Below are 52,907 nucleotides of genomic sequence, written 5' to 3'. Positions count from 1 at the left end.
GTCCGTGGCCCCTCCGGCCAGAGATCGTTAGGCCGTTCCGGGTTTGTGACGTAGCATTTGATGTTGTTGGGATGGTCACTGTTTCGAAACATCATAATGATGTCTTGGACGGTGCAAGGAACATGATAACTAATAACTAATATCCTCCTGCCTTGATTGCGCAACCAGGCAACCAGCGAGTTTGAACAACAACAACAACAAGGCCATAATAATCATCATCAAGGTCCCGGAAACGTGGATGTGCAGCTGCAACTCAGGAAGGCCCGCCAGCCTCGACGCCTCAAGGATCCGTGAACCGCCCTCTCGGGAGCCGCAGACATGCCTGCAGTTCGGGTGCTGCTCACAGACCCCCCCTCCCATGTTCGTATGGGGCACCGATGAGGTAGTGATGCGAGGTATTATCAAGGTAGAGCGGGAAATGCACATCACCGACCTGCTGGGGCGGTCACAGGCACGCCGTGATGGATCTCCAAAACAACGAAGCCCACAATATTCTGCCTAAATACGTTTTCCGCCCACCCCCCCGAAAAAGGATCGCAAGCGTTGATCGAAGAGAGCATGTGCTTCTTCTTTTCCCTGAAAGAGCTTTGCCCTGGATAATTATCCACCAATGAAGTTCCGTCGACATGGACGGACGGATGTGTGGACGTACAAGGCGAGAAAACCGATAATTACAAGAGAGGGATCAGGACACAAAGCCAGAGATTCCGATTCGCATTCAGGGGCTAATAATTAATACATGATCAACTTGGCCATGCCGCTTCATCAGGAAATCGACAGTCCGAATTCTTCAACGTAGAAAAGACCAGACCTTCCCGTACCGCCCATCCCAATGGGTAGACATCCCGTCCATCTCGTACCCGTTCTAAAAACAAAACACCATGCCACGCCGAAAAGACAAGAGGAGAAAAAAAGAACAAGAAAAAAAATCCCTGGGGACGGTGCTTGGGGGCGACGCGCAGCCTTCCTGTCTCCTCAGTAAGCAACCCCCGAGGTGCTCCTGCCGACGGTCTTGTACCTGTAGCTCATCCACCCACCGTCGGCGCCCATGGTGTCGAAGCGGCTCATGCCTTTTTCGGGGTTCTCGAGGGCGGTGCCGAAGCTGCTAAAGTAAAAGCCGACGACGACGACGAGGTAGCTGAGCAGCAGGATGCTGCCCTTGAAGTAGTTGCTCTTGCCCTCGCCGTACATGTAGCTCAGGAGGAAGACGCACAGGATAACCGTCACCATGTCCCACTGCGGGAAGAGCAGGGTGAAGGCGTAGCGGGTCACGTCCTCGGCGGGAACGCCGAGCGGGTCCAGGGCCGAGAAGAGCACCAGGGCGGGGATCTGCAGGAGGCAGACCTGCAGCGCGTAGGCGGAGCCGATCTCCATCGAAAGGGCGATGTTGCCGTTCATGGCGAACGAGATGGCGTTGAGGAATTCGGTCGTGTTGGGCACCAGGGCGAACAGCGTGATGCCGAGGAACTTTTCGTCAATGTCGATGCTCTCGAGCACCACGTCCACCGTGTCGACCAGGATCTCGGCGATGACGGCGTAAAGCACGGTGGCGCCCATGAGGATGATGGAGCTCTTGAGACGGCTCCAGTTCGGGGCGTCGTGGCCGCCGTGGGCCCCCGAGGCCGGCTCCGCCGGGCCGGGCCGGGCGCCGGGGACGGGTGTGGGATGCGTGGTTCCCGAGCCCGAACCGCGAGGCCCCCGCTTGAGGGAGCCCTGCGCATCCTTGGCGGCCACGGCGGCGGCGGTCGCGGCGATCTCGGCGACCTGGTGGACGAGGTTGCTGTCTTCGGTCTCGGTGAAGCCGGGGATGTGGATGGCATGGCCCGAGGTCTCGGTGGCGCCGTAGTTCGAAGGCTTGGGCGGGACGAGGTGGGGGGTTCCCTGTCGCTTGGGGCCGAGCAAGGGCGTGCTCTGCCGCGTCTCGTCTTCCGGCCGCGGGTGCTCGCCGACGTGGCGGAGAGACTGGCCGAGGATCCGCTTGTACAGGTGCGAATGGCGAAGATCGACGGCGCTGGTGTCGCCCGAAGACGTGGCGGTGGCGGTGGCGGCGGCGGCGGCGGCGGCGGCGACGCCCAGGGGACGCGGCGCGGCGTACGACGCGACGGGGTCCTCGTGCTTCTTTTCCTCCACCTCGGTGTTCCAGATGACGGCGGCGTGCGTGCGGAGCGTGAACCAGAGGCCGATGATGTACGACATGAAGAGCATGGTGGCGGCCAGGTAGCAGTACGGGCGCACCGCCTCGAGATAGAAGCGGTCGTTGACGGCGGGCGTCTGCGAGAAGTAGCAGCGCCGGCAGTCCCGGAGGGTGCCGCCGCCGCCGCCGCCGCCGCCGCCGCCGCCGTCGCCGGGCCGATCGTAGTTGATGCAGTCCTGGCAGGTCAGCTCGTGGGTGCCGTAGATCTGGTAGAAGAGGGTCGGGCTGAAGGCGCCGATGACGGCGAAGAGGAGCATGGTGGACGTGACGCCGGCCGACTTGGCGTTGAAGCGCTGCGTCTTGCGCTTGATGGCGCCGAAGCACATGGACAGGCCCGGGAGGAAGAGAACGCCGGCGAAGATGCTGCCGATGATGCTGCCTTCGACGAGCTGGGCCTTGCCCTCGCGCAGCGCGATGCAGTAGAGAAAGACCTCGACGATGGTGGAGAAGAAGGCGTTGACGGCGGCGCCGAGGCCCATGGACGACTGGGCCGAGATGGAGGCGACGGCCTGGCCGATGAAGTAGGCCAGGGGGATGATGGAAAAGAGGCCGCCGACGAAGAGGAAGGCGGGGGAGGTCAGGAGGTTGTCGACGTGCAGCAGGCCGTCGAGGACGATCCAGTCGACAATGATGAAGAAGACGATGGCCATGAGGTTGATGAAGAAGATGTTGGTGCCGTCGACGGTGTACTTCCAGTACATGAGGCCGACAGCCCGATAGGTGCAGACCAGGATGGAAGAATGGGGCGCGGCGGGGGCGCGGGCCGAGGCGATGCCCGACTCGAACGAGAGGGCCAGGGGGTGGCGCCGGAGGTGGTGGAAGAGGAGCATGGTGACCTTGCCCATGGGGATGGAGAAGACGAGCAGCCAGCAGATGCCCGACACGAGGAACAGGGACGGGGTGATGAGGAAGTAGAAGAAGGCGAAGAAGACGACGCGGCCGACGTTCCACTCGCCGCGGCCGAAGAGGCGCCGCTTCGAGCGCGGCACGGGTCCGGGATGGACGTCGAGGGCCTCCCGGCGGGCCCGGCCGAGAAGGCTCTCGGTCTCGTCGTCGGCGTCCGAGTCGATGCTCCTCCGGGAGCGGCCGATGATGGAGCGGTTCCGGTCGGGCCCGAAGAAGAGGCGGCCGTACTCGAGGTCGCCGCTCTGCCACTGCTCGTACTCGCTGATGCTCCGGCCCTCGCCCTGGTCCTCGTCCAGGTAGGGCTCCTGCTGCTCCAGGCGGACGAACTTGCCAAAGGGATAGAAGAGATAGCCGGCCAGGCCCCACAGCACGCGGCCGTAGGCGAGGCCGCCGGGGGCCGCCGAGAAGAGGAAGCAGACGACCGCTCCCGCGGCGGCGATGAGGGCCATCCACCAGCCAAAGACGAGGGTCCAGAGGAGGTTGAAGAAGAGCAGCCAGTTGCTAACGTGGCCGCCCGGGGTCGAGTGGATGTCGCCCTCGGCCGTCTTCTGGACCGAGCGGCTCTTCTTGTACAGCGCGGGCTTCCAAAGCCGGATGCCGAAGGGGTGGGTCTGGTTGATGGCCTGCTGGCGGTCCTTGAGGGTGAAGCTCTCGGCGTCGCTGACGTCGCCGCCGTCGTCGTTGTCGTCGTCGGCGGCGGCGGGAAGCCCGCCGTCACGCTGGGCATCGCCCGCGCCGTCCACGCCGGGCTCGGCGGCCAGGCCGACGTCGCCCTGCGGCATGGCGCCCGCCAGGGCGTCGGGGATCTCGCCCGAGTCGTCGTCGTCGTCATCGTCGTCGACGCCATCATGCTCGGGATGCGAGCGTATCCTCGCCAGGACGGGGGCCACGGCCGACCGCTTCCGTAGCGTCGCGCTCTGGGCAAGCTGGCGCTCGGCGGCGTCGGCCTCGACCTCTGCGATGCCGTCTTCGGTGGAAAACACGCTGCGGCGGTGAGGGATCTGGGCGGTGGCGGATACGCGGCGCGTCATGGCGGGTTTTCGCGGGCGCGTCCGGCTGCGGTCGGATGCCGGCACGGGCGAGCGGGCTGGTCCGGGACCCGCTCGCGGGAGGTTCAGGAGGTCGGGGGCCGGCGACGGGCCGCCCTCTGGGTAGAATGGGGTGCTTGGGAGAGAGGTGTGCCCGGAACCTATGGCGTAAAAATGGACGTTAGCAGGGTTGGTGGTGTCCTCGACGCGACGCAACGGAGAGGCGGCCCAGGCAACGATCGGCACCTTCTTACCCTCGGGGCGCCTCCAAGCGGCCTCTGACCACTGGGGGTCAACAGCGCGCTCATCCGCCTGCTGCCGAGGAGCAACGGCGGCAGCGCTCGAAGGCAAAGCGGAGGATGGTTGCGCAGCGGCTTGCGCAGCGGCTTGCGCGTCGGCGGCCGCTGGTGCGGCGGGGCCGGCGGCCGGATCGGGGGGATGCGCCGGAGGCACGTCCATGACGATGGAAGGATGAGGCGGAATCAATCACAAACAACCAACACCGTAGACGGTTGGCGTGTGCCTGGCCCTTATCTGGACCGTCAGCAGGCGAGATGGAGCCGATCAAGCGTCGAGGCGGGCGGAGGACGACGCGTCTACGCTGGCATGGCCGTCGAAAGAGGGAGGGAGGGGGAAGGGAGGACGGTATATCACGGGGGGGGGGGGGGGCAGTCCAGAGCCCCGCGTCTTGGATGGTGCTCAGGTGGACGGATGTGTTATCTCTTGGTGGAGGAGAATCGGATCAGGATCGAGGAGGATGCAGGCTCCACCAAGTAACCAACTGACTTAGTCGTCCGATTTGGGACAATTAAGAGCTGAGCTTACACTGGGCGTGTAGACATTCATCACCGAGGAAATAAACAAACAAAACAAAAAAAAAAAAAAAAAAAGAGAGAGAGAGTTCCCAGCTGGGCCAGAAAAAAAAGGCAGAGGACGGATACGACACCGAGAAGCAGGATGGACGGTGAAAAGATATGTCATTTTTCTTATCATATCTTTTTTGATTTGCTGGGTGCCGGTGCCTTTGTTTCGTTTTGGGAAACCTGGGAAGAAGAAGCATGCGCCGCTGTGAGACGCAGCCTAGAACCTGAGGTGAGTTGAACCAGGGCACCTCACCTCGAGGCGACGGACGTGGGAAGAAGCTGGAATGTAACCACCTCAGATAACCAATCTTTGCACCAACCCCAGCACGACATGGATCCCCCTCCCTGGGGGCTCGGGGCTGGGGATTCGACCCATCTCCACTGTGCCATGCCCCAGGATTTCTCCACCGCCGTCACGGTCGGCAGCCAATGCAACGGCGAACCCAATCGCTTGCGCCTGATCGAGTCGAGGTTGCATGCAGCGCCGCGCCGCTCCAGGAAGAAACGCGCCTGCAGAGGGGGAGAGGGCCCCCAGAGCAAACAGGCACATGAAACTCGACTCCATCCATCCATTCCCCATCCGCTCGACTGCTCGACGCCTCAGGCCCAGCACCGTTACCTTGGGTAACTATCGTACCAACAACACCGTCCCTTTTTTTATTTTCTTTTCATCGGTAACTAACTCGTTACTCCCAACCCATGGAAGTCATTGGAAATTGCAAAAGGTCCCGGTAGCAGACAGAGAAGCAGCAGCCTTTTCCGTGGAAAAGCTCGTTCGGTTTAATTACTTCTTCTTCAGCGTACCAACCTTGCCATCAACTACCTAGGTGAGGCGGTTCCCATCCATGGACATGCGCTGCCGGTTAGGTACGTCGAAATGCGGGCGTGCCAACGCAACCCTGGCCCCCCACGTTTCTCTCAGGCCCTCCCACCTCAGGCGTTGGAACATTCAACTCCCCCAGACTGTGGCGTCCTCGCACCATCGCAGGGAGCGAGACAGCTCCGGGCCGGCTGTGTCAGGTCCAGTGTCTGGCGGCGGTGGTTGGTTCTCTGATGAGCACCTGTTGTTGGTGGCTGGATGCATCTCCTAACAAGGGTCATCCGAGAGGCGTCATACGCCGACTGTGGATGAAATGTTGCCATTTCTTCTCGCCGCCTGCAGTCCCGTCTCGTGGGTTGTTGGCCAGAGGCGCTTGGTATGTGGCAGGGTAGGGAATCAAAAAGGCCTTTCCAGTTGCCAAAGTGTAGCATCCGGGCAGTTTAGTGGTCGAGACTCAAGAGAATCTGTCCCATGGTTCGGTCGCCAGCTGTGTTGGGGTGCTGTTGATTGGCGGACAACCTAGTGACCTGCTGGATCACATCAACATCCTACCATGGTAAGTACCTTAGCTTACTGCGTACGCAGTAGGTCCTCAGGTCCGTCCAAGTCACGTCTCCACTTGGTGACATCACCTCAAGCTGGGGGTTCCCTCGTGTGGGCCTGGCTTTCCACCGGGTTCTCTGCTTACCTAAGTCCACCCGCTTCGTTGCTTATCGCAGCCCGCCTGAACGCCTTCGATACAATGAATGTCCAGTGCCGGATCACGTGACCACGCCGCTCTGGCTTGGCAGCGCAGCGTCTGGTTGGTGGATGGGCCCGCCGGCACAGTATGGGGACCCGATGGATGGACGCCAGGCCAGGCCCTGGGCTGGGCGTGCGTGTGCTCGGGCTGCCTGTTGACTGACATACAGTGCATGGCCATCTTGAACCTCACACCTGCCAGCACTTTTGGCATTCAACCTCGACACACATCCCACCATTGACCAACCCGCAGAACCCGGAACCACCACAACCGATCCCGGGGTCATTCCTCTTCAGTCGACCCAACCACCGACGTCAACTCCCTCCCATCGTTTCTCGTCTCCGCCCACGCTCCCACCAACCAGCTTTGCTGCCGCCGACGCCGCCGCCGCCCACCCCTCGCCCTGCCTCGTCCCCTCGACGCCGCAACCATGGCGCTCGACAGCTACTACCACAACAAGATCGAGGCGATGCAACTCGAGATCCTGAAGGGCCAGGCCGTCCTTCGGCGTCTCGAGGCGCAGCGCAACGACTACAACTCGCGCGTTCGTCTCCTCCGGGAAGAGCTGGGCCTGCTGCAGCAGCCCGGCTCCTACGTGGGTGAGGTGGTCAAGGTCATGAGCACCAAGAAGGTCCTGGTCAAGGTACATCCCGAAGGGAAATACGGTACGTCACGTCTTCCTTTGCGGCGCCTCTCCGTGCCGAGGGGGTGGAAAGCAGCGCCCGGCTTGGGAACCCCTCTTGTGCTGACGCCCCCGGGCCGCCTACGCAGTCGTCGATGTCGCCGATTCCGTCGACGTAACCAAGCTCACAGTCGGCAAGCGCGTCACCCTCCTATCAGACTCGTACAAGCTCGAAAAGATCCTCCCCTCGTCCGTCGACCCGCTCGTGTCCCTCATGATGGTGGAGAAGGTGCCGGACAGCACCTACGACATGATCGGCGGCCTGGACCAGCAGATCAAGGAGATCAAGGAGGTGATCGAGCTCGGCCTCAAGCACCCCGAGCTCTTCGAGTCCCTCGGCATCGCCCAGCCCAAGGGCGTGCTGCTGTACGGCCCTCCCGGCACCGGCAAGACGCTGCTGGCCCGCGCCGTCGCCCACCACACCGACTGCAAGTTCATCCGCGTGTCGGGCTCGGAGCTGGTGCAAAAGTACATTGGCGAGGGCAGCCGCATGGTGCGCGAGCTGTTCGTCATGGCCCGCGAGCACGCGCCCAGCATCATCTTCATGGACGAGATCGACTCGATCGGCTCGTCGCGCGTCGAGGGCTCCTCGGGCGGCGACTCCGAGGTCCAGCGCACCATGCTCGAGCTCCTCAACCAGCTCGACGGCTTCGAGCCGACAAAGAACATCAAGGTCATCATGGCCACCAACCGCCTCGACATCCTCGACCCCGCCCTCCTGCGGCCCGGCCGCATCGACCGCAAGATCGAGTTCCCGCCGCCGAGCGTCGAGGCCCGCGCCGACATCCTCCGCATCCACAGCCGCAAGATGAACCTGACGCGCGGCATCGACCTCAAAAAGATCGCCGAGAAGATGCACGGCTGCTCCGGCGCCGAGCTCAAGGGCGTGTGCACCGAGGCCGGCATGTACGCCCTGCGCGAGAGGCGCGTCCACGTCACCCAGGAGGACTTTGAGCTCGCCACCGCAAAGATCCTGAACAAGCACGACGACAAGGAGGTGTCGCTGGCCAAGCTCTGGCGCTAAACGGAAGAGAGAGGGGAAGAGGGGGGGGGGGGGGGGGGACCTTGAACCAAGGCTGGGTGCTGGGCGTAGGACGTGTCGTGTGCTGCCCGGGCGAGTCCTGCCGTGTGCTGTGTAGAATACCAAAAGAGAAAAACATAATCCACCCCGCCCTCATGCGCAAAGCCGAGCGCCGGCTTGCCAACATTTTCCGTTTGTTTGCGAACCAGCCTTGGTCGCGGTCATGAGGAGCTAGGAAATCCGGTGGGAGCCATGACCCATCATGACATTGCATTGACCTGTTACCACACCGACTCCCGTCTCTCCCATCTCGCCCGTCTCTCCTCCTCCTCCTCCCAGGCCCCTAAACCACCCCTGGGCGCCTCCCCTACCTACTCTAGATTTCACCTCAACACGAGGGCTCTCTTGCTCTGGGCCTTTCTTTTTTTCTTTTTCTTTTTCTTTTTCTTTTTTTGTTTTTCATGGGTCCCAGAGGGTAGGTTGATTCCGATTCCATACACAGTAATACATTTTGAGAGCCCCATGGGCGACCCAAACAGGGTGTGCGTGGCCCGAGCATCTCTCGTCTCATAAACCACAAGCCAACCGGGCAGCCATGCAAAGTTCGATACATTACGCAAGCGAATGTCAAACTGCCATCTATCGTCGTCTTGTCTACAGCTGCCGTGACTCTACATGATCTCTGGTCTCGTCAGAACAGAAAAAAAAAAAAAAAAACCTCTAGGATTCTGCGAAAGCATAACGCGAAACTCGGAGCCCCGTAGGAAACACGTCCAACTTGCCCTGCCTGGCCCATGCGTGCTGACCAACCGCAAAAGCCTCTCTGCTCTCCTCCCGTGACACATGCAAAGACGACAAGGAAAGTAGCCATGTCCCGTCGAACCGGCGATGCGACATACCGGCCCCTTGCGCTCAAAACCTCACGCTCCCGCTCCTCGCCCGTCCGTTGGCCTCGTGCTCCCCGCCCCCCAAGTCTTGTTGGAGCCGCCGCATCCACTCGAGGATCGTCTCGTAGCAGAGCACAAACTGCCGCAGGCTCTGCACCATGCTCAGCCTCTGGCCGCGAAAGTCTTCGACCGTCTGCGCGATGAGGTCGATCGAGTCGTCCTCCAGCCAGCTCGTATCGATGGAGAAATCGCCCTCGGTACCCGGCCGAGAGCCCGATCCCCGCTCGCCGCCTTCTTCTCCAGCCTTGTCCTCCCCCTCCTCCTCGTCCGCCATGAAGACATCACCTTCCGCATCGGGGCGGGGCGGCTGAGCGTCGTCCTGGGCCTGGGTTCTCCCGCCCCTGAATCTCTGGCGATGCATGTGCTGCCGCTGCCTCTTGAGCATGTCGATGACGCTGTCCACGGTGCAGAACGCCCCCGTCCGGCCGCACCCGGCGGAGCAGTGCACCAGCATCGGCCTGTCATGCTCCGGGGTGACGGGCTCCTGCCAGCTCAGTAGCGGCACACCGACACCATCGTCCCGGGGTCGCGCGCCGGCAGCGCCGTTTCGACCGCCGGCCGCGTGGCAAGAGAGCGGATGGGCCGCGGCGTCGTGGCTGCCGGCCCGCGAGGAGGCCGCCGACGACGAGGCGGCAGCGCGCCCGGTCGCGTCGACGGGGCGGGCGGTGCGCTGCATGACGTTGGCCAGCTCGACGAGCGCGAGGAGGTGGCTAGGCTGCGCGGGGGTGCCGAAGTCGGGCCAAGACTGGTAGTGAAGCTGCGTCACCTCGCGCATGGGCAGGAAAGGATACGCCACGTGGCTCACGGCGAACTTGCGGACCACGACAAACGACGTCTCGGCGGACGCGGCCGCTGCCTGCGAGCCGGCCTGGAGCTGGCGCGCCGGAGGCCCCGAGGGTTCGGGGGTTGCCATGGTGTTGGCGCGTCGCCGGCCCACGTCGGCCGCCGGCGCGTCGTGGGAGGTCGAGGCTTGGCGTGCCGGTCGCCTCTTGTCGGTGGCATCCAGCAGGACCTTCTTTTCGGAAACGAGGCGAAGCCGGATGGGGCCGAAATCGCTGCCTTCCCAGTACGCATGGCATTTCGTCTGCCCGCCCTCGCACTCGGCCGTCAGCATGACAATGACGCGCACGTCGTTGTCCCAAACCATGGTCCAGAAATCCTGCAGGTCGGGTCAGCACGGCCCTGGGAGAGAGGGGGGAGGCATGGCATTGGCGAGAGAAGCACGAGCTTGGTGGTGGTGGTGGTGGTGGGGGGGGGGGGGGGGGGTCACCAAGACTGCCCGTTTGCTTACCTCGAACGTGGTAGGGAGAGGTCCCTGGCTGGCGATGTAGCGCTTGTGGGTGCGCTTGGCTCGGAGATGGCTGGCATTCACGTAGTCGCAGGCGCCTTCCGGACGCCCAAGAAGCTTCACGCGTGCGTGTTCAAACGGCAGGATGTCCTTGTACCTATTCTTGGCCCCCATTTCCAGGCCTGACAGCTGCACCCTCGGGGTGGCCCCGTCGACGCCGGACCTGCTGCGGTCGTGGTCCGACCCGGTCAGCGAATAGGCGTCGCGCATGCGCGACTGCTCGGCGCGCTCGATGTGGAGGAACTTGTCCGAGACGCGTTTGCCGTGGTCCCCGGCGTCGGCGGCCTCCTGGAGCCACCGCGGCAAGCTGCTCGGGGAGAGCCCCGCGGGCATTCCGACGTCCATCTGGCCGACGCCGTCGATGAGGTCTTGGTTCTGCCGAATGTTGGCGAAGAAGGGGGCGGGGCCGACGCCGGCGTTGGGCAGCACGACGCCGCCGATGACAGGGGGCAAGTTCACCCGAGGACCGCCGGACGCGGCGCCGGAGCAGAGCGACAGGCCCGGGCCCGGGGCGTTGCCGGAGCGGTCGATCAGGTTCGGGTGCGCCAAGGCGAACGAGTTGAAGCCGCCGCGCAAAATGCAAGCGGAGCCCGTGTATCCCTCGCTGGTAAACTTTTTGATCATGTTCATGGCCGAGACGGCGTCGCGCCTCTCGGACGACGAGGAATCGTAGACGACCAGGTGGCTCGCGTCGCGCCAGTTGGAGAAGCGCTGCTCATCCTCGTCCCGCTGGAACGTCTGCTGCAGCTTCTGCAGGTTGAAGGTGGCTCGCTTCAGCAAGGTCGTGGGGATGCACAGGTTCAGCGCGCCCCGCACCCTCGCCTGCGCAAACTGGGGGGATATCCTGAGGTCCAGCAGAAGGATGTTGCCTGCCTGATCACCCTCCAGAAGATCCCGGAGCTCGTCGGGCATGATCATGGCCGGGACGTCGCTCCCTCCTGGGGGCCGGAGCTGGGGCTGGGGTTGGGGCTGGGGCCCTGCCGAAGGCCCGGCGCGGCTCGGCGGGGCGCCGACCATCGTTGGCGACGACGGCCGGGCATCGGCCGCCGCCGGGAGAGAGCCCGCGCCGTCCGAGGACGGGAGCTTGGGCGGCGGAGGAGGGACGGGGAGGCTCAGCGAGAGGGTCGAGACGGCCTTGCCTCCGGCAGACACGGAGACGGGGCCTTGAGCGTTTTCAACCACGGCGTCTGCCGGCAGCCTGTCGGCGCCGTCCCTTCCGAGGCCCAGGGGCCCTGGGACGGGACGCATGGGCCGGGCCTTGGGCGTCTCCCCCGGGCCGCGGCATGCAGGTGGTGGTGGCGGCGGCGGCGGCGGCTGCGAGGGGAGCGCGGACGGCGTCGAGGCGCCCGGCGTGCCTCGGGGGCTTCCCAAGGCGAGGGTGGCAGACGAGAGGGAAAGGTTGAACCCCTTCCTCCCTCGGCTGGCGTCGATGTGCCTTCGGAACGCCTCGAACTCCGGGTTGGCATCGAGCGACACCTGGGGCGGGATCACGGCGGCGAAGGGCTGGATGATGGCCGAAGACGATTGCGAGCTCCAGTTGTCTCGCGGCACCAAGCACGAGTCCCGGGCTTCCAGGGCCGGGTCGACGGTCAGGCCGAAGTAGTTGGGGCTGGCGGGCCGGGGGCTCGGCGCGCGGCCGCGAGGACCGCGCGTAGAGGGCTTGGGCGGACGAGGTTGGCCGAGTGAGGGCGACGACCGCGGCGACGGGACGGGCGAGGTTCGTTGCTTGACGCTAAAGTAGCACGGAGGGCTGGCGCCGGAGTGGGCGAGACCCTGGGGGCTTGGGGCTGCGACCAGCGCAGGGGTTTTCATGGTGTAATACGACGGCCGATCAATCGCCCGCGGCTCTGGCGACATGGTGGGCGGCTGTCCAAGGTGCGAGGGAAAAACAATGTGGTGGCGAGGCGTCCGTACACGGCCCGGTTCGACTTGCGCTTGAGGGTGTCAAGGGCGACGGGAAAGTCGATGCGTGTGCAGCCTCCTCGGACATCAGGAATCCGCCATGTTTGCCGTGCTGCCTAGGTGGTTGGAAAGACGTATCTGTGCGGGTTGGGGTGAGGGGATCTATTTACACTGCAGCCTGGTTGCGCAGCGGCCAAGCGCCGGGGGTAATTTTTTTTTTTTTTTTTTTTTTTTGACGAGGATGAGTCGTTGTCGTTATTGTTGTTTTCGTCGTTGTCGTCGTCAGCGCCGTTGGAAACGGAGTCTCTTTGGCGGCTGCGGAGTCGTCGCCGGCGGTCGTCAAGGGTGTGCGTGCGAACCGGTTTGTCTTTGGTGGACAAGAGCGAGCGAGTCTTTTTGGTTTCAGGCGATCCGGCCTTGAGCTTGACGCGTCACAAGGATGAGGTGTATCTCACTTAGAGACATGAATGGCATACGAAGAACCCCTTGCAGATGATGAGAAGGAGGAGGAGGAGGAGGAGGATGATGATGATATAATGATGATGATGATGATGGAGGTTGAGGAACGGGCCTCAAAAGCACTGTACCCTCGAAACAGCCGGGCTCTTTCTCGGTAGTGGGGCTGATGCGTTTGACCCTCACAAGAAGCCTCCGAAACCGTGGTGGCTAAGGACGGGGAATCCAAAAAATGACGTCGGTCGGGTGCTCCAGGCTACCTACCTTAGGTCAGGTTGTTTCCCGGGAGGGGGTCCGCGTCTGCCTGTTCTTCAGCGCACTCTCCCGAAAGTTCCAGGTTCCAGCCCGACTGGGATGTTGGCTTTTCGATCCAGAACGCTCGACGGTGGCAATGATGAGATGCTCATGGAAGGGAAGATCATGTGATGAACGGACTACCTTGTGGTGCACGGCGGAGTCCACGGGTACCATCTGGGCCCCAACTGGCCACAAAAATGTTCCAAGTCGTGTTGTTGTTTGGTGTTGGGCGGACCCAAGAACCTGAATGGAAGTTTGAAATGGTGGTTGGGGGCGGGGGGGGGGGGGGGGGGAAGGAACGGGAAGGGAAAGGACAGGATTCCATAACAAGGTAGGTACAGGTAAGGTCGGTCGGTAGGTACGGAGCACAGTGTATAATAGTACATGCAAACATACAGCACGCGCGCGTGCTGCATGCGAGGCGGACGGGCGGGTGGGTAAGTGGTAAGGTAGGTCAGGGCCGGCGCCGGTCAGGGGGGGGGGGGGGGGGGCTGGTCGCCTTCCCGTCAGGTCGTTTGCTGTCTCGCTGGGACGGGAAACAGGTGAGTGAGGCTTGACAAACACGGTCCAGGCTCGACGATTCGACCCATGTACCCCACAATGACCTCACCACCTGCAGGCGCCGGTCACGGGTCTCGGGGCAGGCAACCGAGACTTCCGAGTATCTCCCTACTGCGTATAGGCACGCTGTAGTATAGTACACAGTACATACACTCGTTACACAGTAGAAGTCCGCCCAAGGAGCCAGCGAATCGCCATGTTTCATCATGATGGGTCGCTTGCAATGTTCATTCTGCCATCTACGGAGTAGTCTGCTAACTTTTGGATGATGATGGGACATGGATGAACATGGCCAGGTGTCCTGCCGAACGATTTGACGCCTGAGGGACGGACCCGCACGCTGTTCAGGCTCTACGCAGTATAGTAGTAGGAAGTGTAGTGTACTAGTGTAATAGTGAATCAGGAAAGGCGCTCTTCCCGTTCCGATGAGAATGCCCATGACGCTTTTTCTATGGCTGCAACCTGGTAGTGAAAAAAAAGAAAAACAAAAACACCCAAAAGGCCCTTCTTCCGCCCCTCCCCCCCTCCCCCACCCCCAACTCCGTTTCGCCCTAGTATTACGCAGTACGCAAAGAGAACCTAAGAGGATCGAACTCGGACCCGACACCTCCCCCCTCAGGATCCAGAATCAGAGCCGGATGTTGACATCCAAGCAGTCGATACGCCACTCTCTCCGCCCCAAAAGGCTCCGAAGCCACTCCAGCCCCAGCCCTGTCCACTCGCTGGTTGTTTGTGCGAGATGGCGCTTGGCCGCCGTCGCCAGGGCCCCGGCCGTCGTGTTCAGCATCTCGATGGCCACAGCCGAAGCCGTGGCGTTGAGATTATTCTCCGTGGCTCCCGGGGCATCGTTGTGACCGCCCTGCTTGCCCGCCGGGTGCGACGGGCTCGACTCGAACCAGGGGCCGCTGAGGTCGAGGAAGCAACGGTCGGACCAGTTGCACGACGTCAGGAAGAGGATGAGGAGGAGGAACGAGCAGTAGAAGCACGGCCGGTTGAGGAAGTAGGTGCAGAGGAAGAAGAGGAGGATGAAGCTCGGCGACGCGTTGGTCGGGATGAAGAGCAGCGGAAGCCAGCTGGGTTGGGAGGCGGGGGGGTCGGATTAGCGTCTGCCGCGCCCGCCGTCGTGGAGCTCCGAAAAGGGCGGAAGCCTAGAACTCACCTGCGAAGGCAGAACATGGCTGCGGTGTTGTTGGTGCCTTGGGCGTCTTGGGGAGAGCGCGCGCGCGCTGGTTGCGCCCAAACGACTACCGTCGGGTCGACGTCGGCAGGTCCCCAGTCGGCGGTGCAGCGCCAGGTCCGAGGTGGGATCTAGGTTGGTAGGTTGGATCGGCAGACCGCGCACCGTATCGTGACCGCTTAGCGCCTGCAGCAAGATCGATAGCAGGCGGTTCCCATTTGCTGTTTCGATTGACAGGTCCAGGAATAGAAGCTTTGCGCGGGTTCGCGGTCGACGGATCGAAAGCCCGCTGGAAGCTGAACCGAACCGTGGGTGGTGGGATCCAAGCGGAAAGAATGCTGTCGGGCCGTTCTATGCGGTGTGCATGCGGTGTGCATACGGTGTCTATGTACCTACTTACGTAAGCAAGGTAGGAATAGAGTTCTTTGTCGTCTCGTCGTCTCGTCGTCGTCGTCGTCGTCGTCGTCGTTGTTGTTGTTGCTGTTGTTGTCGTCTACCACCGTCCATGCCACGGCCGGGCTGTGCAGTCATGCAGAAGCGTCACCGCAGTTCGGTTTCCGGCTGCCGTCGGGAGACGGGATGGAGCCCTGAGCGGGCCCTGGGCCAAAGCGCTGCCCGGTTGCGGTCCAGTGCCGATAACGCTTATCTCCCGGCCTTGGAGGTTTGGTGGGTCCGATCCTCCCAGTCACCACTTCACCCCGGGCCATTCCAGGGCCCCAGTTGGGCCTCGTGGAGCTCATGCACAGGCCTCGGGGTTGGGCTCCAATTTGACACATTGGACCTAGGTCCGCGAGCGGTACGTACAAGTATTCCTACGTACTCTGAAGTGACCTTTACGGTGCATATAGGTGGTGTTGAGGGGCTGGCGATGGATTTCCAGGTTGCAGGTGGTTGAGGTGGGTGTTTGAGTCTTTCACCCGCCCGGCACGCCAGGGGTTTACGGTCTGCATCCATCATCCGCCCGTCGGTATCTCGCGCGCCACCTACCTAGTTACCTATCCTTCCTGGAGATGGAGGTACAGAATTCCATCCCGGGGTTTCTACGTTTGGTCTCCCATGAGGTACCTAGGTACTAGTGGAGGTATCGGGTCCTGCAGGGCTTGGTGTTAGGGGACCTAATGGACTTTAATCCACACGTCGATGCTCATGGCTCCGGGCTCCGGGCTCCGGGCTCAGGGCTGCCAAAACACTGGAATTGGCAGGTTCCTGGGGAACCTGGAAGGAACCTGGAAGCGACGGGGGCCATCTTCAACAACACGAGACCTGGCCGGAGTCTCGACGGGGACCACACCCACCCCCGCGGCACCCCACCTCACGGCACCGTGGCATGGATACCAAGGTCCATAGAAGCAAAAAGGCTGAAGAACCCCAGAGCTGTACGACGTATGGATTCGGTACATCATGTCCCTGGCGGCGAGATGTCATCACCTCGCCTCTCGCCTCCCCTCCCCCGGCTCCTGCTGCAACAGCGTCAGGAGGGCGAGGTGCAGCATCAGACGCAGCATCAGGCTGTTTCCAGCTCTTCTCATTGGGCAAGCACTTGAATGCTCGACCCAACATTCCGCCAGCGCGCCACAGCGAGCGACACGTGTTGCACGCTAAGCCTGGGACGCACGGACCATGCGACGCTTTCCATTCCAGTCGCCAGCCGCCTTCCCGTCTCGCGGTTGCCAGCCCTCGTTTTTTTTTGTCCCTTGCAAGGGTTTCCCTCAGAAGGAACGTTTCAGGCAGCCGTCAAGTTCAAGCAAACGCAATTTTTTTTTTTTTTGCGATTGCTTCTTTTGATCCCAACACGGTGAAGCTCCCGTTCCATATCCATCTTCGCCGCTGTTGTGGTTGTTGTTGTCGTTGTCGTTGTTGTTGTGGTTGCTGTTGTTGTTGTCGTTGCCGGTGTTGCTCCATCTGCTTGCTCCAGCTGCGGTTGGCAACTTGGCTTGCCCCATCACATCATCGTCCCCAGTTCCACCTTCAGGTCGGTGTGGGGTCCCTTGGAAACCGACTCTGGACCCATCTCCGAACGCCGGGTCGGGTTCGACAGCTTCTGCCATTCATTTTTCTGAACCGGACCAACCTGAACCCCATCAACGGCATCGCCGGTCTGTGGTGACAAGAGAGCCCAGCCGCTGCGAGCTGCAGCGCAATAACCCTCCCTCCCTCCCCACCTCTCCTGAGCACGACCGCCAGAAGCTCGTGACTGGGCTGAAGCCCACACAAATTCTGCCGCGAAGCTGCGATTGCGACCCGAACAGCGCGTTTCTCCCAGGCTGCCATGTCCGGCTACAACTTGCCTGGCGGCGGCGGCGGCGGCGGCGGTCCAGGCGACGCCGAGAGGAACCCCAAGTTCGAGTCCCTGCTCGCCCAGCTCCGCCTCCAGTCGTCGCCGAGCCCCGGGTCCGGCTCGGGCGCCGGTGCCGGCCAGGACTACCACGGCCAGTACAACGCCTATAACCCCCCCTTCTACGGCGGCCACCACCACGCCTCGGCCGACTCTCCCGGCCTCCCCGGCCACGCCCCGCATGCTGCAGACTCGCCCGCCTTCTTGCCCGAGGCGCCCACGCCCCCCGTGGCCTTTTCCCACTCGCAGTACCCCCCTGGCCTGATGAGCCAGATGACGGCGGCCCGCGCCGGCGGCGCCGCCCAGGCCGACGACCGGACCGCCCACCTGCTCAACCTCCTCAAGTTCAGCGGCCAGAGCGGCCCCGCCAACGCCCCGCATCGGTCGTCGGCCGGCGAGCCGCCCGTGCCCTACGCCCCGGCCCCGATCGCCCCGCCCATCATCCACGCCCCCGCTCCCGCCGCCGCCGACCCGACCGGCCTGCTCGCTGCCCTTATGAAGGGCAACCTGCCGGCCGACCCTGTCAAGCCCGAGCCTTCGCCCGAGCCCGAGCGCGAGCCCGAGCCCGTCCAGACGACGTGGAACCAGGCGTCGTCGCCGCCCACCGGCACCCAGCAGTACCTCCTCAACCTCCTGAACCGCCCCAAACCCAGCCAGAACGACGCCTCCGGGCCGGACGAGCCAGCCCTGGTCACCGCCCTCCCCGCGGGTGACGATGCCAAGGACACCGAGAGCTCCCACGGCGGCCGCTCCGCCGAGCCCACCCTCGTCGGCACCCTCGCGTCGCGCTCCGAGTTTGACTTTGAGCCCAAGAACATCGAGTCCCCGCCTCCCAAGTTCGACTCGACGCCTCACTCGCAGCACTCGCAGCAATCGAGCTCCCGGCCCGGCGTTCTCGGCTACCCGGACCACTTTGACAGCTTCTCGGCCTCGTCCCCGATCCACCGCACCCCGAAATCCTCCACCACCCCGGGGGCTTCGGGCTCCATCACCAGCGCCGTCCAGCAGCCACCCGTCCCCACCCAGATCCTCAAGAAGTCGTCGGACCACGTCCAACCCGGCTTCGACCCGGCCTTCGCGCCCCGGGACCACGGCCCCATCGGCTCTCCCGACCCCCGCCGCCACGGCTCCCACGTCGCCTCCCCGCTTTCCTCCTCGGCGGCGCCCGCGCCCGCGCCCGCACCCCCGCGGCCGATGCGTCCCCGATCGCGCCCGACGCTGGCGTTGCCAACGCGTCCTTCGACGCCGCTGCCGCCGCCGCCGAGCAGAGCAAGGAGAGCGTCTCGGAGGCCGTCAGCGGCCTTGCCGAGCAGGCGGACCGGGAGGCCACCGAGGCGCTGGCCCGCGCCGAGCAGGAGCAGCTGGGCTCGGCCGCCGACGCCGCCCTCGACCGCGAGTACGAGACCTACGCCGGCAACCAGAGCTTTGGCCCGCCGCCGGGCGAGGCGACCGCTGGGTTGCCCTCCAAGAAGGAGCAGCCGCCCGAGGACGAGGGTAGGGCCCTCCTCGAGCCCGCTTTCCCGGGAGAGTACGCCTTGGGCGCCAGGGACAGCGGAGACGACGCCGCCGGGCAGGCCATCCAAGGGGCCGTGGCGGAGAGCTGGGAAAGCGCCGAGGCCGAGGAGGTCGCCGCGGCCGAGGAGGCAGCGGCGCCCGTCAAGGTCTACAACTTCCCCATGAAGCCGTGGATCAGCATCAGCCTGCAGGAGATCGACGAGGCGCGGCCCGTCTTCCGCGAGGAGGCCATCCTCGACATCGCCCGCCTCAAGAAGGACTTTGACCAGATCGACCGCAACCTGGTCTCGGCCTCGGAAACCTACATGGCCTACGGCATGTCCAAGGCGGGCGGGTTCCGCGTGATCCGGCAGGACGACGGCAAGGACGCCAAGCTCTTCACCGACACCAAGGACCGCATCTTCAACGTGGCCATCTCGGCCTCGCCGGCCCACGCCCACCCCAAGGAGGCCATCATCGGCACCGGCGTCAGCGGCACCGTGTACTGGGTCCAGCTCAAGAACGGCGACCGCGACCACCTCGAGGACGCCCACCCCGAGCAGTACGGGTTCGCCCTGCCCCCCATCTCGGCCCAGGAAGGCGGCGACGCGCCCGGCGGCGTGCTCAAGACGCGCGCCCGCCCGTCGGCCATGCACCCCGAGTTCTTTGCCGTCGGCCGCGGCAAGTCGATCAACATCATCTGGCCCTCCTTCATCTTCGAGCACCAGCTGTTCAAGAACGGCCACGACCGCGTCGTCGACACGGACCGGCTGCTCAAGCAGTGCTCCCTCAAGATCAACACGGGCAAGGCCGGCAAGGACTTCACCTTCAGCCAGGACGACACCCTCGTCGTCTCCCTCGACAAGTCGGGCCGCGTCAAGTTCTGGGACGTCCGCGAGCTGACGGCGGCCCGCGACGGCTCCGACCCCCTGCAGCCCCTGCCGGCGCGCACGTCGCTCGAGATCAAGGAGCCGCTCATGACCCTGACCACCACCCCGGAGGGCGAGAAGGCGTGGCCCACGTCAGTGCTGCTGCTTGATAAGTTCCGGCCGTACCAGAAGCGGACCGCCCTCCGCTACATGATCGTGGGCATGAAGCAGAACCACACCCTCCAGCTCTGGGACCTGGCCCTGGGCAAGCCCGTCCAGGAGTTCAACTTCCCCCACAACAAGGAGTCGGACGCCGTGTGCAGCGTCATGTACCACGCGCCCTCGAGCATGATCGTCGTGGGCCACCCGACGCGCAACTCGATCTACTTCCTGCACCTCTCGGCCCCCAAGTACATGCTCAAGAACCTGTCGCAGGTCGAGTACATCCAGCGCCTCGTCGCCCAGGACCCCTCCATCCCGCAGCCCGAGTCGACGGCCGTCATCAGCGGCATCCGCGAGTACTCGTTTGCCAACAAGGGCGTGCTGCGCAGCCTCAACCTCCTCGAGAACCCCCAGGCCTCGGGCGACAGCGACGAGCCCACCCTCTTTGAGCTCTACGCCATGCACTCCAAGGGCGTCACGTGCCTGTGCATCAAGCAGCCCGAGCTCGGCTGGAACAAGGACAACAAGGTGATGAACCCGGCCGACGCCGTCGAGGCCGGCCTTGCCAAGATCTCCAAGCTGATCGCCCCGCCTCCGCCCCCGCCCGCCGAGCCGCAGCACCCCGCGCCGGCCGGCGACGCCGCCCCCGCCGCCCCGCAAATCCGCATCGCGACGCGCGGCAGCAAGGACGCCGCCGTGCTCAAGGGCGCGTCCCCGCAGGGCGACGACAAAAAGGGCGCCGAGCCGTCGGCCCCGTCCAAGTTTGAGCGCAAAGACGAGACGGAAGCCCCCGCGCCCGCGCCCGAAAAGAACGAAAAGAAAGGCCGCAAGAAGAAGGGCGCCGCCGCAGCCGCCGCGGCCGCCGCGGCGGCAGCCGGCGACCAGGCGCCCTCCAATGGCGGGTTTTCGTCGCAGGGCAAGGCCAACAATAACAGCAACAATCGCCTTTCTCGCAACGCCGACAATTCCACCGACGCCGCGCAAAACAACAACAACAACAAGGCTTCCGCCACCGCCGACTTTTCTGCCGTCGCATCCAGCTCCATCTCGCAAGAACAGCTCGACGCCGTGGTGGCAAAGATGGAGTCGCGCATCGTCAGCAATCTGCAGGACCGCTTCGACGCCGTCTTCCACGAGATGCTGAAGCAGATGCAAACCTTCCAGGACAACCGCGACTCGGCCTTCTCCAACAACCAGTCGCGCCTTTTGCAGATGGTCGCCGACGTGCTCAACAGCAACACCGAGGCCGTGCTCAAGAACCTCGTCATCTCACAGATCAGCGACAACGTCATCCCCTCGATCCGCAGCGCCATCGACCGGACGGTGGCCGACCAGATGAGCGCCAAGTCGAGCGCTCAGGTGGGCGCCCTTCAGAAGGAGATCCAGCGCCTGCTGCCCGGCGCCGTCGGCCAGGCCCTGCAGAAGCCCGACTTTACCAAGCCCGTGTCGGACAAGCTCGCGCAGGCCGTCGCCGGCCTGGTCGAGGCGCAGATCGCAAAGACGCTCAACGCCCTCGCCCCGGTCATCGCCAACACGACGGCCAAGACGGTGCATCAGCGCATTGTCGACGACGTCAACGGCCGCATCGGCGCCGCCTTTGACCAGCTCGAGGAGCGCCGCCGCGAGGAGGATGCCAAGCTCGACCGCCTCATCGCCCAGACGCGCGACCTGTCCAACGCCATCTCGTCGCTGGCGGCGTCGCAGACCCAGATGCTGCAAGAGATCGCCGCCCTCCGGCAGCAGATGCACTCGCAGGACCGCGACCGGGCTTCCATCCCCGAGGATCACCCGCGCGGCCACGGCCACTCGCACAGCGCCGCCGGCTCGCACGGCCTGCCCGGCGGCGGCGGCGGCAGCAGCAGCGGCTCCCGCGACCTGGTCGCCTACCCTGTCCAGCAGCACGCCTCGCACCAGCCGCACCAGCACCACCAGTCCCCGGCGACCGTTTCGCTACCTCACTCGGTGCAGCCTCCGTACGCCGTCCACCAAGGCCCCTACGCCAGCCAGGCCGAACACCAGGTGTACGCGCCCATGGGCCGCGACGACCGCCAGAAGATGGAGCTCGACGGCCTTATCGAGACGATCGACGGGCTCATGCGCTCGGCCAAGTACGACGAGGCCATGCTGCGCTGGCTGCAGTCGGGCGATCACGCCGAGGAGATTTTCCAGCAGGTGCTCTCCAAGTACAACCCCATCTTCGTCCAGGAGCTGCAGCCGCTCTTGCTGCTGTCGGTCGGCGCCACCGTCTCGGTCGACCTGAGCCGCACCTCGCCCAAGATCATGAACAAGGTCGACTTGCTCGAGGTGGTCATCTACGCCTTTAACCAGAACCTTCAGTCCTTGGTACGTGGTTATTTTTTGTCCTCCCCCCCCCCCCCCCCCCTCCTCCTCCTCTCCCAGGACGCAACACGCCCGCCGCCGCCGTTCCTGTTGGCTAACGTCTCGCTGCAGGATGACCAAGTTCGCGAGGTTACCCCCAAGATCATGAACCTGTTGAAGACGCGCATCGAGCAGCTCTTGATCGACATCAGCCGCATCGCGCCGCACGACGGTGCCATCAAGAAGCTCTCGAGCATGAGCCAGGTGGCGACCCGCATCGCCGAGAGCGTGCAGATGCGCCACGGCGCCGTGCACGGCCTGGGCCACATCGGCGCTCCTTACTAGGCTTCGACAAGGTCAAGAACGCGCTAGGGTGGCATGTTGTGTGTGTGCGTGAGGGAGACAGAGTGTGTGTGTGTACATGACTGGGAAATGGTGGGCGGGACGGCTCCGGCGGCTCATGGGAAAGCCTGCATGATGGCGAATGACGCTACGAATGAGATACCCCGGGTGAGGGAGGCGACTCTTTGGGAGGCAGACTGAGCACAATCGGCGGGTGTGTTTCGTTGGGTTTGCTTGCCGTCCTTACCGCGGCTCATCGTGCCATGGCTTGGACGGATGTTATCTTTTCTTTCCTTGTTCTTTTTTTCTTACCGAGGCGGGGCGGAATGTCGTTGGGTTGGGTCACGCACGCCGGTGCGACTTGGGGGAGACGTGGCGCGCTGCGTCGAGGCTTTGTCTCTTCCATGTCTCTTGAATGGCAGCCGGTGGCTGGCCAAGGGTGGCTTGTTCATTGGGTTTTTGCATGGCAAGAATGCCTTGTAGGGAGTTTTCCTCCATCAACGGAATCACGGTGTGTATCTTTCGCATGGGCCAGTCAATGACGAGTGGGTTGGGGTTTGACGTGTCGTCGCTCTTTGGCCTGCTTCGCCGCCGTGTGACTCGACGCTCTCGAGGCTGTTTCCACCCGTCCTCATCGCACGAGAGAGGCAGCCGGTCTGCGCCCTTGTTTGGGTTCCAGATTGCAGGAGCCTCATGTCGCCTCAAGATGCGAAAGCCAGACGGGAGTTACCGGGCCTTGCAGGGGATTCCCCCGGATTCCGACAGGGGCTTTAAATTGGCTGCGCACAGGGCGAGCTCCAGGGTCCCAGCCGCACATTGATGTCCTGCAGGGCTTCAGCATTCCCTGAAGGGCATGGGCCTGCCAATCAACCACTGCCACAAGACCGTTGATGTCCGTTCTGCCTGTTGACCGTAATTGTTTGTAATTTCCTTGGGCAGGCTGGACGCAGACAGTCGCTGCAACCGCAGCTTGGAGCTGGGAATCCAACAGAAGACCAATCCTTTTTACAATCGCTTCTCGTCTTTCCCTACTGGTTGAAACCCCCCGAATGACACACGAAGAACCTGTCCATGCCTGGTCTTGGGATGGCGTTTGTTGGCGGTCCAGGCGTCCTGTCCATGCCTGCAGAGTCCTGGGAAGTACTGCGTACTATACATACATGCACTTATAGTACATAGCAGTGCCCCCCCCCCCCCTTGGTCCTGAGCTCCGAACCCCTGAACCCGACGACGCCACCAAGGCACACCACCTGAACCTGACGCACATCCAGCGACCATGCCCTCGCAGGCTGCCTTGCGCAGCGAGCCGCTTGATGATGTATCATAGTATTTATTGATCATGTTCAACATGTCCCCCCCGTCTTCTTCTGTTGCCGACGGCTCCTTGGCCGTCTCTCGTCCGTGGTCATTCTTTCGTCACCCCAACCAACAACACAACACCTTGCTCTCCCTTGAACGCTCGGGTGGCCAAGCGTTGCGAATAAAAAAAAAAAGAAAACAGAAATAGACCACCTGGGACGCCAGACACGTCTCCCAGTTGATTCGCCATTGCCCTCCTCAGGCGCTTCATGAACCGCCGAGTCTCGTCTTGGAAACAACAACATGCCCGTGGATGCCGCCGAGACGCTGTGGAGATGGTGGTATAAGGTGCGCCATCTCCGGGACAACGGAGAAAAGACGCTGTCCGACTTCTCGTCGACCGATTCCAAGAAGGACAGGAAGACGGGCACCAAGATTTCCTCGAAGCCCCTGGCGCCGGGCGTCAGCAGCAAGAATGTCGAGCTCGGCGGCAGCGTGTCGGTCAAGGAGCTGTACGAAGGGCCTCACAGCCGCCCGGGGAACTATCTGTGGGTCGACTACCCGCCGCGCCAGATGAGCAAGAGCGTGGCCAAGGCCCAGGACCGCGTTGCCATCAAGGTGTTCAAGATCAAGGACCGTGAGAAGCCCGTCATCTCGGGCCGCTACTCGCTCTGCTACCACCAGGTCGAGATCCAGAACCCCCAGCTCGTCGCGGCCGTGGCCGAGATCCTGAAGAAGCAAGACGTCCACATCGACGTGCGTGAGAACGCCGTTTTCCAGCACCCTTTCCAGGACCTCTACTTTGGCTACGATGACATGGCGGCCAAGCATCAAGACCTCCTCGACAAGGACCCCAGCAACCCCTTGCGGCCCTTCTTGCTGCTCTTCCTCAGGCTCCTGGACGACATATTTGCCGAGACGCGCATCAAGTCGAGCGCGCTTCGCGCCGAGAAGCTCATCAGCTACAATCTGCTCTGGACCCTGTTTCCCCGCGACACCACCGTCGTCTCGTGGGGCGACAATTGCGAGCTGCTGTTCAAGGTCACCGAAACGCTCTACGTCGAGCAGCCGCCGAGGGCCTTCCTAATCAAGGGCAAGGTGCTCCGCTTCGACGGCAGGGCGTTCCTGTGGGAGGACTACACGGTCAACATCAGGCCCTTTGCCGGCAACCGGCCCATCGCTGAGATGACCGCGTACCCCCTCGCGTTCCACGAATCCCCCGACGACGTCCGCGCCAGGCTGACAGCCCGCGGGAGGAAGGTGCTCGACTACCAGGGCCTGACGTACGTCAACTACAACGGCGTCGCCCTCCACATAACCGGCCAGGGCCACGAGAGGCACAACGTCGAGGGGCGCGTCCTCCTCGACGTCATCGGCTACAACAAGCACCACCTGGCCCAGGGGTCTCGCGGGGGCGCCGATCCGCAGGCCAAGAAGAAGCAGCTGGTGGTGGCGGACGAGGACGAGGAGGACGAGGAGAACCTCGCCGACTCGAGCTCCGTGTCGGGCAGCACCTACGAGTGTTCCAAGCCCCCAGCGCAGACGGCGACGACGACCACAACGACGACCACGGCCAGGGTGGTGAAGCGGCTCGCCCCGGCCGCCCAGGAGCGCAACAAGCACGCCATGCTCGCCCTCGAGGCCGAGGCCCCGCACCTCATGTATCTGCTCCCGACGATCGAGGGCTACGCCTTGAAGAACAAGCTGTGGGTGGTGTTTTACGTCGAGGACATCAGCCCGATGAGCTGGAACGACGAGGCCTACGACCACCTCGTCTACAACGAGCAGCAGAAGGACCTGGTCCTGTCGTTCGTCGAGAGCCACTGCAGCACGAGGAAGAAGCGGCCCCAGGTCGTCGAGGATGTCATCGCCGGAAAAGGTATTTTGGTCCCGTTCGGTTTGCCCATGGCACTCGCTGACTCTCTCTTTTCTAACGCAGGCGAGGGGCTGGTCATCTTGCTGAGCGGCCCGCCGGGGACAGGCAAGACGCTGATGGCCGAGGCCGTGGCCGACCGCACGCGGCGCCCGCTCTTTTACCTGCACGCCGAGGACCTGGGCATCAACGCGGCCGTTCTGGGCGCCAACATCAAAAAGATCTTTGAGATGGCCACCGACTGGGACGCCGTGATCCTGCTCGACGAGGCCGACGTGTTCATGGCCGAACGCCACCCCCAGGACATTGCGCGCAACGAGCTCGTGTCCATCTTTTTGCGCGAGCTCGAGTACTTCCGCGGCACCATCTTCCTGACCACCAACCTGTTCAGCACCATCGACTCGGCCTTCCGGAGCCGCGTGAGCTTGCATCTCCTCTTCAGCGCCCTGACCGACGAGGCGAGGAAGCTCATCTGGCGCAAGTTCCTGGACCGCCTGCCGGCGTCTCCCTCGGCGGCGGCGGCGCAAACGCAGCAAGGCCGCCCCGCGCTGCCCGAGGAGGCTCCGCTGGAAGAAGCCGCCGCTGCCGAGGGGGGCGCCCGAGACGCAGCGGCTGCCGGGACGGACGACGGCGGCGACGGGGCCCTCACCGAAGAGGACATCGGGGAGCTTGCCGCGTGGCAGCTGAACGGACGCGAGATCAAGACGGCGGTCAAGATGGCGCGCATCTGGTGCGACCACAAGCGGTATGCGCTGACGCTCTCGAGGCTCGAGAACGCCATCCGGGTCACGAGCCCCCACGCCAGCAAGAGCACGGCGCAGCAAGACATGTCGCTGTACGACGAGTAGGGTCGCGGCGGGACGGCGGGCTGGGAGCGATTTTGTTTGGTTCAGACATTTTTTTTTTCTTTTCTGCTGGAGACCGGCGGAGCAGCGCGGAACGGCGACCACGGCACTCCCGGATAACTACGTGGAGCCCAGGCGCATTGCGCTGGCGTGCCGCAATGGGCGTGCGGGCCCCTCCATGCTTGAATAATGGGCACACCCCAACCTCCCTTTGCACCACCACCTCAGCCAACGTTCAGTGATCCAGCTCCAGCCCTTGGGAGGCTGGTCATGCGCGCGAACGGGGTAAGTAGGCATCCGAAGGCGAGTGGATGCATGGATGCTTTTTGGATAGAAAAACACATTCAGCCTCCCTTGCGTGCTTTCAGTTTCTGTCTCGCTTTGTGTGTGTACTATACGTGTGTGTGTGTGTATGTCTGATCCTTGCCATCGCCTCCTGACCTGAAGGCTCAACGCAACGCACCGCAACGCAACGCAACGCAAACCACCATGGCCGACCGTCTGCGGATCTTGACTGTCCTTCTGCTCGCGGCCGTCGTGTCGACCTCGCCCATCGACATGGACCCTCGAGCCGACGCCCCCAACAACGACCCTGCCGGCCACCCCCCGGCTGCCCGTGGACGGCCAGTGCTGGACCGACATCGCGAGCCTCAAGTGGACGGCCAGCCCCTTTAGCTACCGCGCCTCGTACATCTTCACCACGCCGGCGCACCAGAACTCGTGGGGCTACGTCGACTTCATCCTGACCAACAACGTCGTCCCGTACGCGGCCGTCTGCAGCGCATCGAGCAACACCCTGTCCGACTTTTTCTACGGCACCGTCGACTACGCCTGCGCCCTCCCCGCCGAGGCTCCTTCTGGAGCCTCGGTCAAGTTCCGGTACAACCGCATCAGCAACCAGCTGGATATCGAGGAGTCGCTCCTTTGCACCGAGAGCGGCAAGGCGTAAGCCCCCCCTCCCATTTGGATGCTTCTCTTCCTCCGCGCACCCCTCTGCCTCGGAAGCCGAAACTGACCGCGCTGCATCGCAGAGCGACGTTCCGCGTGACCGGGTCCACCACGGTCGACCTCCAGTGCACCGACGCGACGACGGTGACGGAGGACTGGAAGCCCGGCCTGATCTATAGCCACCGGGCGATCAAGTGCCAGCCGATCGACGTAACGTTCCAGCCTGCCCAAGTGGTTGGTTACTGAAGCATTCTTGGGCTTTTGGTTCGTTGGGGTTCATTTCATGATCGGGACTAAGGATTGTCCTGCCGGGAGGAGCCTTTTTCTTGATGGTTCGGCAATGGAATGCGCCTGGGGGTCTCCATTTTCACCTTTCGCTTCATGTATATATATACGCATAGGACTTTGTCATTCAAGCACGCACCATGCCATGAAATTGCCTTTCTATCATCCCCGCCTCGTCGCATGCAAGGGCGGAAAGGCCGTTGCATTCACTTACTAATATGCATTCGATCTCATCGTCGCGCGCGGTTCGCAACTACGAGCCCGGCGAAGAACCGTCTTGACTCGGCAAACGTTGAGGCATTGGTTCATTTTGCTATGTTTACCCAAACTGTGTAGATATAGAGAGAGATCAAGTGGTTGGGTCGGATAAAAACCCGGGTATCTGAAGGGACATGAGGTTGTTGAAATGACCCATTTGGCCTGTGACGCCCTGAACGCCTCGTCACTTTCCCACGTTGAAAAAAAATCTCACCTGCCCGGCAGTGTCAAATTAGACATTATGGGCACGCTGCCCTGATCCCACCCCCCCCCCCCCCCCGTGCTGCTCTAGTCCTGCTTGGGACTGGCCGTGTGCGCCGGCGCCGCAGGAACCTCGTCCAGGGTTTCGGTCGGGGGACCACGATAGTTCTTGCGGCCCCAGGCGGCGTACCAGATCGAGGCAATGACGACAAAGCCCACAAACACCGCCGGCGCATAGTTCACGGTGGAGGCAGTCACGGGGATGTAGGCAGGCATGCAGAACAGGGGCACGGCGAAGATGGACCAGGCTGCGGCGGGGTTAGCAAACGTGACGCTTCCTTGGGGTGGGCTCAAAACATACCTGTGGCGATGCTGTTCAAGACCCAGCCCGTCTTTCCGAGAGAGAACTTGGCTCCCTTGACCTGCGAACGGCCTCCCAGCATGGAAACGGCGATCGGGACGGCATACGACACGGTCAGGCAGATGACGCCAACGCCCGAGAAGGCGTTGAAGGCGGTGCTGGAGCCGAAGTAGATGAGGCCCAGCACGATCTGGATGGCCATGGAGAGCATCATGGCGTTGAGGGGCAGGTCCAGCTTGGGATGCACGCGGGACCACCACTTGGAGCCGGGGATGCCGCCGTCGCGGGCAAACGCCCAGGTGCAGCGCGAGGCGGCCGTCGTGCAGGCCGTGCCGCAGAGGATGGCCAGGACCATGATGGGGAGGAGCAGGGCGATGGCGCCGCCCGAGGAGCCCACGGCGGACTTGAGGATGGTCGGGACGGGCTGGCCCGAAGGGAGGGCCACCAGCATGGCGAGGTCGGGCAGGACGAACATGAGGGGCACCAGGAAGAGCAGGCCGCCGACGGTATTGATGATGACGGTGATGACCATGGCCTTGGGCACCTGGTGGGCGGGGCGCTGGACCTCTTCGCACATGGAGATGACCATGCCGGTGGACGACGTGGCGTACCCGGCGTGGAGCAGGCCGACGCAGAACGACCAACCGGCAGGCCACCCCGACGTGGGCTCGAACCCGCCCAAGGCGAATTCGGCGCTCCTCCTGCCCTCCTTGGCCACCGCCAGGACGGTGACGATAATGGCGATCAGGCCCGCAAACGTCCAGAAGATGGCAAACGTCTGCCGCCCACGTCAGCATTTCGATTTTTTTTCTCTCTCTTCTACTTGTCTCCAACCGCGAAATAGAAGAAATAAGAAAAAAAAAAAAAAAAAAAAACTCACATCAAGAAGGTGCAGCCAGCGGTTGCCAAAGATGGAGATGGCGTTGCAGAGCAGCGTGATGCCGAGGAAGGTCAGGAACACCTGGTAGGTGGAAGCGTCCCAGATGCCCACGCCGGGCTCCTTTTCGAACACGTTGACGCAGGCGACGAAGAAGAGGGTGGTGCCGAACTGGACGGCGAGGGTGATGGTGATGTTGCCAACGACGTAGGCCCAGCCGCAGATGTAGGCGGCGGCCCTCCGGAAGCGAGCCGGGGCGAGCATAAAGGTCTGGTAGTAGACGCCGCCGGCGGTGGGGTAGACGGACGTGATCTCGCCCAGGGAGGCGGCCACGCAGAGGACGATGAGGCTGACGAGCAGCCAGCCCCAGACGACGACGGCGGGCCCGCCGCCCTGCAGCGGATAGTACAGCGTCGTGGCGAGGCCGTACGGGATGGAGGCGAGCACGAACGACATGAAGGCGACGTGCCAGGTCGAGCGCGTGCGCACCAGCTCGGCCTTGTAGCCCATGGCGGCGAGCAGCACGTCGCCATCGTCCGACTCGTTGCCCAGCTGGGTCGTCGACGCCGACGCGTCGACGGGGTCGGGCGGGGCCGTCTTTGCAGGCGCGCTCATGACGATGGGCTCGGCAGGCGAAAGTCGTTGCACCGACGACGAGGAGGGGCGGAAAGGGGGTTGCGGCGGATGGAGAGATGCGGGTTTGGGAAGAGAGGGTCTCTGGTCCAAGGTCGTGAGGTTGGCGGCGGCGACGGCCCGGGCGGACGGAGCCTTTTTCTATTGCTGGGCCTGGAGCTTTGGACGAGAGCCTCAACCTGGGGTTTTAGATTTTTGTTTTGGTAAAGTTGGGATCGTCCCCCGGCCATGCAGAAAAATGCTCCGAGGTAATGAAAAGCTCACCCCCAAGCTCCTCCGGCCCATGCTGATAGGCCATTGGGGAAATCCTGCGAGACCCGGGCAGGGGTATCAATGGAGCCGCAGGCCTGCTCGTCAAGACACGATGGTAGACGGCAGTGGGCCCCGCTGGACCCAACATCCCGGGCGGTCCTCGGGGAGGTTGGCCGGCGCGAGAGAAGGTGGAAGAAGACCTACCGTAACCAGCGGTCGGGATGCGGGGTGAACACGCTGGAAAGGAGCAGGGCGCCATCCCCGTTGTCAACCCGTGGGTGGCCTGAGTACCATCGATGCTCCATACCTCGTACCTACTACCTGAGATATACCTGTAAGGTACGTCGCCAAAGTCGATGGAGCATCGATTACACCCGAGCTACCTAGGTACCTACCTACCTACATACCTAGGTACCTGAGGTGCTCAAGGTGCCCAGGACCAACCGTACCTGAGCGAGAACCCTTCGATCGGTGACTTGAGCCTCCATGGGAAGCAACCCTTCCGGGAAGCACGTGGGAAAAAACTGGAAAGTCGCATCCATGCGCTTTCGCCAGGGATGTCAGGTCCTCTACGTCACTGGCCCACAACAGATGGCTCGAGTTCGGACCGGACTGCTTAGGCGAAACCGACGACCAACCCCACGGTACTACAGAGCGCTAAGGCTTCAGCTGCCCACCGAATCCCCAACGAAGCGAGCATGCCAAGCCTCCTGGGGCTTTGCATCCCACCCGACCAACGCCCGGATGTTTGCGGAGAAACGCTTTCTTGCCCTATCAGAGCCCAAGACACCATGGATAACCCTAACCCTTGAGCAAGGGAGAGCGCACTAAAGGTTTTAGTTTCATGTGGGGGTCCCAGCCGGGTGGTCAGCCCACTTCCTTGCAACTTTACTGTGTACCTCCCGGTCTGCTGTGTGCTTGCAGGTACAATGCGTACATACTTTACTCCGTACCTACGTCGAGGAGGCGGGGCAGGTCCGCGGGCGGGTGGGGATCGGGACGGATCGGCTTGAATGACAGCCGGGCGCATCGCATCGTTTCTCTTTGACTCGACGTCATCGAATCTTGGGAGCACTTCCCACCCTCGGTACCTTAGGTACCTGGGTCCTACCTGGGTGGGAACCCTTCTTCTTGACCCCAAGACGGCATTTCAATTTCAGGCTTGGGGACGGGAACCTTCCTTTTGAAGCTCAGGTACTATAGGTACCCCAAGGCGGTGTACGGGCACCCAAGTCGACTCGACGCGAAGCTCGGGTTGCCCTTGGTTGCTTGCAAGAATGTTGTTGGCATTGTTTACGTCTTTTTTGACCCCTCTCTCGCCCCCCTCTCTTGCCCCCGATCGCTTCCTCCCAAGACGTGTTCCAACACCCGGCCAACCCCGCAGCGTCCAACCTGAACCAGCCTTTGGATGGAATGAGCTTCGGTTTATCAAGATGCCTAGTTTAAGCTGCATACAACTAAATCAATAGTTGTCCGCTAGCAAAGACATATCAATCTAGTGCGCCCAGCTCCAGATACCATAGTTGCTTCAACACCCATCTGCTTGCCTTCGACCCCTCCCTCGTTTTTTGATGCTGGCCCAGAACATGTGATGGAGAGAAGGAGGGTTAGGGTTGATTATCGCAGCCTCTCCACTAACTACGCAGTAGGTAACTACCGGTGCCAGGTCTTATCGACGCATCGGCTGCAGATGTTGCCAAGCGCAAGGTCCCCCCTTTTCTTTGTTGTTCCATCGCCCACTTCCAGGTTCCATCCATATCCCCTCAACACCGTGGATGAATCAGACATCAAAAATGTTTCCAACAGTAATTTTCGGGTTCTGACTCCGAGATTTTCTTCTTGTCAAACCCACAAAAGTGTGCGTGGATTGGTTCGGAGAGCTCAGCGTGGTCGACATTGGCAGCCCGGCGGGCGCCGTCACACCACCATGGCACGATCCCCGCTTGCCGTGGCTCAACTGTCGCTCGATTTCGCTCTGGGCATCGCCCAACCGTCAGCGCATGCGAAAAATAACAACGACATGTGGGAGGACCCGGGAAGCTGGGACGATACGCGTATCCTTAGCCTCAATATAGAATCTAGGCCTATAAATGAAAGTGACCTTCTCACCAGACAACCACCTGACAACAAGGCTTTCAACATCAAGTCATCGATCAGTATTCAGCCAGTGTGCAGCCTCGTCCTCAGCTCACAAAGCTAGCTCATCAGCCACACATACTTTGGGTGCTCAGATCCCGTGTCACACCCCCTTTTGGGTTTTTCACCATGTTCCGCGCCACCTCAAGACTTGCCGCTGCTGTTGCCCCTGGCGTCGCGAAGACGGCCGTCACAAGGTAATTACGGAAGTGCCGATTTGGTCATGATGGAACCGCAGCCGCTAACACGCAACCAGGGCCGGCGGCGCCCAGAACAAGGTGATTCCGGGGTTGGTGGTGGTTGGTGCAGGTCAGTTTTCTTCAACGCTCGTTTCTTTCCACCTTTCTGGTGCTGACCAAGGCTGGCTGTCGCTAATAGTGTCTGGAGTCGTGGCCTACGTCCGGAGCCAGCTCCGGTACGAGTCGGACGCCATGAACCGCATGTTTGCGAAGCCCAACAGCCAGAAGCAACGGGCACTCTCCGACATTGAAGGAGTCCCACGGAAAACCATTTACAACATTCTCAACTGGTAGAAACCCTTACCCCGGGTTTCGTTTTCTTGGATGACGTGGGTGGAAGAATTGGGTTTTAGCAACGGCGTTTTGGCGTGGTTCTTGGGAGCATTCCATGGGTCTGTCCAGATGTCTCAGGGGTTGAAATAACTACCTTGTATAAAGCTGGCCGACCATGAACCAGAAGATGGAGACAATGCATTCTAGTCATGAGTGAAGACTGTGCTTCGTAGAGATGTATTATTGCGCCGGGATTGCTCTGGTGTTTTTGAAAAGAGACCCCCAATTTGCCCACACAACAACAACAACAACAAACCCGAAAAAATGGAAAGTGAAAAAAAAAAAAGAAAGCAAAACGAAAATGAAAACGAAAATGAAAATGAAAGACAAACACAAAATGACACAAAGATGAAAAGAACTGAAAAAAAAATGAAAAATGAAAGAAACCAAATACCAAAGGAAACTAAAAAAAAAAGGAAAGAAATCAAAAAGGAAAGGGAGAACAAGAAAGAAAAAGAGGAAACAAAAACCATCCAGGGGTTATCCAAGCAGATAGAGTAGGGTAGGACTGTGTAATTAACACACTGCAGATCAACCGAGCAACGTTCACATAGCGCCCTTGCATTGTGACCATCCAAAGGAGGACTCCTGAGGATAACTACCCAGTAATGATGGATTACTTAATACGACACGCTTTGGTTCTCCGAGATGCAACCATCATCTGCCCTAGAATCTTATCGAGGAATAAAAAGGCTTGTGGTTCATTGTTTTCACCCGTTTCATTTGCAGCCATAGGGCCACGGGCCCCAAGGATACGTCTTCTTGTCGTGCTACTTTTGCGAGGTTCTGTTCAGACATCAGGCACCTTTGCGGCAAAACGGAGGCCGGGCGCACCCTAGCACGGCTCCTTGCATGCGACGTTGCGGACAGGACAAGACACAACTTGGACGTGGCGGATCCCCAGCGGAAGAGTGATGCAATGAGACCGGACTCGATCGTGGATTCTACTTGTACTGTGGCCATACGATACACAATCTCAATATGTAGCAGGTCGAAGAGAAGAATGTATGAACAAAGAAATGCCCTGAATCCCACGACGGACGACGCGCTGCACGCAGCGGGTGGAGCGGTCGCCAGCCTTACACCTGAGCGACTTAAACGTTGACGGTCGAGCCGATGGGGCCGAAGCGGATGTTGGACCAGACGACGCGGCTGTGGGGTATGGTTAGCACCTCGATCTTGCAAACGCAATGCCGGAAGAGGCTGAACGTACGCGTTGGGGAACTGGGCCTCGACCTCGGCAGGGACACCAGAGTCGGGCGAGCACGGGCCACGGTCGCCACCGGGGGTGCCGGCCTTCTCGGGCGGGTAGCTCGAGTCGAGCCAGAGCATGTTGGAGTAGTGCTAAGGCAGCCAAAGTCAGCGTCGTCAAGATGCGCGCCGCACGGCCGGCGGAGAGCGTGGAAGGGACTTACGTCATCCCAGATGGACATGACGAGGACCATGGGAATGGACAGAGCGTCGTTGAGGGCGTCGAAGCCGCCGGTCTCGGCGAAGCGGTTGCGGTCGTCGAAGACGCTGAACTGAGCGTCGCAGAACTCGGGGGTGAGGTCGGAGCTCTTGGGGATGCCGTCCCAGGTCGGGGCAGGGGGCACGATCTTGCGGCCGTCCTGGACGAAGAACTGAGAGAGCTTGTTGCGCTCGAAGCGGGTGACGACGCTATGTTGCGCAGGAGCATCAGCATCGGGGGGGTCTCGCTCGACAAAGGGGCCAACGGCCCCGAAGCGCGTCAAGGAGAGGAGACTTACGTGAACTTGCGGCTGGTGTCGACCTGCAGGCCCTTGCCGTAGAAGTCCCGGTTGCCCATGCGGTACGGGTTGTAGTCGCAGCCGTTGGCATCGCATTCACCGGCGAAGCGGTCGTCCGAGTAGGTACCACCGCAGTTGGAGGTCTCGCAGACGTGGTAGCGGTTCTTGGCGCCGCAAGCGTGGGGGGTGAAGGCATAGGCGTAGGCGTTGGACTCCCTGGAGGCCCCGGTGTAAGCAGCGCGTGCGAGGGCGCGAGCGGAGCGGCGGGGATCGGAACTTACCAGACGTCGATCTCGGCGCAGCAGGCACCCATGGGGCCAACACCGGCGTTGGCATCGTTGGTCGACGGGCGCCAGCCCTCAACGTTGGCCTTGCCGCCGATGAACTTGAGGTCGCGAGCGCACTGGGCATCGCAGTACTGTATTCCGAGTTATTAGTGGTTGGCCGGCCTAGAAGCAGGGGCAGAAAAGACTTACGCCCGTGCCGTACTTGGCACCAGCGCGGTTGGTCGGGTAGCTGGACATGCCACCGTCCTCCTCCATGGCGACGAAGTACAGGGCGCTGTTGAGACCGCACTCGACGGTCGAGAGGTCGACATCGAAGGCGAACTCGTTGTTCATGAGGGTGAACATCTGGTACTTGGACGAGCCGTTCATGAGGTAGAGACGGGAGCCGATGTTGGTGCCGTACTCGTGGCGGGTGACGAACTTGAGGGTCAGGGCGTCGCCGCTGGTCGAGGCACCATAGGTCTGCTGGTAGTTGGCACCCTCGAGCGCGCACCTCTGAGCGCAGTCCTGGGCGCCGCTGCAGGCGCTGGTCCACCTGTTGCCTTCATAGCAGTTGCGGCCGTTGTTGTGCACCCAGCGCCAGTTGGAGTCGATGACGACCTCGCCGTTGACGGTCTGGCAGTTGTTGGGGCCCGAGCACCTCTTCCAGGTGAGCCTGGGGTGCGTCTCGGACACCTGGTTGCCGGCCTGCTGGGCGGTGGCGACGCCCAGGAGCGGCAGAGCCGCAGCGAGGTACTGGATGTACTGCTTGATCTGCATCGTGACGGGCTTGCGAAAGATCAGAGAAGTCAACTGCTGCTCAGACCAAAGACAACCGTGTGCGGGTGGCGAGAGCAAGACTTCTCGTGTCAGCTCCGAGGGCTGTCCGCGGCCTCTTTATACCATTGTCGACCCCCTTTCCGCCCGTCCCCATTCCCATTCCCCAGGCGGGATCAACCACCTCGGCGGTCGCGGAGCGGGAGGCCCCGGATCCGTGCAACGTCCTCGCGGTGGAAGATGGAAGACTGAGCCGACGTTCCATACACGCAGGCCCGTCGTGAGCTAATTGATCAGCCAACGGTTAATCCTGCTTGATTGGGGACAAGCGCGCGAGGCGTCTTGGCCCCGCTGAGCCGAGACGGGACCCAAGGTCGAGCTAGGTTCCCCGCCCCCTTGGGAATCTGGGGTATGCGCCCGGTGGATCCCCCGGAGATTTCGTCGCGGATGACACCTGGGCGGGCGCATCGAGAAACCGTCCGTCGTCCCCCCCCGGCAACGGGAAGCGGCCAGCCGCCTGCCAGTCGTCCGTCGTCCGCGGCGCCGAGCTGGCATTCTTCCGGGTCGGCGGCACCTGGCGTACGCGCCCAGCGACGCCCAGAGGCAGAGAATCGGAGACTAGGCCCCCGGCGTTGCAGGATAGCCCACACTAGGCTCTGCATCCTCATTAAAAGGCACTGTCTTTGAGAGGTTGATGTAGTGTTTAATATGGGTTAATCAATTTCATAGCGCCCTCACCGAGCCAAAACGCGTTCCCGGCGAACCCCCGTATTTGCCGGCCACGACCCGGCTCACCCCATTGGCCGGCTCCGACGTCTTTGCCGAGCCACGCCCGGCAGTTGACCCGGTGGCGGCCTTGGCAGCCAGGGGTTCGATGCGGAGGGCCAGGGCACGAGGCTCTTAATTACGTCCCGGATGCCTTTACCGGAACTCCCCCAAGACCCTCCTCCGCGCTTGTGACGTACGTTGGGCCCTCCGTGCCGCCTGACCGTGAGCACACCTGGGCCAAACCGTCAACGTTGAAGCGCCGATGAATTTACCCTGGAGATTGAGAGAAACGGAGCTGCCACCTCCGATTCGTGGACCCCCCCTTACCTTGAGGTGGCCCAAATCGTCTCGACAACAAGGAAGACGAAGGCGCTGGCCATGATCCAGCGTCTGGGAAAGGAAGTCTTGGGCCTTGCTTGGAGTCCGTTCTGGGAAGGAGACTACCGGTTCCGCCGCGAGAACGGACCGCCGATATGACTTGGCAGGAAAACCTGACGCGGGTAGCGAGGGAAGGCGTCCTGCTGCGGACGAGTCGAGCCTAGCGGCGGCGCTCTCTCTCTGGGGCAAGGTAGCAGCGTGGCTGGGTGATTACGCACGCCGCGTTTGAGGTTCCCTCTTGGTGCTGAGCATCCACGCCGTCAGCCATCATGAGGCCGGCGTCCCCCTTTGCGAGCTGGGAGCTGGGAGCTGGCAACTTGGGGCGAAGGGACGCTGCGACGCTCGTACGCTTTCCCATACCGTCCCGCCTCGTTCAGCAAGTTCCGTCCTGCGCCGTGAAACCCGCGGGGAAATTCTGCCATGCCAGGGGGAGACACGGAATTTCGGGTCATGATTCCAAGTTGAAGATGCGGGCTCGGCGGCAGAGATGCCAGCGCATAGAGACTGCAGGGCCGTCGTATTCCGCACGCCCCACCTCACTTGCCGGCGATGTCGGCTTCAGATCACGGATGAGATCCATGCTGTGCTGCCAAGTGACTTGTTCGACGGGCGCGAGGGCGCGGTGGCGATGGGAGCTTGGCTTCTGTCGTTTTTCCATGAACCGTGAGAGCCCCGACCTCCATGGCCAGGACGGCTCGCCCAACAGCTTGCTGAACCACAGACGCCGGAACGCAGGCGGCCTCCAACGTGTGCCAGGCGTATCGACGCAAGATGCGACCAGCAGCCAGACAGCCCGCCGGTGCGTTTCTCCAGGCGCAGCAAAGCCGGGCTCGCTGCTGCCCTCGCTGAACACGGCTCGCTCATCATACTCCAAGACTGCCGATCCGACGGCCAGATCGACTCCAGCTTTGGCATCGACGCCATCCGTGACGGTCTCGAAGGAGGGATTGGGTGTATGCCTGGACCCGAAGCCGAAGGATATCCAGGGGCTGCCGCTGCAGAGATCGTCCCTCGCGAACAACGCCGCATGAAACTTTCGGTTCTCTGCGTCGGCCTCCGAATCGCCCACCCCGACGGCCTGCTGATGTTTACCAAGGCAAGTTGCGGTCATCGTTCATCGCCCCCCCTGCGTCGCGCCGATCAGCCCCCAAGACAAAGCCTTCGTTTTGTTGACAACCACCGAAAATTCACAGTCAGAAAAGCTTCTGAAGCCTTCGATGGTGATGGCATGCCCTGTGCTTGAGACCATGCAAAGACTTTTTCGTGGCGCAGACTTGTGTTTCCGCTCGGATGTAGATGCGGCCGGACGCCGGTAAGCACTGAGATCGAAGAGCACAAGTCAGCAGCCGCCTAGGATCCCGAAAGCATGTCTACGTACCGCTGCCAGGGAGCCCGATGACGGCTCTTCCAGATCCCCTTGGACCACAACACCTGACTCGATAACGCCCTGTCCATCATCACCATGCTGAGACCAGTACTCGACGCCATGCCGGCGAAGCCATCCAACGTCAAAGCATCTGTGTAGCTTTCCTCACCAGCCTCCGATTCCCTTAAACGACACAGTCAGTCCAAAGAAAACACAACGGCTGAAGATGATGAATGGCGGACGGGCCCATAACGGAACAATATCCCATGCTGCACGCATCCTCGTAGGTCGACAGCTCGATCTCCCCTTTCCCGCGCTGCCGCGTTTCTGCCACTGGAGAAAGGCAGACGGCATGAAACAAGGCCGGAAAGCAGAGAAACAGAGCATGAAGTTTGATTGCGAAGCCTGCCGTCCAGAGGGCGTAATCTCGACAACACCAACGAGGATGGATCCTCCAAAGGAACCCGGGGCCATTTGTATATCTTCAGGCATCGTCTCTGCGGTTCTCCGCAGATGGCACATCGCATTCAAGACCCCCTCTTCCAAGCCCTTTGCCCAGCCATGCCAATATGAGCAGGCCGCACGAAAGGAATGTCCTTACCCCGGAAAATCTCGAAAGCATCATTCTAAGGGGTGGGACTGGCTTCTTTCTCGTGCAGCCTAAAACAAAGTGCCGAGAGAGAGTTACACCCTCTGCAGAAACCGCAACGCAACGCCACACCACACCCCTCCCCCCCCCCCCCCCCCCCCCCTCCCCTCCCCAAAGTACCTGATCATAGGCACATGAGCGCAACAAGTGGACGCTGTCTTGGTGACAATTCTCTCCTCATCGAAGATCATGGCACCCTCAACGATACGGCCCGTCCCGTAGGGTGTCACCTGCAGGACATTCCCAGAGAGTTGCATTCTCGCTGCCTTGATCAAGCTCGCAATTACAGGGATCCAATTGCGGCTAGGTGGGAGAGCCCAAAACGCGGGGGAGGACCGAATAATTAACCCTAATCATTCGGCCAAGATTGGACCTGCCCTAGCAAACGCAATGGAAGGCCGGCGTGATTCTTCCCCGGCGAGCCTGGAAAGCAGAACGCTGAGTGTATCACGTACAAACGCACAAGGAGATGTACGAAATGCTTCAAGGGCCTTTGGAGGTTCTCCGTGGGGAAGCTGGCTGTGTATCGCGGAATGTTCCCCCAGGGGTAGTCCCAGGGATGGGAACTGTGTGAGAACAAGAAAACAGAAAGATGGTATAGACAAATAAAAACCTAGAGGTTACACGGCAAGATATCTCCAGGGTCCATGATGCGCAGGTACTACCGTAACTACGATTCAAGGCCGGCATACAGAGGCGTTTTTCTGTTCTTCAACTCCCAGGGGGAAGACTTTAGCATTTGGTGTGGAACACATCGGCTCTTGCATGCTTGGGTGCCTTCCGCAAAGGAGCGACCGAAGGTTATGAACGCCAAGGCATAATAAGGGGCCTTAGCTAGGCGGCTCGGATTGCATCTCGTAGAGCGTAGAGAGACACACCTTCAATTGGAGACAGGTGATTGATCCCGCAGAACACTTGGCAAAAAAAAGGAAGAACAAGAAAAAAAGAAAGAAGAACACTCCGGTTGTTGGCCTGTATTAACCATCGCCCCTCTCGCACGGGACGTTGACTCTCTCTAATAACCTCGAGCCTTCCACGATGACTGAGACGATGAGGTCATCAACATGACAGTCTTGATCAACTTCGAAGCGACTGAATCGCTCGAAAAATGCAATACACCTGACTGACTACTATTTGCAACAATACGGGTGATGACGGAGGCGGCGGCGGGGAGGTTCGTCGTTGTCTGAGTCATTTCTCGTTTCATCAAGGGCCGACGAACAGGGTGAGTGTGCAACCTGTGCTGATTGCTCCTCCGCAAGCGACTAGCAGCGGCTGCAGCATGACCACGGACTTGAAGGATATATGTATTTAGCTTAAAACAGCTGAACGTGGTAAGGGGTGACTAGCCCTTATAGACGCGGTGAATGGTCTCAGGGCTAGGGTTCAGGTACCTACTAGTAGGTAGCTACCGCAGTAGCAGCATTACGGTGCACGTCGCCTGTCTCAAAAAGGTGGAGACGCCGCGTCAGATTTTGTCTTACTCATTGGCCATTTGCATTCCGGGCTGCGCCTCTCGACCTGCCACCCTTTATCAGATGCTGAGATAATCTCTCAGGTGGAAGAACACTGGCAGGCTGAACAGAGGTGCCTTGCAAGGGCAGGGGTCATCATTAAACGTTCCGCTCAGTCAGCGGACACTTCTGCAACGCAGCGTAACGTGAGCTCGGCGAGCAATGCAATTTCACTTCAACCTACTTCTAGCTTTTTATAAGCATTTCAAACACGCTCGCCTTCTTCCGTAACGTTGAATGAAACCCCGAGCTTGCTGCGACTGACAATACTACATTTCATTTCCCTCTCTTGCAACATCTGCATCACAGCATGGTTCTCGAGATCGCCGGGAAGGCATCTCTACTCGCCCGCGTCCTCGCCCATGTTTTGCGCGTGGTCTGTTCGTCCCTGCGGCGCACCTGGTCAACGCGGTGGTTTTCGTTGACGGCGGGCAGGCCCAACGGGCCAATCCCCCCCTCCGAGGTCAAAAATGTCGTCGTTGTCGGAGCTTCGTTTGCGGGCTACTTCGCCGCCGGCATCCTGGCGAGGACGCTGCCCAAGGATGGTCGATACCGCCTCATCGTGATCGAGCCCAACAGCCACTTCAACCTCACATGGGTGATGCCTCGTTACTGCGTCATGGAGGGCGAAGAACACAAGGCCTTCATTCCGTACACCCCAGCCTTCTTTTCGCAGTGCCCCAAAGGCATGGTCCGCTGGGTCCGCGACCGGGCCGCAAGGGTCACGAGGGACGCCGTGGTCCTGAAAAGCGGCCAAGAGATCCCCTTTGAGTATCTCCTCATCACCACCGGGTCCGCCATGGCCCACGACCTGTCCGTTCGGGTTAGCGCGGACAAGGCAAATGGCATCGAACGGCTAAGGTCGACGCAAGCGCGCATCCGGGAGGCCACAAGGCTTGTCGTCGCCGGCGGCGGCGCTGCCGGCGTGGAGCTGGCCGCGGACGCCAAAAGCCACCATCCCGACAAGTCGGTAACGCTGGTTCACAGCCGGCAAGCCCTCATGCACCGGTTCGGGCCCGGGCTTCAAAAGCGCGCCTTGGAAGCCCTGCAGAAACTCGGCGTTGACGTCGTCCTTGGAGAGAAGGTGCAGGCCGAGAGCGCCGACGGAAAGCTCATCACGCTCAGCTCAGGAAGGCAGCTCGAGTGCGATTGTTTGGTACGATTGCGTCGTTGGCCCTGCTGCCGAGCATGCCGTTAACATGGAGCAGATCTACTGCACGGGGCAAATCCCCTCCTCGAGCTTGGTGGCCGAGATCGCCCCTCAAATCCTCACGCCCTCCGGCCGCATCCGGGTCAAGCCCACCCTCCAGATCGACGACGACTCATTGCCGACAGTGTTTGCTTGCGGTGACGTTGCCGACATCAACGTCTCCAACCCCAACGCGAAGACATCCTCTCGGCAAGCCGAGGTGGCTGCCGACAACATCATCCAGCTGGTACGGGGCAAGGAGCCCAAGCACACGTACGAGCCGGCGTGGCAGGACGAGATCATTAGCCTGAGCCTGGGCGTGGTGAGTTTCCTCAGACCATGGCACTTGTTGAAAGGCAGCTAACAGACGCCCAGGGGCAAAGCATCACGGGGGTCTGGGACGGACGTACGGAACTGCTCTTGGAGAAGAACATGTCTCCGATGTGCGAGAAGGCCTGGAAGGCACTCGGGTGTCAGCCGTTTGAGGATACAGGAGTGTACTCCTATAATTCGCTGTGAGGGGGCTACGTATTCGAAGATGATTTATGGACTTTTTCCTCTGTCAGGTGGCATTCATCCAGGACCCCACGAGCGACCTTGGCAGAGCATATAATCGCCTTGACTTGATCTCAGCAGATAGAGAGTTATGCATGTATATCGAATAATGAATAGACGACAGATTACGAGTTCACAGGGTTCTTTTCAGAGACACAGCGGCTTCTGTCATGAGCACTGTGGGCGGTGTTGAGTTTGAAAAAGAGGGAGAAGGGAAGAAAGAAAGAAGGAAAAAGAAAAAGAAAAAAAAAAAGAAAAAAGAAAACAGCCCTTGCCGCCTTCATCGCCCTGCAGTCTACGTGCTGATATAGCTATGCATCCCTCCGACCCCGCCTGGACCCGGGCGCGGCCTACCCAAAGCACGGTGTTGTTGGCGAGCTTGATCCTGACGGGAACCATGGGATTAATCGCTTTAGGCCTGGCAGACAATACAAGGGATTCCATACGGCCGCGGATGGCAACGGGACCGTTTCCTCAACGGGATCCCCAAGGATGTTGATATCCTCCATGGAGCGCTGTAGGCCGGCAGCACGGTTTGCTTTGTGTTGAGAGCGGTGGCGAGGGCCGGCGGCTTGAGGAACCTGGAAGAAAGAATGACTTCCATTTGCTGCCCGGTAAGTGAAGAACCGAGACGGCGCTTGTTGAACGGAACACCAGGAAACGGGACTGAAGCGTACCACGAAGCGCAGACTCGCAGCAGCATTTTTAGATGGCTGCTGATTCCCCAGCTTCTCGTCAGGTCCTTGCTCATCGCTTGGGAATGAAGCCATTCACAGCCTCAACGCCTATAAGAGCGCAGACAGAAAGGCGCATCGAGCATCTCGCTGGTCCTCTGCAGACCATTGGTGCAGCAGCTAAGCTAAATAAACGTAGCATACACTTAGCTTGCCGTATCCATCGACGAGATAGGGGATTCGCTGGTTTATGCAGCGCAGCAAAGGACGATCTTGCTCTGCTGAAGGCGCCACACCTCAGCGGGGAAAGAGAGCGGCTGGGGACCTCGACAACCTATAGTAGGTCCATACTTTGGCGCTGCTTCCACACCACGATTTACGACAGCTGCAGAGGATGGCTCAGTCATCTTTTGCAGCATACCGTCGGTGTCCAGCCCCCGATTTGCATCTCTAAGCTCAGGCTGCCTCTTGCACCCAGGGTAAGGTACCTTGGTCTGGCGCACACATGCCCCGCATTTCTTTCTGCATTGGATTTCAGACCTGTCAGACACGGCCTGGAACTGGCATGGCTCACTCGGGATTTTTGGCACCTCGAGGCAAGAAGAGGGGGCTGACTCGTCCAGCAGTGTCTGGTAAAATCCTCTTGAAGAGAAGCCTGGCGAGGAAGCAACATCAAACATGGAATCCCACGATCCCAACGGACTGGATCAACAAGAACTGAGAAGTACCTTGAAGGTACTCTTTGGGCGTGAGGAACTCGCAGCGCTTCAGCCACCTCTCATAAACACAACGCCGCAATCGGAAGTTCGTCCCCTCTGCCAAGGAAGAGAGCAAGAGGATTCTGGGGGTGCTGTGTCTTCATTGCAGTCGGGGCGAGGGAGCAACCCGGGAACGCAACCCGCAGCGGGCGAGATGAACCCACCAAAGGGACGGGGCGGTTCCAGGTTGCGCAAACCGCCCTTGGACCAATGGAGGTCAGTCATCCTAGGTCGCCAAGGAACGCCAGACGTGTTTACGGAGCGGGGCTTGGTTCTTGGACTTCGTCATACCCGACCCCACGCCGGTCCTGAAGGCCTCATAACGAAGGGAACCCAACGGGAGGCGTGGGCACCGTTGTCATTCATCGAGCCGTTCAACTCTTGCGCGTTTTTCTTTTTGACATCCCCATCATGTCCGAGTCGATACCTTCTCGGCTCTCCTCGCGGATGGGCAAGCTCAATCCCTTCAAATCCAGGTCCAAGCGAGGAGACGAGGACGAAGATGATCATGGAGAGGCCATCGACATCGACACCGTGGCTGGCGGCGGCCACGCCGCTCTGCCGGCCGATATTGCGCGACACCCTGTGCGCGTTAGCGAGGCCCTGCAGGCCTTTCTTTCCCGCGAAGGGGTCGTGAAGCAGGGCGATCCCGAAGGGCTGGCGAGGCTGCTCGACGCCCCGGTCGCGGTGCCGCCGGCCCACGTCACCGATAGGTCGCACCCCCTGGCCGAGTACTTCATCAGCTCGAGCCACAACACCTACCTGCTGGCGCATCAGCTGTACGGCGCCTCCTCGGCCGCTGCGTACGAGACGACGCTCAAGGCGGGGGCCCGCTGCATCGAGATCGATGCCTGGTACGTCCGCCGTTCCCCGGAAGCGAAGCTGCGCGGCTGATGCGCGCACCAGGGACAACCCCGACGACCGAAGCGAGCCCAAAGGTAGGCCCAGCACCACGCTCCAAGCGGTCCGGATGGCGCGCTGACAGCGACAGTCACCCATGGGTACACGCTCGTGTCCAACATTCCCTTCCGGGCCGTGTGCGAGACGGTCCGCGACGCCGTGGACCGCGAGGCGGCCGAGGCTTTGGCGCACGGATACGTGCCGGGCCCGGTTCTCGTCTCCCTCGAAAACCACTGCGACCAGGAGGGCCAGCTCCGGCTGGTGCACATTATGAAGGAGGTCTGGGGCGACCGCCTCGTCAGCGAGCCCGTCCGCCGGCGGGGCCACGAGGAGCAGGAGGGAGGAAGCCCCGTCCGGCTGGCGGACCTCGGCTCCAAGATCGCCGTCATCGTCGAGTACCACCTGCCTGACGAGGCCGACGACTCGAGCACGTCCGACTCGTCGAGCGACTCGGAGGAAGAGGAAAAGAAGGCCCGGCGCGAGTACAAGGCCAAGAAAAAGGTCGCGCCGCCGTCCATCATCATCCCCGAGCTGGCCGAGCTCGGCGTGTACGCGCAGTCGGTGAAGCCGCGCGACGCATCCTGGTACACCGAGGGCAAGGTCAAGAACGGCCCCGAGGAAAACCACCTTATCAACGTCTCCGAGACGGGCCTGGCCTCGCACTTGGCCGAGCACCGGTCCGCCATCGCGCGCCACAACGCCCGCCACCTCATGCGCGTGTATCCCAAGGGCACCCGCATCTCCTCCAAGAACCTCTCGCCCGTCCCGTTCTGGGCCGTCGGCGCCCAGATCTGCGCCCTCAACTGGCAGACGTTCGGAGGGAGCATGCAGATCAACGATGCCATGTTCGCCGGCACGGCAGGATACGTCCTCAAGCCCGCCTCCCTGCGCGCCGACGCCGTGCCTTCGCGCTCGCGCAAGACGCTGAGGCTCCGGGTCGCGGGTGCCACCAACGTACCCTACAAGGGAGACCTGGACGAGCTGAAGCCGTACCTGACCTGCACCCTGCTGCATATGACGTCCGACGGCGAGCTTGCCAAGGTCAAGCGCAAGACGGGCGCCTACCACGCGCGAAAAACCCTGTCCCACCTGACCAGCCTCCTCGGCGTCGGCAACGAGAGGCCTCCCCCGACGGACCCCCTCTGGGACGAAACCCTCGAGTGGGAGTTTGAGGACGACGAGCTCGTGTTCCTCCGGATGCTCATCAAGAGCGAAGAGAGCTTCCAGACCAATCCCATCCTGGCCGTCGCCGCCGTCCGGCTGCTGTACGTCCAGCCCGGCTGGAGGTTTGTAAGGATGCTGAATCTCAAGGGCCACGAGACGGGTTGCGCACTGTTGGTCCGGTTGGACATCGAGGATAGCCCGTGATGTGAGAGGTTTGCTTTTTGCAGTTATTTGAGGTAGTCAATGGGATTACATCGTCTTATCATTTCCTAGATCAAGCCCCCGCCCCCAACCCGGTCATTGGCTTTGCACCCCGTCATGCCCGCGACGTTGAATTACAGGAGGGCCAACAGCGAAGCGAACAAGGCCGCCATCGTAACCCAGCTTGCCTGGCCAGGAAGAATCGTCGCTCCCGTCGAAGTCCCGTTCCCAACACTGGTTGTCGCATTGCCAGACGAGTTCGTGTTCGTGTCAATGGTGAAAAACGTGGCTCCGATGGCCGGCCCCAGCCCAAGCTGCGTGCGCCACCGCGAGAGCTGAGCTTCGTTAGCTCTTTGCCCATGACACCACAGGAAGCCTCTCTGGCACTCACATTCCAGTTTTGTATGTCGGCTTCCATGCCGCTGGTTTCGAACCCCGCCGTGTTGAACCTGGCCGGCTGTATGTACAGAGCGTAGATGTACCGATGGACTCCCGTGTTGGGCGCTGGGTTCGGCGGGATGAACGGCGTGAAGGGCCGAAGCTGTCCGTCCGGCACCGCGAGAACCTGAGCCGAAGGCAGGACGGTCGAGTTGACGCCAGACAGGGTGTAGTTGCCCGCGAGGAAATGCCTTTGGTTTCGGGCCGTCGGGCTGTTCCGGTCGGGAGCATCGGCGTCGAGCTGAAAGAGGAAAGCTTTGTTAGATCGGTCCGCGCAGAGCCAGGGAAGGGTTCGTACGTACCAGATAGATGAGGAACCGGGTTTGGGCCGTGACGTTGGTGGCGTTGTTGAGGTTCTCGACGCTAAACTCAAAGGGCATCGCCGCCTCGGCTACCGTGAGCGTTGAGCCGGGAACCAGGAGCTCGTCGTGCCCATCGTCGCCGGCCTTGTAGCTGGCGTAAAACGACACCGACGGATCCAACGCGGCGATCACCTCGGGCACGATGCCCGATTCGACAAACCGGTTCTTGAACTCGAGGGTGCTCACGCTGCTGGCCGCATGGTCGTCAGCCAGCACGCCCAAGAAGACGGCCGGGAGCCAGAGGAGGGAGCGCTGTCTCATCGTGATGCGTCGGGATTAATAATAAAAGCTAGGAGGAAAACAACACGATAAACACCGGGCGGCCAGCACCCAAAGTCGAGAGGAACAAGAAGCGAAGACGAAAAGAAGGACGCAACGATGAGGTGCTCCAAGGCTCTGCCTAGGGGATGTCCATTGCTGTAATCGGGGAACCAAGCGTCTTTAAGAATGAACGCCCAAGCCAGCACGCTCGTTCGGAGCGTCTGCGATCCGGACGGATGATCGCTGCGCAAAACTCCGACAAAGGTCAATCGTGTTTGACATGCGCCAAGGCGGCCGTCCGCTACCCAACGGGCGAGGCTTGTCCCGCAACCTTTTTGTACCCCTGAAACCTCGAAGAGAAGATCACACAACCTTGGCATCCGTGTTGTGTTTTGACACTTTCCCATAGCGCTGACCACCCGGCGACGGCGCGACTGCGTTGAACGCGCGCTCCCGAAGCCCGCCGCCGCTCAGCTAATTAACCAATTTGTTCTTCGGGCTCTCGAATGGCGCCACCGCCGTGGAATTACGGCTTCCCAATCCACCACCTCCAACGAGCGACTCTGCATCCAAGCGTCTCAGAGCCTTGGGACCGCCTTGCTCGGCTTTCCACCGAGGACGCCCAGGGCGATGTACAGCTGCCCGACGTAGTACAGAATCCAGACGGCGTACTGCATCCAGGGCCGGAACGCCGAGGCCCGGGGCACGAGAAACCGCTCCGCCGCGAGGATCGAGTCGGAACTGCAAAACATGACAGCTCCCAAGATGACGCGCCCGTCGTCCGACGTCAAGGCCGTCATGGCCATGACCAAGATGGCGACGGAATACAGCACGACCGGCGGCCGAAGCCCGCTGCTGATGCGAGGCATCAAGAGCGCTATCATGACAGGGACAAGCAGCGCCAGGCCCCCGGCCACCGGAGCCCGCCACCCTGCGATGACGGCGTGGAGCCCGGGCTGCTCGCGCGGGCTGGCGATAAAGAGCCACGCGTAGAGAACATGCGCCGCCAAAAAGGACGCCAGGCCGCGCAGAAAGGAAGCTTCGTCGTCCCAGGCAAGAAACGCATCTCCTAGGGAGCCCAACGCCAGGGCGGCGGCCAGGAGAGCCGGGCCGCCTTGCGCAGCGGCAAACGCCGAGAGCAGGGCCGTCGACATGGTCTTGACGGCCATGCGCGCGCGGCTAGGAGGCGAGCGGACGACGGCGAGATACAAGACGGCATTGCCGACGGACGCAGCCAGCAATCCGGAGCTAAGAGGGCTCGGAATGTCGATGAGCATTCTTGGATCGTGGATTTCGTGCAGGGCAAGAGAGGTTGGCTGAAGGTTGGAAGGGTGTTGGAGAGGCCGCCAAAACTGCCTTCTCAGCACCGACCTTCTCTTGGAGGCGCAATGCCAAGCTTTTGTTGCCTCGGCCTCTACTACTAGTTCACGTTTACAGAATCAAGACGGCAAGGAAGGTGACATTAAGCCTTGGAAATTTAGCCGGAGCGACAAGGTCTTCTTCTTCTGGTTGGTGGCCAGAGGCGCAAACGAACGTTCAGCCTTGCGTCCAAGATCTTTTTACAACTCGGACATCTTCGTCGACGACGCCTCGCTTGGAGTTGGACCTGAAGGGGCTGGGTTTTGCCATCCGTCTTGAGGGAACGCATCGGGGTTTCAGCACCGACGGTTCATGACGGGACAAGCCCAAGATGGAAGCTGGGCCCACTCCGGGTCAGCGACCGTGCGGACGGGGTAGCTCGACCACGCAACTCCCGGGCTCGGGATTGTGAAGTGTGGCGTAGGCAGTGTGGCGCAACTTGGTAGTGGTGTTTTCATTACTGCGTAGTTATCCATGGAACACAAGCATGCATGATTGACCGAAATCTGTAGCTACCAGGCCCAGTCCCGTCTTCGACGACCGAAGGGCTTGGCGCCAAGATGTAGTCCATAATACGTCAACATGGCCTGGGAATTGGGCGCCCACAATGTCATCCTTCCCGATGACCTGAGGAAGGTTTGCGACTGAATCAACGGGGTCTGACGGGAGAGATTGAGAGTTCCAGGTCTTTGGGCTTGCTTAAACAACGCCAGTGACGAGGTTCACGTCAGGGGAGAAGTCTTGTTGCAAGGCCGGCGGACGGCATTGAGTTGATATCGGCCAGTCAAGGCATTCTTACGACGGCGATACGCCTTGTTTTGCTACCTCAGCAAACGCCTGAGCAAACGGCGGATAACCTTCCGCTGAGACGCCTCTTCCAGTCTTAAATGGGCACGCCTGGGAACAAGGACGACGTGGCCGCCTCCAGCGACCCCTGGCTGACGAGGAGTAGCCAGTTGGTATAAATCCTGTCCCCGGTTCGCGAGAGGCCGACATGCACACCGACGCCATCAGGGGCGCTGACAGTGAGACCTTTGCCCCGGCAGCCTTGCCAACTGTACCGGATGCTCATGCCTGTCCGGATGTCAAGGATCTCCTTGATCGGCCCTGGTTCGCACGCCAGGAGGGATGATGAGCGCCTTGATGAGCGACATGTCGATGTCGCACGTATCCTGCGGCGTGATGACGGCCGGGAGTGACGCGACGGCTCGGGGATCAAGCCCTTCGTGTCTGAAAAATGCGGCGAAACGGCTCTCAACGGCGCTGAAACTTGAGTTCTCAACCGCGGGCTGTGTGCCCGGGAGTAGTAGCCTGGCGTCGGGATATGATACCGACCGGGGCATTCCAAACGGTGTAGGCGGCATCTTGTTGGTTGCGTTCACATTGGATGAAGGAGAAGAGAAACGGCAGATGAGGGGAGAAGGGAGAAAGCAAAGAAAAAGGCATGCTTGCGCGCTGTGTATGTGTCGGCGGTGTTCCTTTGATTCAATATCTGAGCTCTTCACAAAACCTCAAGTATTTTGTCCAACTTCTCAAGCACGCCCTCCCCCCCCCCCCCCCCCCCCCCGCCTGGGTCCAACTAGATCCTCGAGCTGGCTTTGAACACCAAGCCAGCGGCTGTCAAGGGCATTTACGATGCGATGGAACGCACGCACGGCACCCGGTTCCCTTCGTTTGAGACCCCCATGCGTAGGATGGTTGCAGTCCTGAAACCGGGTCATGAATCTTAAAGCTGTCGCAGAGTGGGTATTCGGCGTTGGCGGGCGAGATGGGAGCCCCGTGTGCAAGAAAGTGGCGCACCGTCTTATCGGGGAGATGAATCTATCCCGCAGTTTGTGATGATGGCGACGCACCGGTACACCATACTGCCCGGTTGGAAGGCCTTCAGGTTAGCATCGAGGCAGAGATCGCGGCGAACGTGTGCTCAGAGTGCTAGCATTAGACAAACGATTCGTGGATGGCCGGACTCCAACGCAGTAAACGTAGGTAGTCACCGCGAATTCTCAAACTCGCTAAAACGGCTGTCCACCAAGGCTAGAGAGAATGTGTACATACGTTAATACCTCGAAGCCCTTCGTCCTCTCTTTTGTAAGGAGTTCGCATTGAGCAGCTCCAAGAAGTATCCGTTTTCGTCCGGATTGGTCTGAGCCGGTGACCTCCTTATTGTGGTGGCCACGGCGACCAACCTAGACGTGCCCCGTCCGCCCGAGAACGGTCCCAACCCATAATAGACGGTCCAGGGTCCTGCTAAGCGTATTCAAGCCCCACTCCCTGACCACCGACAAAGATTGGTCTAGGGACAAAAACAACTGACAGCGGCCAGAGAAAGGCTCAGCCTCGAGCAACAAGCCCATCAGTTCGGCTCGGTTCCCGTCGGAGAGGCATCGCCCTCCGAACGCCGATCACAGCCAGTGGCAACAAGCCCGCTCGCCTCCTCAAGGTCCAAGTCGCCGTTCTTGGTCTCCCCGCGACTCCCCAGGACACAACCGTCACTAACGTTTAACATGGCAATCGAGAGCCAAGATGCTTTTCTCGATCTCCAGTTTCCCACCCTCCACGACATAACCGTCGCCTCGATAAGGGTCGAGGGCCAAGACGTCTGTCTCAATCACCAGCTCACTTTCATCGCCGAGATAATGATTAAGAGCCCAGACGCGTTCTCAATTTCCAAGATTCCAGATTGGGTCTCCCGGCGTATACGTCGGAGATAGAGACCGGTTATACGGAGATGATCGCTATTGCTACCCCCGAGATGCTCTCAACGGGATACTTACCGAACAGCACCACCCCGCAGCTTGCATAACATATACAGTTCCGGGAGATATTATCGGTGGTTCCCATTATGATAGGCGGTGCTGAATCAGATAGAAATAAAAGCATAATGCCTGCTAGCCATAAAATGTTTCGTAGGAGTATTTGATGGGGAGCATCGCTCCATTATATCCTACCTCACCCCATTTTAACTCTCCTTATACCTATAGCCTGTGCGTGCCAGTTCTACTCACCGGTATAATGCACGCCCTCTCTTATACACTGGGCTCTGGACAGTAAACCAGCGAGTCCCAGACACATTTAAACCTATTGTACTGCCTTTGACTTGCTTGGTCACTGCACACGACCTATGGAGATTCTGGAAGATATCTCTGTAACAATTAGGTAGGCGGTTAAGACTTAGAAAGGAAATCGATACAGAACCTAAAAGCCTTTCAATTTGTAGTGCGTTACACAAAAGAACCTGCGTTTTTCGACTATATACTTACAACCTTCCGGTTGAACTTCCTCCCCTTCAATGTATTTCCTTCTCTCTCTCTTCCGCCAGAAATCTTTCTTCCGTAGCCTGTTCCATCAAAACTCGTAACAACTCTTCGTTTTAACATCGACAACGAAGCAATGATGTTTGGAGTGGACTGGCCCCTGCTAGGTTCCCCTGGCGACTAGTTTCGGCAGAACTGTGTTTTCACCTTCACAACTAGCCCAAAGCCTGGCTATCTCGAACAACTCGGTTAATGAGGCCTATAAAGCCTACCTAAACGAGGTATAAGAAACATACTGTTCTCTATACAGCAGAAGGGTAAAACCCGACGCCGGTAATACCGAGGCGTCTGATGTCCTAACGTTTCGGGCTCCGATTGAAAGGCTCGCAAGGTCGCCCCGTAGATGCATTATCTTAAGTCCAGACCGCGACAAGCCGTCCTTGACGTGTCACCTCTACTCGCCGTATTACATCGCGATGGAGAAGATACGCACCATCGTTAACATGAAACTTCGGACGGATCTCCATACTAAAGCTATACTTAGGATGCGTGATACCGCACCAGGAGCACTATTATGAAATAGTCTTCCTGATGCGAGAAAAAGGAAGTCTGAGAGCGGAGAGGCCACCTGTAGCTGCCAAACCTCTCTTTGTGACTTTTGTCTCTTTGATATGACGTCTGATATAGACCTTACTACACTTCCTGTATATATTCCAGATTCTTCGGCTGCGCGGAAGGTCCACGGTCATCCGTTAGCTTGACTTCAGGCTTAGCAGCGGAAACGGGGACCCGAGGAGGACTCGACGGGAGTATCAGCCGGCTCAGCACCGTCCAGAGCTTGGAAAGGGATTGAGTTGTCAAAGAGGCATCTGTATCACTATGTAATCCGTTTACTATACAACCACAGGTAATGATGAGTATCATTACTACACGGCTGTACCGTTGCTGTTATTCAAGGCACGCCAATTCTTCTACAGCTGGTGTCTAGAAAATCCGTAACCCTAGGCCGGTTTAACAACATATACTCTCCCCTTCAAGGTATCCTAAGAACTTATGTACTATGAAAGAAAGGGCAACAGAGTAGCTTTGCCAGCCTAGGCTGCTAGACTTCTGAGCCCCTGTAGCCCATCTAACCCGGAGCCTATTCCGAGCATAGTTCCTGCTTCACGGTTAGGCTATACTCTAGAAGTCCTTACAAGGATAATAAAAGTTAGGGTTAGGGTTAGGGTTAGGGTTAGGGTTAGGGTTAGGGTTAGGGTTAGGGTTAGGGTTAGGGTTAGGGTTAGGGTTAGGGTTAGGGTTAGGGTTAGGGTTAGGGTTA

General features: G+C 60.6%; 14 protein-coding genes across 14 annotated transcripts; 7 read left to right on the top strand and 7 right to left on the bottom strand.

The window, feature by feature from the left end:
• Nucleotides 1–975: 975 nt before the first annotated feature.
• Nucleotides 976–4,587, bottom strand: VTJ83DRAFT_6202 (uncharacterized protein; the record flags this gene model as incomplete). Its single annotated transcript, XM_071012888.1, has 2 exons — nucleotides 976–4,289; nucleotides 4,383–4,587. The coding sequence occupies 2 exons, from the start codon at nucleotides 4,585–4,587 to the stop codon at nucleotides 976–978; spliced, it is 3,519 nt and encodes a 1,172-aa protein (XP_070863829.1).
• A 2,396-nt stretch (nucleotides 4,588–6,983) lies between these two features.
• On the top strand, nucleotides 6,984–8,259 carry VTJ83DRAFT_6201 (uncharacterized protein; the record flags this gene model as incomplete). The annotated part of the gene is made up of 2 exons (XM_071012887.1): nucleotides 6,984–7,218; nucleotides 7,325–8,259. 2 exons carry the CDS (start codon nucleotides 6,984–6,986, stop codon nucleotides 8,257–8,259), a joined length of 1,170 nt encoding a protein of 389 aa, XP_070863828.1.
• Nucleotides 8,260–9,168: 909 nt separating this feature from the next.
• Nucleotides 9,169–12,408, bottom strand: VTJ83DRAFT_6200 (uncharacterized protein; the record flags this gene model as incomplete). Its single annotated transcript, XM_071012886.1, has 2 exons — nucleotides 9,169–10,362; nucleotides 10,495–12,408. 2 exons carry the CDS (start codon nucleotides 12,406–12,408, stop codon nucleotides 9,169–9,171), a joined length of 3,108 nt encoding a protein of 1,035 aa, XP_070863827.1.
• Nucleotides 12,409–14,395: 1,987 nt separating this feature from the next.
• On the bottom strand, nucleotides 14,396–14,943 carry VTJ83DRAFT_6199 (uncharacterized protein; the record flags this gene model as incomplete). Its single annotated transcript, XM_071012883.1, has 2 exons — nucleotides 14,396–14,840; nucleotides 14,927–14,943. The coding sequence occupies 2 exons, from the start codon at nucleotides 14,941–14,943 to the stop codon at nucleotides 14,396–14,398; spliced, it is 462 nt and encodes a 153-aa protein (XP_070863826.1).
• Nucleotides 14,944–17,213: 2,270 nt separating this feature from the next.
• Nucleotides 17,214–22,468, top strand: VTJ83DRAFT_6198 (uncharacterized protein; the record flags this gene model as incomplete). Its single annotated transcript, XM_071012882.1, has 3 exons — nucleotides 17,214–18,413; nucleotides 18,548–22,147; nucleotides 22,256–22,468. 3 exons carry the CDS (start codon nucleotides 17,214–17,216, stop codon nucleotides 22,466–22,468), a joined length of 5,013 nt encoding a protein of 1,670 aa, XP_070863825.1.
• Nucleotides 22,469–24,067: 1,599 nt separating this feature from the next.
• VTJ83DRAFT_6197 (uncharacterized protein) lies at nucleotides 24,068–26,485 on the top strand (the record flags this gene model as incomplete). The annotated part of the gene is made up of 2 exons (XM_071012881.1): nucleotides 24,068–25,643; nucleotides 25,704–26,485. 2 exons carry the CDS (start codon nucleotides 24,068–24,070, stop codon nucleotides 26,483–26,485), a joined length of 2,358 nt encoding a protein of 785 aa, XP_070863824.1.
• A 486-nt stretch (nucleotides 26,486–26,971) lies between these two features.
• Nucleotides 26,972–27,676, top strand: VTJ83DRAFT_6196 (uncharacterized protein; the record flags this gene model as incomplete). The annotated part of the gene is made up of 3 exons (XM_071012880.1): nucleotides 26,972–26,998; nucleotides 27,054–27,427; nucleotides 27,514–27,676. The coding sequence occupies 3 exons, from the start codon at nucleotides 26,972–26,974 to the stop codon at nucleotides 27,674–27,676; spliced, it is 564 nt and encodes a 187-aa protein (XP_070863823.1).
• Nucleotides 27,677–28,261: 585 nt separating this feature from the next.
• VTJ83DRAFT_6195 (uncharacterized protein) lies at nucleotides 28,262–30,027 on the bottom strand (the record flags this gene model as incomplete). The annotated part of the gene is made up of 3 exons (XM_071012879.1): nucleotides 28,262–28,482; nucleotides 28,536–29,313; nucleotides 29,416–30,027. The coding sequence occupies 3 exons, from the start codon at nucleotides 30,025–30,027 to the stop codon at nucleotides 28,262–28,264; spliced, it is 1,611 nt and encodes a 536-aa protein (XP_070863822.1).
• Nucleotides 30,028–32,562: 2,535 nt separating this feature from the next.
• Nucleotides 32,563–32,966, top strand: VTJ83DRAFT_6194 (uncharacterized protein; the record flags this gene model as incomplete). Its single annotated transcript, XM_071012878.1, has 3 exons — nucleotides 32,563–32,630; nucleotides 32,690–32,742; nucleotides 32,812–32,966. The coding sequence occupies 3 exons, from the start codon at nucleotides 32,563–32,565 to the stop codon at nucleotides 32,964–32,966; spliced, it is 276 nt and encodes a 91-aa protein (XP_070863821.1).
• A 1,133-nt stretch (nucleotides 32,967–34,099) lies between these two features.
• On the bottom strand, nucleotides 34,100–35,799 carry VTJ83DRAFT_6193 (uncharacterized protein; the record flags this gene model as incomplete). Its single annotated transcript, XM_071012877.1, has 6 exons — nucleotides 34,100–34,157; nucleotides 34,219–34,349; nucleotides 34,421–34,664; nucleotides 34,754–34,969; nucleotides 35,035–35,171; nucleotides 35,230–35,799. The coding sequence occupies 6 exons, from the start codon at nucleotides 35,797–35,799 to the stop codon at nucleotides 34,100–34,102; spliced, it is 1,356 nt and encodes a 451-aa protein (XP_070863820.1).
• A 4,982-nt stretch (nucleotides 35,800–40,781) lies between these two features.
• On the top strand, nucleotides 40,782–42,179 carry VTJ83DRAFT_6192 (uncharacterized protein; the record flags this gene model as incomplete). Its single annotated transcript, XM_071012876.1, has 3 exons — nucleotides 40,782–41,627; nucleotides 41,680–41,982; nucleotides 42,036–42,179. The coding sequence occupies 3 exons, from the start codon at nucleotides 40,782–40,784 to the stop codon at nucleotides 42,177–42,179; spliced, it is 1,293 nt and encodes a 430-aa protein (XP_070863819.1).
• A 1,879-nt stretch (nucleotides 42,180–44,058) lies between these two features.
• Nucleotides 44,059–45,915, top strand: VTJ83DRAFT_6191 (uncharacterized protein; the record flags this gene model as incomplete). The annotated part of the gene is made up of 3 exons (XM_071012875.1): nucleotides 44,059–44,501; nucleotides 44,554–44,585; nucleotides 44,639–45,915. The coding sequence occupies 3 exons, from the start codon at nucleotides 44,059–44,061 to the stop codon at nucleotides 45,913–45,915; spliced, it is 1,752 nt and encodes a 583-aa protein (XP_070863818.1).
• Nucleotides 45,916–46,046: 131 nt separating this feature from the next.
• On the bottom strand, nucleotides 46,047–46,973 carry VTJ83DRAFT_6190 (uncharacterized protein; the record flags this gene model as incomplete). Its single annotated transcript, XM_071012874.1, has 3 exons — nucleotides 46,047–46,247; nucleotides 46,304–46,591; nucleotides 46,653–46,973. 3 exons carry the CDS (start codon nucleotides 46,971–46,973, stop codon nucleotides 46,047–46,049), a joined length of 810 nt encoding a protein of 269 aa, XP_070863817.1.
• A 578-nt stretch (nucleotides 46,974–47,551) lies between these two features.
• On the bottom strand, nucleotides 47,552–48,250 carry VTJ83DRAFT_6189 (uncharacterized protein; the record flags this gene model as incomplete). Its single annotated transcript, XM_071012872.1, has 1 exon — nucleotides 47,552–48,250. One exon carries the CDS (start codon nucleotides 48,248–48,250, stop codon nucleotides 47,552–47,554), a length of 699 nt encoding a protein of 232 aa, XP_070863816.1.
• Nucleotides 48,251–52,907: the final 4,657 nt, after the last annotated feature.

The sequence above is a fragment of the Remersonia thermophila genome, chromosome 6, assembly GCF_042764415.1.
Source record: "Remersonia thermophila strain ATCC 22073 chromosome 6, whole genome shotgun sequence".
Lineage (NCBI taxonomy): Eukaryota > Fungi > Ascomycota > Sordariomycetes > Sordariales > Chaetomiaceae > Remersonia > Remersonia thermophila.
Note: the sequence above shows the minus strand (reverse complement) of the source record. Positions and strands in the feature narration are given on the sequence as shown.